This window comes from Mixophyes fleayi, chromosome 4 (assembly GCF_038048845.1).
Source record: "Mixophyes fleayi isolate aMixFle1 chromosome 4, aMixFle1.hap1, whole genome shotgun sequence".
Taxonomy (NCBI): Eukaryota; Metazoa; Chordata; class Amphibia; order Anura; family Limnodynastidae; genus Mixophyes; species Mixophyes fleayi.
This window is the reverse complement of record NC_134405.1, coordinates 330394542-330465296: the sequence shown is the minus strand read 5'-3', so window position 1 is coordinate 330465296 and position 70755 is coordinate 330394542. Positions and strand designations below refer to the sequence as shown.

Sequence of the window (70755 nt, the reverse complement as noted above, 5' to 3'; positions counted from 1 at the left end):
TGGCAACCTGTAGCCCTGAATACAGGATGGGCCTTACAGTGGGGGGGACACAGGGTTAGGACGGACGGACTTTAACTCTTGTTGTCTCAAATATAATGCAATCAAGGTCAACCTTGTAACTGGCAGCTACAACTCAGAAGATGCCTTCAGTCACAGACCAGGGTTGCACTAATTGCAATTAGCTGCCAGTTACAAGGTTGACCTTGATTGCATTGGGTTTTTTTGGACGCATGCAGTGGTATACCTCCCAATTGTCCTGATTTCAGTGGACAGTCCCAACTTTAGGGCTTTGGGTGGGAACGTTGGGGCAAGGGAGATATGTAGTGGGCAGGCTAGCACGGCAGCCCTCTGGGGGTGTGACCACGCCCCTGTCACGACATGACCAGACCCCCTGACCCGCTACCGGGGACAGACAAGTTGGGAGGTGTGCAGAAGTGGAAATGGGGGTGTATACGGTGGCTTCTCTTACTGCCTTCATTGTAAAACTATCACATTGCATTCACTTACATTCCCGTTACATTTTCCATACCACCGCTTCTAAATTTCCACTACGACCACTGTATGTAATATTTAGCTATTACAAATAAGGCAGTGTGGTGAGCTCGCCCCCTCATATGCAGGAAGACTTTGGCGGTTGGAGGAGAGTGTGGCGTGCGCACACAGCCTGGTAAATATTAACCTTATTATCAGGTGAGCTGTCTCTGCTCTAACTCCTCCTCCAGACACGCCCACAGCGGAGGACTGCGCAAAAGAGGCAGATATGGAGGACAGAGTGGAAATGTGCCGTTCTTCATGTCTGCCTTAGTACATAGACCCCTTAGTTGCCAAAATTTCAAAATAGCTTACAGACAGACTGCTGCTTAGCCAGTGAACTAAGCACGCTGCGTGCGTCTCACGGGACATTGTAGCACTACAATCCCCAGCATGTCTACTACATTTCATACCAGGCTCTTTTGCATTTTAAATACTTTTATTAAACAAATACTATAAAGCCTCAAGATTAGGAATGGATGGTAAGAATTGCATTCAACATGCAGAAACAGAGGAATTTCCATTTTCAAATCATTAACACCTGGGACTTTCCCTGGAAATTGGGGTCAGTTGACAACTATGCAATATGTTTAATAATCAGTGCACCACTTTTCCAAGGAAGGATTACCTCTCCCCCCTCCTGGCCTTAATGCTGCTTATAAGCTGATGTCTCTATTGTATAGTATTTTACCGGGAATCTTTGAAAGAAGCAGGGAATTTGGGTCTGAAGAGGGTGGCATGCAATTGGTTACTCATTGATGGTGTCCAGTAATATACTGCTCACTTCTGCCTGGAACGTTCAGCTGCTTTCAAGTTTCCCAGCTATTAGCTGTCAAATGCAATTCAATTCAATACTTAAAAGTGGCGATCAGGGCGGGCGCTTATCCAAACTATTTCATTTAAGTTTTTGGTGTAATTGTATAGAAAGGTTATTTAAAGTAATATAGAGATGGAAGCGCTGGTATAGTTGATGATATTTATTCAATTATTGAAAAAATATTTTAAACATATAAACACATATAATAAAAAATAAATAAATGCACAATACAATCCCCCCCCCCCCCAATAGCAGGACTGTGGGGGGTCTGACAATGCGAGAAGCCACAGATCCAAATGGAGCTTAGTTTCTAACACACATTAGCATTTAATGTATTGGGTACATGTTATGCAATCGGTGCACATACAGTTCAGATTTCCAGGTTAAAAGATGCGTGATATAACGGGGGCATGGCCTAGCGAGAAATGGGTATGGCATAGGTGGAATGGAATGTTATTTTGGGGAATAGGTTGTCATGATACTGGGGCACCCACAGGATATTTACCTGGGACAATCGGCAGAGACTCCTGCACCAAATCAACGCTTACCACTCGCTTCCAGTACCATAAACGTGGGAACACATTTTCACACCCAGTCAAATATCCAGCTAATAAATAGTTTATTAATACCAAATTCACCAATAGATATTCAGTAATTTTAAGTGAGGGAGTCGATTGCAACACAACTCTGATGATGATGTCAGTCTCCGGCATGAGTGAACCACTTGTGATTGGCTGTTTGCGATTGCTCCACTGACACTGATTGGTGCTTTCCTCATTCAGGCATGTATTATGATGTTGCGGGCATGTTTAAGCAAAACATTTTTTCCCCCATACACAAGGCAAGGAATTCTTTCCGCCGTTTTTTTGATTCCTAATATTACCTAAAAAGGAATGCTAAAGACATGGGCGCAAATGGACATAAGGGACTATAATGTGTGTTTGGAGTAAACCTAACGCATGTGCTATTGGTGCACAGTTGCATACGGGTCTGCTATATTTACGTGCAGCTTTTTTGAGTGTAAATTACGCCCAATTTGCAACCAACTCTGCATCAAGCCCACGATGCTCAGAAGAGTTCGCTCCAGTGCTCTTGGATTCCAACTCACTGTTAACTTGTGCTCAGCTGTAACTATCAGATGGGTAATCACTGTTCTAAGTCTCTCTGGTACTTGTGTTAATGTCCACAAACTCACCTCAGCTCAAAGTTCAAATTCTGTTATGGAGCTCGGAATATATCCCACTTGTTCCGCTCCCCGACAGGTCCATCTTTTCCATTGGGCATGATGGGCAGCTGCCCGGGGGCCCCACGGGCAAGGGGGCCCCATAGGCACGGCTCTTAATGAGAATAAATAATCCTGCAAAAGAAAAAATCCTGCAAAAAAAACCTTCAAGGGTCACTAAGCAAGTACATCTATCTATCTCTATCTCTATATATCTATATCTATATCTGTATCTGTATACATCTATATATCTATATCTATATCTATATCTAGGGGCCCCGGTGCACTGCTTTGCTCGGGGGCCCATAATGTTGTTAAGATGGCCCTGCTCCCCGAACCAGACTACGCTCAATACGCCATGCACTCTCATGCGGAACTGTCAGACTCCTCCCAAATGCAGCCTCACACCACTAAAAACACCCAGGAGGATCATTATGCTGTACTATACCACACACAGTTTGTAGGAACGCTGCAGTATGAACCTATCCATGTAGGTAAAAACGTTCTTGAAGTCTCCAACCCTGGCAAAAAAATAAGAACAGAAACATTTATCACATTGAACTTTCACAATGATCTCCTGCAAAGGTGAATCAGCAGAAATTATATATATTCAAACTGAAACTAATGTTCTCTAACAAATAAACTTTAACTAAAATTCATCTTTATAACTTGAACGGTTCACTGGCCAAAAATAACGTACATGTGGAGGAGATACAAAGCGACACATACACACTCACACAGAAGATCGCAGACAGTAGATCCTGCTGTGCAACAAGACTGGACAACTTACGGGGCACCAAATCGCGTCAAGTCTCCGCCCACTTCAGAAAAGTGAAGGGAGTCTCCCGGACATTCCGGAAGAGTAGACAAGTATGAGTTAGACCAGGGGTGTCCAACCTTTTAGCTTCCCTGGGCCACATTGGAAGATGACGAGTTGGTTTGGGCCGCACATAAGATACACTAACAATAACGATAGCTGATCATCCAAAAAACCATAGAAAACATAGTTAACATATATATGAGAAAAAAAGTGATATATATATATATATATATATATATATATATATATCACTTTTTTTTCAAATCCCCTATACTTACATTTCAATCGCCCTGTTCAAAAAATCCTCTCTAGTTATTATACTATTATCACTTTTTGTATTGTTTCGATGCAATATCAACAAAGTGCATTTAAGCCAGGCATTGTATATCAGGGTGCCCTGACCAGGCCTGCGGTACCTGACATATACATCACTGTGACCCCAAATTGTGACCTGTTTTGCTAATTACACCACTATGTTAGTTAAGGGATAACAACTTATAATGGGCCAAAGAGAATAATATATAATGCCCCATGAGTATTACAAGTAGAAGTATGTAGCAGGGAGATAAGGTCCATGATGCTCCAGGACCAGGTGACTTTTATTCACTGGTCAGCGTCCCTTGAAATAATAAAAGAAATCCCCCTTAACTTACCTTTTAATCGGCTTGTTCTCCTGTCCTCTTCTCTTCTTTTCTCCAATTCCGTGCTGCTGATTGTTCTTCTCGCGCGGGTGACTCCTCTGTGCTGCGCTCCGCAATGGATGTTGGGTGTGATGACATCACGCCCGACATTCACTGCGAGCACCGCACAGAGGAGGAGACGAGGGAGGGAGCCGGAGTACCAGCTGACGTGACCGCAAGGCAAGTATTTTCTTATCTTTTGCAGGATTTTTTAACAGCGCTGTCCCCTTGCCACAACCAAAACTCCTTCAGGGCCACATTTACAAGCGTGCTTGGACAACCCTGCGTTAGACCTTTAAAGAACTACTTCATAACACGTAACCTATGATACATATATTACCTATGTATTGTCATATTGTATGAAAATGTAATGTTGTACTACATTATATTATATGAAAATATAATATTATAACATATTATACATATTTCCTATATATTGAAGCGTTATATTATATTATAGGAAAATATAATACTATAAAATATTACACATATTACCTATGTATTTGAGTGAGATAAAAACTAACAATTTCTTTGTTTATTTGTAGCTTGTACAAACAGTATTATCTTCTCAGAATTGCATTTAGAAAAACCACAAAACCACAATGTAATAGTTGGCAAGCTGACAGGGATTGTGTCAGAAACATATAAATATGTGGGTGTACCTTGCTAAAGTCTGGTTGGCATGGGGTTTATTTAGAGGTGGGAGCAATCCAGCTACTGGGGGTAGAATTTGCACCAGGATAAACCCCACTACGTTGTGATGGGGCGCTGCATAGCCCAACTCTTAAAAACAGTGTAAGATTACAGCGGGCCAGTGATATGTGCGCAGCATGAGGACCAGTCCATGTCTACCCTGCATGCAAAAAATGTCCGTCTTTGCACCCCTTGTAGTGCAATCCGGGTTTGCTCGGCACCGGCGTGAAACTTGCATCTAACTCGAAATAAGCCAAAAAAACATTTTCGGGGAAGAATAGACTTGGCTTTTACAATGTATTTTTGAAGCTTTTTAAAGTCTATAGAGAAACTTTTTTTTTTATATGAGGCTAAGGGGTCTATTCAAGACCTATTGCAAATTTTACCCGTTAACTAACATCACCTCTAGTCGCAAAGAGCAATTTACCAATAAACTGAAGCCGGGACATCTGCTCCGGTAAGCCGGCACCCTTGCGAATGGTAAAAACGACGCTCTAGCAGCATGGTGGCTAAGTTGTTAGCACTTCTGCCTCACAGCCCTGGGGTCATGAGTTCAGTTCCCAGCCATGGCCTTATCTGTGTGGAGCTTGTATGTTCTCCCAGTGTTTGCGTGGGTTTCCTCCGGGTGCTCTGGTTTCCTCCCACACGCCAAAAATATACTGGTAGGTTAATTGGCTGCTATCAAATTGACCCTAGTCTCTCTCGGTCTGGTCTGGTCTGTGTGTGTGTATGTTAGGCTATTTAGATTGTAAGCTCCAATGGGGCAGGGAGTGATGTGAATGAGTTCTCTGTACAGCGCTGCGGAATTAGGATGTAAGCTCGTTTGAGCAGGGCACTTCTTCCCTCGTGTCTCCAGACCTGTTCTTCTGCTCCGTCCTTACTCCATTTGTCTGTCCCAGAGTTTCTGAAGCATTGGTACTTTGTGTTTACTGTTCTGTACTGTTTAACCCTGTATGGTTTACTGTTTGTACTATGTACGGCGCTGCGGACACCTTGTGGCGCCTAACAAATAAATGATAATAATAATAATAATTAGTGGCGCTATATAAATAAATGATGATGATGATTACCGGAATCTGTCCTGGTCTACTCTCAGATGGTGAATTGGGGGGAAGAGGGGAGGAGTGTCCAGCAGCCAGGGAGGGTTCAGGAGGTCCCTCTTTTCGGCTAAGCTTTTTCTATATGGGGAGAGCTGCTAAGCGTTTTGGAACTTGTTAAATTTGACAAGACGACAGTTCCCATAGATGATATGGGGTCTGTGATACTGAGAGATAATTTAGTGAACGCTGGAGATACTGTGATATCTCCAGTATTACACTGTTGTTAAATAGCCCCAGAGCCGTAGCTTAAAATTTTAGTGCCTGGGACGAAAAACAAAACTGCCGCCCCCCAAGCCCTCAATTTTAAACAAATGAACCTAAAATATTCAGAAACTGCGTCCCCCTTCAGCGTTGCGCCCTAAGCGGTCGCCCCTATCGCACAGCCCAAGTTACCGCCCTGATTAGGGCCCCAATAATAAAAATTGCCTTAATCTTAAAGCAAAATAATGTTTCATAAATAGGCCCCTATATTGCATAACTGCTATATTCTTACAATATTAAACGAACGGGTTGAACGAATAATTAGGGGAATTTAATATGGCTTTGAAAAAGTATAAATCCTATATCTGCTAACTGTGAAAATAGAGTTAAAATATTTTATAGTGTTAGAAATACACGGTGGCTCAGTGGTTAGCACTTCTGCCTCACAACACTGGGGTCATGAGTTCAATTCCCAAATATGGCCTTATCTGTGTGGAGTTTGTATGTTCTCCCCGTGTTTGCGTGGGTTTCCTCCGGGTGCTCCGGTTTCCTCCCAAACTCCAAACACATACTAGTAGGTTAATTGGCTGCTATCAAAATTGACCCTAGTCTCTCTCTCTGTGTCTGTGTTTGTGTTAGGGAATTTAGACTGTAAGCTTAAATAAGACAGGGACTGATGTAAGTGAGTTCTCTGTACAGCGCTGCGGAATGAGGGGCGCTATATAAATAAATGGTGATGATGATGATAAACAACATGATTTACAGGTCTCTGGAGGAGTCGAATACTGGGCTTCGACAGATCATTTCAGTGGTACTCTCTTTATGTGGGAAAAGACAGAATTCTAACAATGGAATAAATAACAACATATTAGATGTGACACATGAAATGAATACAGTCCCAATGCCGCCTTATTTGTATATTAGGACAAAAAATGGAAAAGTTCTCCAATCTGTCATCTCTTCATACTAGTGGTTCCCCTCTTAGCCCTCTGTCAATTTCCTTAATGATCCTCGGTAACTGTGACAAGACTGCATTTTGTGTCCTTATTTATTCAACTTATTTGCAGAAAATATATATATATATATATTGTGCAACATAATGTGTCAGAGGGAACAGAAAGTGAAATTACAAACTGCTGGATTTGAAGAAATAGAAACTGAAATGAAACATATGAACAGTGACAGCATCAGATCTTATAATAATAATAATAATAATAATAATAATAATAATAATAATAATAATAATAATATAAAAATGGTGGAAAGTGTAGATGACATAAAGTACAAGTCAGTATTTGACATTAATATATACTATGTATTATGTATTACTGAGCTGAATAGTATATATAAAATAACTGGAGTTTTTGTACGTAACTAAATATGTCCATCATGTCCTCTTTTATTCCTCTGCAGTGAGTTGTCCTGTTAGGGAGAAGGTGATTCTCTTACTGAGTAGGCAGAGTATGACTGAGAGGCTGAGAGTCTTGCTCTGCAGAATTGAACTGTGAGGATTGAGGGATTCATATACACAGGGGAGGGGCCAGTGATGTCACAGCAACTCAAACTCCTGCAGTCTCAGGTTCATATACACAGAGGAGGGGCCAGTGATGTCACAGCAACTCAAACTCCTGCAGTCTCGGGTTCATATACACAGAGGAGGGACCAGTGATGTCACAGCAACTCAAACTCCTGCAGTCTCAGGTTCATATGCACAGGGGAGGGGCCAGTGATGTCACAGCAACTCAAACTCCTGCAGTCTCGGGTTCATATACACAGAGGAGGGGCCAGTGATGTCACATCAACTCAAACTCCTGCAGTCTCAGGTTCATATACACAGGGGAGGGGCCAGTGATGTCACAGCAACTCAAACTCCTGCAGTCTCAGGTTCATATACACAGGGGAGGGGCCAGTGATTTCACAGCAACTCAAACTCCTGCAGTCTCAGGTTCATATACACAGGGGAGGGGTCAATGATGTCACATCAACTCAAACTCCTGCAGTCTCAGGTTCATATACATAGGGGAGGGGCCAGTGATGTCAGAGCAACTCAAACTCCTGAGGTCTCAGGTTCATATACACAGGGGAGGGGCCAGTGATGTCACAGCAACTCAAACTCCTGCAGTCTCAGGTTCATATACATAGGGGAGGGGCCAGTGATGTCACAGCAACTCAAACTCCTGAGGTCTCAGGTTCATATACATAGGGGAGGGGCCAGTGATGTCACAGCAACTCAAACTCCTGCAGTCTCAGGTTCATATACACAGGGGAGGGGCCAGTGATGTCACAGCAACTCAAACTCCTGCAGTCTCAGGTTCATATACACAGAGGAGGGGCCAGTGATGTCACAGCAACTCAAACTCCTGCAGTCTCAGGTTCATATACATAGGGGAGGGGCCAGTGATATCACAGCAACTCAAACTCCTGAGGTCTCAGGTTCATATACACAGGGGAGGGGCCAGTGATATCACAGCAACTCAAACTCCTGCAGTCTCTGGTTCATATACACAGGGGAGGGGCCAGTGATTTCACAGCAACTCAAACTCCTGCAGTCTCAGGTTCATATACACAGGGGAGGGGCCAGTGATGTCACAGCAACTCAAACTCCTGCAGTCTCAGGTTCATATATACAGGGGAGGGGCCAGTGATGTCACAGCAACTCAAACTCCTGCAGTCTCAGGTTCATATACATAGGGGAGGGGCCAGTGATATCACAGCAACTCAGACTCCTGCAGTCTCAGGTTTTTTTTCATCTTGTATCAGATCCGATCAGCACATTGTCCCAAAGATGTGGTTAAAGTGGGATTGCTGATCTGTAAAAAGAAATAACACCGACTAGTTACGCTACTAAAATGCTAAATAAACTGTGTCACAATCAGATAACCATTGAAAATACTTTTTAGTAACAGTTTTATTACATGTGACTGAAGTCACAGAATCATTAGTGTGACACTTCTGCCTGTATATTCATTGTGTCAGGAGTGGGACAATTTGCTGTTTGGTGGCTTCGGGGCACCTCCTGGTCTGATGTCTCTCAATTTAAAAACACACAAATATATGGAGCAACGTGGGGTCTGTAGTCAGGAACCATCCTATCAGTAGACGCGTCTCTCATATATTTGCAGATGTCAGAGAAGGATTAATACCCCATGGGGCTCTAGACAATATACTGAACATCATACTTACCTACAATTTATGCTTCCCCTCTGGGAGAGAGAGAGTGGACATATAAATAAGGCTGGGTACACACTTCGGGGTTTGCAGACGACTATCGGGCCAATGACACGTTCAGCCCGATATCACATTACTGTCTACGCTGCAGCAAAGCATCCAAAGCACATTGTATCGTTTCATTTGATTTTTAAACCGGACTAAAAATCTCTGTAAACGATGGAACGCTGTCGTTCCAGTCCTGCAGTGTGTAAGCACTCACGTCCGGCAGTGTCCATAGATCTCTATGCAGTGTGCAGAGTCACCATCTTTTCAGCCGATGGTTATGAGAGATGAAGAGCACAGATCTGACGGTAAATTGTGTAAAACGTGTATGGTGTGTACACAGGGATCGGCTGCTGATCGGGACTCTTTTTCTGTTTTAATCGTTGGTAAAATCGTTAAGGATATCACATTGGGAGAAATTTTGTTAGAGTGTACCCAGCCTTAGAGGTGGACACGACTTTATAACCTCATTCCTGTAGAAAGGGGCCAGGTGCATTGTAACGCTAGTTGCATTATCCCTCCCCCACCCATTCCCATTCGGTGTTCTCAGAGGTGGGCGTGGTTTGATGATTTGCGCCACCACTGCGCATTACCTTGCAGGCAGGTATGCTCTCTTCCGGGAGAAATATTGGTTTTCTCGGAAGTCTGGGCTAATTCGGGAGTTTCCTGGTTGACACCACATCAACAAAGTAATTATGGCTAACATAACCAGGATCTAGATTGCCTGTTTACAAGTTTATGTGACAAAATTTGACATTATAATAATAATAAAAAGACTGGCACAGCCCAGGTAAATATACAGGGTGTTTCTGTAAAATCTTATTATGAATTTGCAATAGTTATAAAAGCTTATTTATTAGACCCTGAGCAATTCCCAAGAAAACTATGCTGCAACTTGCAGTGCTCTGCTGGCACCTACTGGAAAAAGGGGGAATTGTCTGACCCGTTTGGCAACATAATGTGATATCTATCTATTGTCAAAAATAAGGATCTACTGATCTGAGGTGTTCAAATAAGCGCCTGCCACTAAAATGCATCGGACATGGACACTAAGTCCCATTGGCCGTATATCCTGAGCATCAGGAAGTAGTTTTCACATTATGAGTGTGGGAAGGGAACCGTGGAAACCATTGACTGAAACAATTTGAATTTAGGGCTTAAATATGATAATAAAGAGTAACATACTTTTCTTTCTTTCAAATATAATTGTCTCTTTTTATTGGGGGGAGGAGGTTGTCTTTTTTATACCAAAAGCCTGTTATTATTTTGACAGTGTCCAGGAATATGAGAAACGTTGAGGTCAAGTTAATGTTTTTCTATCTCTTACAGATTTAATTGATGTGAGCTGGAAGTCCTCTGTGTTTCTGCCAGAACACTGCGCAGCAGTCAAACCTTACTGGTTAATAACTCTTACTCTGTTCACACAGGTGGTGTGACATTGGCTCTGAGTTATTTAGAACATGACCAGCTATGTAGTGATAACACGGTCATTAAGGCTGTGGTAGAAAAGCTACAAGTATAATAACTGTAGAATAACCATTTAGTGGCATTTAATACAACAACAAAACGGTACAACTTTATAGTATTTGTGAAAAATGTTGTAAACAAAATAATGGTTACATATTATACACTTTTTTTTGTATTCTTTAATTAATTTGCATGACAAGATTACAAAACATATAAACAAACACAACAATCACAAAGAACAGGAACCAAAACAAAGAATGGGCTGCAAGCACATTCCCGTGTGCAGGTAAGGCAAGCATCAAAATTGTGTGTCTTGAATTTGAACTGTACCAGGTGTTCCAAACTGTGGTGGCATCACCAAGCCCCATAACAAATTTTGGGGGGAGGAACCGCCCACCAGTGTGGTAACTGGGGCTGTGCGATAGGGGCGACCACCCAGGGCTCAATGTTGAAGGGAGAGCAGTTTATCAACATTTTAGATTCATTTGGTTAAAATTAGGTGCTAGGGGGCGGTATTTTTGTTTTTCACCCCATGCACTAAAATTTGAATTTACTGCTCTGGGACCTTCTATGCCGGTCAACTCTCCTGAGGACCCGGTCAGCTCTTCTGAACACCCTTGAAAACACAACATGGAAAGAGACATTACTCGAAAAATTCTTAGCTAATATTAGGGTGCAGCCTGAGGACAGAGGCATCATAAATCAGATATAACTAAACAAATTCCACTGTCAGCAAATAATAATATATAAAACCTTTAATAACACTTCATAAGCCAAACCACATAATTTTATTGAAATCATATATAACACACATATAAACTCCTGTATAAAATAAACAAAAAATGAAAGCTCCAAAAATAGATATATAAAGGCCATTATATATGTCTACGTAGAAGTCTGATCAGGGACCAAAAGAAGGTTCCACTTTTCGTGATACTTCCTACTATTGGATATTGTGTTTTGATTTATTAAATAGGCTTCTCCATAGGGTAGCTTTCGCCAGAGGGACCCAGCTGTTGCCAGCGGTGACCCATTGATGGTTATGGTGAAGCGGGTGCTTTCTCCCGAGTTTGGACTTTTCACTCTTTAATAACATTTTCATAACAATGTGATAATAAATAAATAATAAAACATAATAATAACAAATATGTAAGTACAATAAGTAAATAAAAACATACATTAATGTTTTGAGAAAGAAGTAGCCTATTTAAGTAATATCATGGTCCAGTGGTCCCTGTGAATGGATATATAAAGATGTATTTCACATATATTTAGAGCCTTCTTGCCAGGAGCTTGTTGTTATACTTGTGAGATCTGCTACGTATCTCTGACTTACATGTCTTTTCCATCATTCTTTGCTGTTGCTTAGAAGGAATTTTGCTCCCAAATTTAAGATTTGCATCTTCCCCAAGCATGGAAAATTAGGCTGATCCCAATCATTATAAAAGTATGGTTGAAAAGTTCAGGTGAAAGAGTGAGGACAAGTCACATGGGATAGTGGTACCAAAATATTTTATTTGGGCATGTTGCCATTTGAAGGAAAACACTGATGAAAGGCTGACCACATCCTCCTGCTGTAGAGCGATATTCAACACCCCTGATGTACGCCAGTTCGTTTAAAAGAAAAATAGAGAGTTCGCTGAATGTTTTACATTCTTTGTGTAAGCAGGAGAGGGGTGGTATTTGGGAGTTTGGTATTAAAAACCTAATATCCCCTGTGTAGATAGCCATTATGTGTGTTTTTATTCCATGCCCTAATGTACGGGCTTCTCAATGATACATCTGACAAATGCCTCTAAGATCAGAAGAAAGACCAGGGGGTAAGTGGACAGTCCTGACGTGTGCCAACCCTTGTACCCATGGGTGCCGAGCCCTAACACAGGCTGATTGTCCACCTTAAAAAGCACAGATCCAGTGGAACATGATGTCCCAGCCCCAATTTTTGAAGTACCAGTCAGATCTTTTAAAAGCCTTCTTGGCGTCCATGGATGTAGAACATCATAGGCATGTCCTACTGACTTATAGATTATTATTATTGTTATTTATTTATATAGCGCCAACATATTCCGCAGCGATGTACAGAGCATATGGAGTCATTCAAATCAGTCCCTAAGCCATTGGAGTTTATAATTTAAATTCCCTGCCTCACACACTTACACACACTAGGGTCTATTTTTTGCCATAAGATAATTAACCTGCCAGTATGTTTTTGGAATGTAGAAGGAAACAAGAGCACCCGGAGGAAACCGGCACAAACACAGATATGGCCCTGGTCGGAATCAAACTTTTGACCCCAGCACTGTCAGGTAGCAATGCTAACCACTGTGCCACCATACTGCCAGGCTCTTATCCCGTTGTCCATAGCTTCACTCAAAGACACAAACTCCACCTGGGTGTAAATGTATCAAGCTGAGAGTTTTGAGTGAAAAGTGGAGATGTTGCCTATAGCAACCAATCAGATTCTAGCCATCATTTTGTAGAATGTACTATATAAATGATAGCTAGAATCTGATTGGTTCCCTTTGCAAGGCAGCGCCGCTTTAAATTTAAGCGCTGAAGATGCTGAACTCGCCGGAGTTGAAGAATCCGGAGGTTCATACATTTACCCCCTGGTCTCTTTTGATGCCGCAGGGAAGCTTCTCAGCCTATGGTGCACAATTTTAAATATACATTTAGTATTCAGATATTTGCCGCTTTTGGATTTAACACTAAATCTGCCATTAGGGAGGGTAAGTTTCTGTCGCCAACACATTACAAACGCCAAGAGATCAGGGGATCAGAGTGTTCTCAAAGTTCTATAATTTTATACTGTGAATCTGTCATGTCGCAGACTCTTAACTCCCTTAGGGGTTAAGTTATATAATGAAGTGTGATACTGACAAAAAACAATTAGAAATCAATTTCAGCTTTTATCCCAGTAAAATAATTTAAGACGAGCTCTGGCCAAAAGTGTTTCACTTTTATTACCAAATTCATAGAACTTACGTCTATTCAGAGTAAATAACCTTATAACCATATAACTAGCTACTAACCTAACAACGTTCTTTAAATGAGGAGCAAAGAACCAAATTGATGATGCAGATGATGACCGGAACAGCTGCTAAGGTGAGATTGCATAGTGAGGGGGCAGAAGTACAACTGATTATCTGACTGTCTTGTTTTAGAGATTAGTGAAAAATGAAGCAAAATATTCCCATTGTCCTACATTTGGGCAGAGTATTTCACAAGCTTCTCCAGCGGAGAGTCCAAGCAGAATTTCCCTTATTATACTTGTTCCACATAAGGTTCTCCCTTATCATATCCTAGCCATGTCCAACACAGCAGAATGAAGTCACAATGTTGTTGCCCCAACTTTAATCATAGCTGGAATGCAGAATTTACTAATACAGTGTGGAATCGTGAAGATAACATGGTTGGAATGTCATGGTGCAAACTTACTCCTTTTATTTTCTTTGCTCCTGGCTCAAAATCAGGCCTCATCTTACACTTATGACTTCTTAGGAGAGGTGGGCCAGGGGATGAGAGGGGTCTGCAAGCCTAGGGCAAGAACAGTAAGGGCGGGACATATTCTCGCGTGTCTCTTGCTAGGACTCGACCCCTGGTGCAAAATATGATGACGATGACGATCAACAGCATTAGCTAGATGCTTCTTAATAGCTGCCTTCTGATTGGCTGATTGCAGATTTCCTTCGCCAGCTGATTGTGCTTAATTCATTTGCTTTGTGGCTATATGATATGTGTCTACTCACATTTCTTTATTTTAAGTCATACAGACATTGTGCCAAGTAAGCTGAACATTCCCATTGCACTCAGACGTGGTAAGGCGACAGCTGTTGTAGTGTTTCTAATTAATCACTATTGTCTAAATTCCAATCGGTGCAAGCACACACAAGAAAAATACAATTTCTTAAAGCTATACTTCAGAAATAGCCACAAGGGGAAGACAATTTAGTTTTTTTGGGGGGACTGCAATAGCCGCATTTTATTACTAACACTGCAAGCACACGCTATGAGAAATATTTATTGATTGAGAAATACGGCCCATGCTCTGCGGCATACGCCCTGCTCTTTACACGGCTTAATCTTGGCCTCATATGTACCAGATGCCGGTATGTTTAATACATGACTGAGGTCATCCTGGCGTATATGCGACAGCTACAGACCTGGATGCATCTTGAGATCCGTCCAACACAGCAATCACATGGAACTGTGACACATTTCCCGGTCATCACAAATCAACCCAATGCTGTTTCTCAAGGTGAGCAATATGTAAGTGCCCACTAGTGATAGTGAAAACATCGCTGCTAATAGTGCAAACCAGCCCCAGGCTGATCAGTGCATGGCTAATGTCTCTATGGATCCCTCTCGGCAGCCCTTGTGCTCTCCCCTGCAACGATTAACGGAACTGGCAACTGCACATGAGCGACCCTAAGTAGTGCATGTGCAGTGAAGACTCCGGGTCAGAACCCAGATTTGTAAGGGTAAATTGCTCTTTTAAGCTGTCATCTCTGTGATGACAGTTTATACTTAATGGGGCAAAAATGAAATCCACGTTACATAGGCCCCATAGTATGGTGTGCCTATCATAGGTAAACGGAGAGGGGTTTCCTAGTGCCTGGAAACCCTCCTCACAGTCTGGGGCACTGTTAGCTTGAGGCGGCTGGACCCCGCCCCCGGGACCAGCCACTTTGCAAATTGCGGGCAGATTGTTTCTATCTGCACTGTTCACAGCCATCACTCCCCCGCTGTTTGACTCTGACCCTTTCTAGCCCCTGCTGTGTTCCCACCCCTTTCTCTCCCACTGCCTGCATGTCTCATGTGTGCTGCAGGAAGACATAATACACAGCACTAGATGAAGAGGGTAAGTGTGTGAGTGTAAGAATGTGAGTGTGAATGTGGGGGGTTCGCATGTGCTTTTAATGTAAGTGGGGGGATTTAAAGTATGAGTACAATAGTTCCTTTGTAAACATAGGCTTGGAGGGACTTAATATATACGTGTGGGGGAGGGAGGAAAAGGGATTTTAATGTAAGTGTAGGGGGGTATTTTATGTAATATGGATGGGGTGTGAAATATTAATTTTAATAGTAGGTTGAGAGTGGGGTGAAGGTTTGGGATATTTAAATTTTATAGTGGGATTATGGTGGACCTATTAAGGGTGGGGTGATGGGACTATTCATTTAATGCTGGGGTGGTTTGGGTGCTATTAATTGATTGTGTGGCTGAGTTTGGAGAGAAGAGCTATTTCTTAAAAGTGAATGCTAATTATTTAAGGTTTGGGAGGCAATAGGTTTATTTATTAAATGTAAATACTATTAATTTAATGTTGGGGTTGTTTGGGGAGAAATGGATCTTTCTATTAAAGGTGAATGATATTAATTTAATGTCCGGGTTGGTTGCTGGAAGGTCTAATTATTAAACGTGGATGCTTTGGATTTAATATCTGGCTGCTTTGGGGGAGGGAGGCCTACTGTGCTCACTCATTGCTGGGACTTCTATATCATGTACCTGTCCTTTTTCAAAACAGTCACCCAACATTCCAGGATCCAGACAAGCAGCAACAGTCTGCCAACTGTTCTGACACACTCAGTCAGGACATTGTCCTGACTGTAGGGAGGTATGTCCCGATTCACACGGCTTTGCATGAAAAGGAAAAGCTGCATGCACCTAACAGTAGCGCACACAGCATTGCCTGTGTATTTGATGAGGATAAGAAGACTTGGAGAACAGCTAAGTACTGTCTAAAATTATAACCACTCCCACTACCGGTGTGGCATGGAAACCCCTCTGTGCAAATCCTGCGTTTGTCCCTGCCAATTTCAGGCATCTATATAAAAGTTATTGACATAAATCTGCCATTCTGTCTCGTATACATACAATGTCATGTATACAGTTCATGAATATATATATATATATATATATATATATATATATATATATATATATATATACATACTTGCTTCCTATCTCTGGGATCCATAATCTAACAAGTGGGTGTTAGTCACTAATTATTTAGATACTGGCAAACAGCACATTATCAAGTGAAGCTGGTAACACATTTGTGCTGTACTTGAAGTTGGGATGGCTATTTAAATCTGGCTCCAATGCTCCAGGTCAACGCTCCCTCCCTGACTCCCCAGAGAGAAGTAGAAGGCGCTTCACCTCGGTTTAACCATCGCGCTTTGGGCCACGTGACTGCGCCCGGGTTAATAACTGCGGTGACGTCACAGAGAGGCGTGGCCGTCCTGTCATTCAGTTACATTGTAACAACATTTAGAACGTTGCTGCTCTCACGATTCCAGGCTTGGAACGTTCCGTGTCTGTCCGATCACAGGTTACACGGGACCTCACAACTCGTCTCTTTGCCGGAGATCCAGTTTTGTACCCAACCATTCTTTGAGGGATTTCAGATTGACAGTGACACTGCCTAGCCAGGAAGCACGACTGCCATTACTATGAATGTGTAACCTGACTCCTGTACTACAATGCTGTGGACTCTGCAACTACGATGTGGATTCTTATTTTGCCATAGGATCTGCCTCCATAAGAGCTCCAGGGATCTGTGTAGATGGAGCTGGCGGAACGTTGCAGCACAGCATCAGAAATACACAGTCGGGTATAGCAACTTGAAATCCCTGTCAAAGATCACATTGATGTTCTGCGGCATTAAATATGTGACAACCACAACACAGTGTGAGAGACTGTACCAAAGGGAGGAGCCACCTAAGATGATGCTGAACTCTGGCCTTTCATTGGGTCAAAAGAATTCTCAAGACACACTACTGAAGAAGATCAGCTTCATTATCAACTTGGGTGTGCGCTCTTGCATTCTCTTCTTGAAATTTGGACCACTATTATTGGCCTATCCATTCACATTTCTTTCAGCTAGCATGAATTCTCTTTGGCTTAATCTCTTGTTGAAGGCCACCGAGTCCTCAGGACCGGTCTGCATTAAACTTGGTCAATGGGCTAGCACTCGACAAGACCTTTTCTCCAAAGAGTTCTGTGTTAAGTTTTCCAAACTTCATGTTAAGGTGACCCCACATCCCTGGGGGTACACCGAGCTCTGCTTGAAGAGAGCCTTTGGGGATGACTATGGACATGTACTGAAATTTTATAGCATGGAGCCTATAGGTTCTGGTTGTGTCGCTCAGGTATACAAGGCCTACACTGACCTATCCATTATTCAGGATATGGAATCTCAGACTCTGGTAGAGAACACAGAGCACGACTCTGCATTTGAGGCATGGGAGGTTCAAGGGCTAACTGGAATTTTTGGATATTTCAGGCAGAGAAAAAAACCTGATAATGTTTCTCTAAAAGGTCAATATAATATTGGTATCCAACAAGAAGTCCTTCAGTCTCTTTCCCTCCCAAAAGCATCAGAGGAAGATTTACCTCACTTAATCCCCGTGGCTGTAAAAGTAAGGGCTTATACAAAATCACCAAAAATACGTTGTTCCATATAGAAGTTTATGGTTATTGTGATCATTTTATTTATCTTGACAGCAATATTCAGTCTACAGTATTTCCAATCCAATGTGGCCAATAAGGATATACATTTGGGTAGCATCTACAAACTACCCTGGTCCATTTACCTTTGGAAATCAAGTGATGTCAATTCTGCAAATTAGTTCCTATGTACAAGGTTATCATCACTGGTGATTTGAATACGTGTGTACCCATCACCTACATGGGGCACAAATTTACCTGCTACACATGCAATGTAGGTGGTAACCACTAGGAACAAATGAGTTCACTGAGGAACAAGGCACCAAATGCTTGAAACCTCAGCAATGTTCACTTGTTCTTAGTGAATTGATAGACTGCATAGTGAATATTACCCCCCAAAATTGTCTGCCTGCATGTGTAGAGTTTAAACAGCTGATATGCCACTGGCAAAGACACAAGTGAAAACAGAATGTGTAAATAACTACGGGCAAAATGAGTAATTAACCAAATTATTTATATTTAGAGTTCATTAAAAGGGAACTCTGCTGTAATAAAAAAATGTAAAAATTGTATATTTCACAACTGATAAAAAAAATAATACTGCTGTTGTCTGGTTGTGAGGGCATATACACTTCCACATTTGCCCGAAATCATTGCATCATTGATCGTGATTTTTTAGGAAGTTTATAAAACCAAATTAACAGATGCAATGTGCTTTGTTACGATAAAACATGATCGAGGGGGGCGTACACACTCTTGTAATATCTGACCAAACGGTCGTGAATCGTGTGATCTGCAAATAATTGTATCACTGTGTACCTAGCTTAAAAATGGGGTTTGACTCCCTCTAGAGACCAGACTCAGTGGCGCATGCAGGGGGGGTTTCTGGTTCTCCAGAAACCCCTCCCCTCCGCGAATGAACGGGCACTAAACATTGCCCCTACACAGCAGCACTGTGCTGTACATCAGCCGCGACGCTGTCACAGAAGCGTCCGCGGTGGTGCTGTATTGTTCTAGCACTGCTGCGGGCGCTTCTTTGACAGCGCCGCGACTGCTGTACAGTACAGCATCGCCAAAATGGAGCTGCTCTCTCTCTCTATATATATTTTTTTGGGGGTGGGGGAGAAAACCCCCCTTAAAAATCCTGCGTTTGCCCCTGCGACTCACAGTAGTAAACACTGAATGGCCCGTAGATGCAGCATTCATGGTTTTCTTGTGTCCATTTAGTGTCCAGACTTCACTATGTATATTTTTGTGCTGCCCATAGGGATCAGTAATCCCTATCTTTAGTAGCATGCACGCTTTGCTTACCATGTTTTTGAAGATACCTCAGCACAGAAAACCATACAAGAAAACCTGTATATGAGCCCATAGCCTTCCATCCTGATGGGGGGTAACTTACAGGGTAGGCTGTTTAGTCCAACACTGACAAAACAGATTTTCCCTTAAAGGTCCAATTTTAACTCTTCAATTTCCAGATTACAAAAGCTTATAGGAAACACTTTTGGGAACTGTTCCTATGAGTTGATTCTTGAAAATACCTCTTCTTGTCTTACCACCAGGTCCTCCACCCAGGTCTTAGTCAACAAGTTAAGATGGACCTTCTCCTTATAAAGACCTGGAGCCGGATCCTTGGCCTGATCCCTGGATTCAGGTGGTTGAGTCTGACAGAAATCGTGGAGGAGTTTGAAAAACTGATGACCCGGCAGGTGAGTTGATTCCACAAATACAAGGTTTTTAGATTTGCGCTGTGATCTATGTATCCAGTTGATCTTGTTAGTCATTGAAACCAGTGGAACAGCCATTTACGTACGACCTGTCTACACTGCAGTACGTTCCGTCTATATTGCTGTGGTTATATTCTGTCTTTTAATAGATCGATCTGCGCTTTGAAGCCAGAAATCTAGAGCGGTTTCAACAAAAATTTCAGAAAATGGAATTTATAAAGTTTCCCACACCCTTACGACCCTTTGTCACGAAGAACATCCTGGTAGAGACCTTTGAGGTAGGTGCTTGATACAAAGAGCTGGCGTATCATTGAGTATGTGATTTTCTTATAGCTCCTTCCATAACCTAGTGCTGTAATTTAGAACAGCCAATCAAACATTTGCTGTCTAAGTCTTACATCTGATTGGCTGGCATGAATTGCAGAGTAGAGGAAGCACGAGTGACCGGTGAGTCGCCAGACACTGTGGCATTACATGACGATATCCTTTCTTTGCTACAGGACGGTGAACCTTTGTCCATGTACCTGCAAGAGTCCGTCTCTTCTCAAATCAAGCAGAGGATCGCAGCAATGGGAGTAAATATGTTGATGAAGATGGTGGGTAATTCTTAGAAATGCAGACAAATATTTATTTTCAAGAGGGTATTACGTATTAACAATTATTTATATAGTGCCTACATGTTACGCAGCTGTATACAGAGAATATTTAATCAGCCCCTTCCCTGAGGAGCTTACAGTCTAGATCCCCTACCACACAGTCACACACAGAGAGTTCATTTTATTAGAAGCCAGTCTACTTAACAGTATGTCTTTCGAAGTGTGGACGGAAACTGAAGCACACGGAGGAAACCCACACAGATAGACCCTGGGGGGAAATGTATCAAGCTGAGAGTTTTTCGGCGGGTTTGAAAAACCAATCAGATTCTAGCTATCATTTATTTAGTACATGCTACAAAATGATATCTAGAATCTTATTGGTTGCTATAGGCAACATCTCCACTTTTCAAACCTACCGGAAAACTCTCAGCTTGATACATTTACCCCCTGGTCGGAATCGAACACCTGACCCCAGCTCTGGGAGACAGCAATGCTAACCATCGTGCCACTGTAGTACTTAGCTTCAGACATTTACAAACAGGTTCTGTAGGCATTACATTGTCAAGGACAGCCATCCAATTGGACATCAGAACCATAAATGCTTATTACCCTAATGAGAGTAATAGGAGTTTATTGATACATCCAAAATGAGGAAGGTGGAGGAAAGAGGCATTTGGATAAGAGCGATCCCTCCAGGAGAAAGGAAGACAGAGATTGTTACTTATTTTAACCTGTTTGTAAAATGTCTTATGTTAGATTTAATTAACCTTATTTATCAGCGTATTTTTTTACGTGAGTATGAGCCATACTGATTGCCAGGCAAAGGTGAAATGAAATATTCATAGATTCCAACATTCCGTGTTTGCAAAGATTTTGAATCTCTGGGTGCTCTGGTTTCCTCCCACAGTCCAAAATCTGGTAGGTTTATTGACTGTTGAGAAAATTAACGTGTGTGTGTGTGTGTCCATAAGCTCCAGTGGGGCAGGGACTGATATGAATGACAAATTGCGCTCTGGACAGCACTGCGTAGTTGGTAGCGCTAATTTAGACTGTAAGCTCCAATGGTGCAGGGACTGATGTGAGTTCTCTGTACAGCGCTGCAGTATTAGTGGTGCTATGTACATAGCTGATGATGATGATAATAAAGGGGAATATTTCCATTACCCTTAGCAGATCGCCACCCATCGTCTCTTACTTTTGCAGGTGTTCGTGGATAATTTTGTCCATGCGGATCTGCACCCCGGTAACATCTTAGTGCAAGGGGCTCAGCAGTTCACTTCTAAACAGATGGATCAGACCACTTTAGTGGACATGTGCGACACTCTTATCGTAAACGTTGGCCCCAGTCGCTGTCCTCTCCGGCTGGTCCTGCTGGACACCGGCATTGTGGCTGAACTGCAGGAGAAAGATCTGGAGAACTTCCGGTCCGTCTTTACCGCAGTATTACTAGGACAGGTAAGTGGACGACTGTAAAAAGCTATAATTTTGGGACTGGTTGAAATTAAGGTGAGAGATTATTTTCTGCCAATCGGACGTAAAACAAACCTTTTGAGGCACTGTGACCTCAGAAATCTGTCATGGATCTGTAGGATATGATTATACCAAGGGATCCCTTTGCCTGCCCTGGCACTTATTATTGGTCCTCTGGACCCTCGACTTGCCTACAAAGACATCATACCCCAATAATACCCTTATTCCAATAAGCAATTCATTTAAGCTACTACAATGTGAGAGTATAAACACACATGCATAAGACTGATGGGAGGGCTGGGCTAAAAGCTAAAAGGATTATGAGTCAGAGAAAACAAATGTCAGTCTATCGAATGCAGACTAACAGGACTATTGGAGATTGTTGCTATGTAATATAATCCTCACATATATATCATTATTATGAGGATCAATTGAATTATCCACAATTGTTGGTTAATATTTTGATGTACTGACACTAGTTTAATCATATGCATGCCTGTTTATATTCAATCCGGATTGACTAAGTTCTGGGACATACCGGTATAAATATATTTACTATATGTTTTTTATCTTTGTAACAGTATCCATTTCAAATAGGTTTTAAATGTATTTGAATAAATAATGTGTTAATTTTATCAGCACTTCCCCATTATTTTTACTTTTGATTTTTTTGTTTTGTATGCGGCAATTTCAGCAGATCGCCGGGAGGGAGCTGCAGATAAAAAGTTGTTTAATTTCAGAGATAGATAGTCTTTTAGCTCCTGTGACTTGTGTTTTTGTATGTCGAATGGAGAGCCTTACAACCAGATTTAGTAAAACATTCAAAGAAAATCTGTAAAATCCTGTAATCATCATTATTTATTTATATAGCGCCACTAATTCCACAGCGCTGTACAGAGAACTCATTCAGCATCAGTCACACAGAACAATGAAAACAGACAAGTTTTTATACGTGATGCTCCTCCCACAGCCCTAGCTTGATGGGCAGATGACACTCCCACCTTCCCTTAAATAAGGAGTTCTCGTCAGCTGCTCTACTTGATTGCTCTCACTGCAGACACACTCTGTCAGCCTGCTGTATCTGTGAAAAAAGACACTTTCAGAGAATGTTAGTTAAATCAGACTTCATACTATTATTTTGTCACACATATGACTTCTACCTGTTTTTCTTTAAGCTAGGTGCACTGCTGCACAAATGTGTAACTCTGTAGATTTCCAGCTAAATACCTATTTATTCTTTTAGAAGCCTGTGGCAAACGCCTCCCTTTGTCACAATATGAGCAGGCATTTTAAACAAGTTAAAAAAAATAGGAAACGCAGACTCTAATGGCATTTCTGGGACTACAATATATCAACATGCATCAATATTACACAATATAGTTGAAAACACAATGTCAATTAAAATAAGTATCACTGAGAAAGCATATTCTTTCTATAAAATAAATTTCATTAATAGCAATAAAAAGATAAAATAAAATATAAGCCATGACCATAAGATACCGCTCAAATTAGTATCATAAAAAGATATATCAAATGTTCCCACAATTGATGGTGTTAATAGAAAACATCTCTTAGAGTTACCCCAGAGCTCAAACATTTGTAAAGAACATTGATATTCATATAACAATACAGAGAACCACTTAGAAATAAATAAACTTATAACTGGAACATCAATTTATAAACATTGATATCTCAAGATGTGTACAAGAGAATAATAATTCCTTGATTAATTGCATTTGCAGATAAAGGAATGTCAGTTTATCCAATAGGAGATCACACTTGTAATAGTTAATTTAGGTTGTCTATTCCCAGATGGATTAAATGAAAAAAATCATCTTAATGATATATAATTCCCCTGTGTTTCTGTTGTCCATTGTGTATTATTGTTGATATATTGTAGTCCCAGAAATGCCATTAGAATCTGCGAATTGTTTTCCATACCTTGAAGTTCTTGCCATACTATGTGGCCATGGTGTGTTCTGATTGGTTGCTGTAGGGAGAGACAGTGGCCGAGTTGATTCTCCACCATGCCAGAGCCAACCAGTGTACGGATGTGGAAAGCTTCAAGTCTCGGATGGCGGAGCTGGTGAAGGAGGCCAGAGAGAACACCGTATCTCTGGGGAAGGTGAGTCACACCGCCAGGTTTTATACTGATACACCGTGCTACAATCCCTTCTCCTGCCGCGACGTGCTGGCTTTGCCTTCTTCACCAGCATGTCCTGTCTGGTTTATAAGATGAGATTGGATCTGTTGTTTTGTGTTTCCCTTTAGCTCCAGATTGCGGTGCTGCTGTCTCGGGTCTTCGGGCTTCTGATGAAACATAAGGTATAATTCATGTATCCAACTCACCTTCTATTTCCTGCTCATTACCACTCTAGAGAGAGGTACCTCTCATTACCACTCTAGAGAGAGCTACCTCTCATTACCACTCTAGAGAGAGCTACCTCTCATTACCACTCTAGAGAGAGGTACCTCTCATTACCACTCTAGAGAGAGGTACCTCTCATTACCACTCTAGAGAGAGCTACCTCTCATTACCACTCTAGAGAGAGGTACCTCTCATTACCACTCTAGAGAGAGGTACCTCTCATTACCACTCTAGAGAGAGGTACCTCTCATTACCACTCTAGAGAGAGGTACCTCTCATTACCACTCTAGAGAGAGGTACCTCTCATTACCACTATAGAGAAAGGTGGTACCTCTCATTACCACTCTAGAGAGAGGTACCTCTCATTACTACTCTAGAGAGAGGTACCTCTCATTAACACTCTAGAGAGAGGTACCTCTCATTAACACTCTAGAGAGAGGTACCTCTCATTGCCACTTTAGAGAGAGGTACCTCTCATTACCACTCTATGTACAGAGAGGTACCTCTCATTACCACTCTATGTACAGAGAGGTACATCTCATTACCACTCTAGAGAGAGAGATAACTTTCATTGCCACTCTAGAGAGAGATAACTCTCATTACCACTCTAGAGAGAGGTACCTCTCATTACCACTCTAGAGAGAGGTACCTCTCATTACCACTCTAGAGAGAGGTACCTCTCATTACCACTCTATGAACAGAGAGGAACATGCTTTCTTCTATATATGTTTTCTGTTTTTCCCACTGTGGGAGCCTTACAAATCAGCAACTATATATATATATAGTGGATGAAGTTTAATAGTTTTACAATGAAGGCAGTAGGAGAAGTGGCGGTCTGGCATACCACTGTATACACCCCACTTCCACCACTGGCATATAATAGTATTAATAAGGTGAAATATTGAAAACAATATAACAATGACAGGCTATCTCCCCATGTAAAGATAAATAAGGTCTTTATTCCAATGTTTCAGTCCCAGTAAGAGCCTTTATCGAGGGCATACTACTCTGAGAGCAAAACGCTCAAAATGTTGGCGTAAAGACTTTTTTTTATCTTTTAATGGAGAAAGCCTGTGGCTGTTATGTTGTCTCCAGTACTTCTCTCCCTGGGAATTACACCTGATGTTGATGTGAGCTACAGTCTTCTCTCTTGTATCATGAATTATGCTGAAAGGAATCACTTTATGACCATAAAAAGTCATATTGTCATATTGAATAATAGATTGTAAATAAGGTTAATGTTGTGTGAGGCGCATCTATATCCATAACTGTCACATTTTAGAATTTGGAGTCTTCAACAGTAATAATATATAGGTCAATGTGTTCTTGATCGTGTAGTCCTAGAATCAGAATCTGTATTCCTCAATTCACATAAATGGACATGGGTGAATTAAGAAGCTGTTTTATATATTTGCGTATAAAAAGTACAAGTAAAGTGCTTTGTCTAATAGCTGCAGGAATTGTCACAGATATAATAATTCACACTGCAGCAAGTTAGTGAATTATATGGGGTAAGGGAGTGATGAGATGCTGGTTTCTAATTAATAAGAATCTATAGCATAGTTGAAACAGTTTTCTGACTTTCTTCATTATCAGGTAAAACTGGAGAGTAACTTTGCATCCATCGTTTTCGCTATTTTGGTCTTGGAAGGACTTGGACGATCTCTGGACCCTGAGATTGACATTCTGGAGGCAGCCAGACCCCTCCTTTTACAGAATGCCTCTTCTCTGGTATAGACAAGAAACAGACATGATGTACAGTTGATGTATGAGATCTGGATCAAACTCCTGTGATCGGTGCGTTTCCAAACCTCAAATGGGATCTCGGAATATCACTTATTTTATAATAAAATATCACTCAGAAATGTTTACATTTTATGCCACAATGGACCCCTTTATTCCTACATTACGACAGGAAGGTGACCACATAAAATCATTTAATCACAGTTGGGAAAGAAACGTGAAAAGTTAAAAACAGAATTGCACAATGAGCCCTGTATTCTCAGTATGGACAGAAGGGGGGAAATTAATTTCCCTGTGCTGTGCCGTGGAGCACCTCTGGAACAGACATGAAGGCACTCCGTGGCGATGTAACATCACAGTTTTTTGCCTTAAGCCCCAAGGAGGTGTGCAGAAAAATCTGTAAAGTACGGGTACCGTAGTACCTGGAAATGAGCTGTGATGTCCAGGCGGCTCAGGGGGGGAAATGAATCCCCCCCACGTGTTTTATCCCATCCTCTGTGAACAAATGTTTGAATGAGACACTATTTTTATATTATTTTTATATAGTTTGCTATTTTACCAGTGTAATATACTACAGCAGCTGCTACTGCATAAATATTTGTCAAAGGATGGAAAAGCAGGGACAAAAAGACAAAAGTTTGTTGTTGTTTATTTTTGGAATATCTGTTTCTGTGCACTGAATAAGGGAATAGTGTAAAGCAAAGAATTCTGGGAATACTTAAAAATGGACTCTGTGTATTTTAACAGTATTTTAGTATTTTGTCATGTTGTTGTGATTGCTGTTATTCCTAATAGAACACATTTAAAGAGACATATTTTATGGATGGCTGCAAGTTAATAACTATTTTTAATTTTAAGTGGAAGAGCGGCCCATAGCAACCAATCAGATTCTAGCTGTCATTTTCCGGTACATTCTGAAAATAATACATATAATCTGATTGGTTGCTATGGGCAACACCTCCACATCTCCTTTTTAGAGATTTTAGTAAATAGACCCATTAGTCTTGAGTTGACATTCTCCTGACTTTTAAAAATACTGCAGTGTTGCCAGCCACTGGTATATATTTTTTTGATCATTAAAATACATAAAACTAAACTAATACCAATAGAAGTGATTTACCCCAGTGATTTATTAGTTGGGAGATTGGGGGCAGGATCGGGAAACATGTTTTATGAAACCATTGTAACATTGAGGCAGCTTAGCTTTAATTGTATATTGAATATTTTACACAGCACAACGGACTCCATTCTGAACTGTGAGCTACTGTATCGGACGGGCATTTAATATATATTTTATAAGATGTTTTTGTATTTGCACTCAATGTGAGATATAAATTAAAGCATTTTTTCAATTAAAATTATTGGTGTTTATGTCCGTTTTTGAACTTTCTCTCACCGTAAGAATTTCCTGGATTATTCCATGTATAAAAGGCAATTATTTAACATTTATATAGTGTCCGGTTTTTATTACACTACTTAATCCAACAGTTAACACATCTGTTGGATTAGAGTTTTCATCTGTTGTTGTTTCAAACACTTTGCTTGTCCTATAATATAGTCTAAAATACATTTCCTCACCTTGAACATAGATTTGTGCCTCAGGCCATAGATGAAGACACAGAAGGTCTCTAAAATCTAATGTATTCTCTGTTACTTAAAAAAGAAGTGACTGCGGTTCGCGAGGCTCAGTGTGAAGTTTTTTGAGTTATTTTAGGGTTACGCTGATGGTCTGACACTTGTGAATTAATCCATACTTGCCAACTTTTTGTAGTTGGTGTTCGGGAGCCTCCCGGGGCATAGGCAAACCGAGGGGGGGGGGGGTTCCTAGTGCCTGGAAACCCCCCTCCAAGCCTGGGGCACTGTATAATTGAGGTGGCTGGACCTTGCCCCCGCTTCACACAGGCTCTGCTTGAAAAGGGAGAGCTGCGTGCACCTAACAGTAATCCATGCAGCATTGCCCATGTATATTATGGGGATGGGAAAAGTTGGAGAGCAGCCAAGCACTGTCTAAAATTCTAACCACGCCCCCATGCATGCTGGTCACGCCCACTGGCAGTGTGGTGTGGAAACCCCTCTCTACTAATCCTGCGTTTGCCCCTGCGGGGGGAGGTGGGCGTGTAATGTTTGTCCCTGTGCGGCACTACGGACATCTTGTGGCGTCCTATAAATAAAAATTAATAATAATAAAAATAATAGTGTCAATTCTTAAAGCAAAGGTTTCTTGATAGAGGTTAACAAAAAGGATTTATTGGAAACTGCCATTACGAGAGCCCCTCAGGTAATAATAATTTTGATGTACCAAAAAAAAGGTGACAAGTATTAATTATAAGCATAATTCTTTCATTACTAGATATAATAATGATCACAGAAAGATTGAACGGGTGCTCAAGAGACAGTGAAGTTTGCTAGGGGACCCTGTTCTTGGTCAACATTTACCATTTAGGCCCCAGGTAATTTACAGGAGAGAGATTTTAAAATCCATTTTAGTCCCCAGCCTTGTGCGAAGTGAAAAAAATATTTCTGTTCCCACAATTAATATAATTAATCATCCTTTATAGGATGTTAAAAATTGATTGACCTCCCTGTCAGCGATGTAATGCATGTACACAAAGGGACAATACGACTGATTCTTTTACAAATATGATGGTCAGGATTATAAAATAAAGAGTGGCATTACATGTAGTTCCACATTCGTCATTTACGTAATTAAATGTTGCAATCTTATATATTTTGGGAAGACTAAAAGAATGTTAAAAATTAGGATACAGGACCATTTATGTAACATTAAAAATAATATCTTCCTAGACATTTTAATGTGGTCCATAATAAAAACCGGAAACGTTTTAAAGGTATTGAACATGTACCTACTAATTATAGAGGATGTAATAGAGAGTTAAGACCATCCAGGAGGGAGACCTTCTGGATACATGAATTAGACTCCCTAACTCCTAATAGTGTAAACGAGGGTATTGACATTGTGTAATTCTAGGGTGTTAGTGATTTTAAACTTTATAAGGTTCAGCTCAATAATTTATTTGTATATTTTTATGTGATTTAAACATATATATATATATATATATATATATATACACATTTTGCCTGCAAAGGTGCCAAATATCGTTGATTTGCAGAAATTGGACCTAAATACATTTACCCCTGTGAGTCAGATGTATAGTAATCAATTAGACTGTGTGGGGCGTTTCTACATCTCATGATTGGAACCGTGCTCAAACCTCTACACAGTGAGGTATTAGCAAATTGACACGTCTATTTAAGTCTCATCTGTATGGGAGACGAAACGCGTAGGGGAGCCTCCCATACGTCATTTCTTTCTGGTACTTAACTGGACTGTCTGGGCGGATAAACCCTAGGATTATGATGTCAAGAAGTTGTCCCGCTACTACCATATATTTTATTTATCCAGGAATTGGTGCAAGTTGCCATATTGTAATAATTTTACCATAGACCAGTGTTTCCCAAATCCAGTCCTCAGAAGGCCTAACAGTGCATGCTTTCCATATCTCCTTGTTGGAGCACAGGTGTATTCATTACTGACTGACACATTGTAACAGATCCACAGATGTATAATTACTATTACTTGTCACTTAGAAAGCCTGCACTGTTAGGGCTCCCTCAGGACTGAATGTGGGAAACAGACATAGACCATAATAATGTTACCATGTAAAATGCCCAGCAAAACAATGCAAGAGATTTTGAACCTTTGTTTTACCTACAGCTGGATGTAGCAATTTCATGCACTCTTGTCCATTACGCACAGATTTATTTACACATCTATAGGCTAAATAGTGTTTATTTATAATCTTTGGCATTCTTAAAAAAAACAATTTCTGAAGATACAATTGTCATTTATGCAACTTAAAGGGATATTCAACTCGATATATGAACTTTCCTAAAACCCCCTCCCTTCCCAGTGATAGCACTTTGGTCGGGATTCCTCCCCAACGTTTGCCGTTTCTGGTAGTGTCCAGGCGTTGGACCGATCACCTTTACAAAGGGATTAACTAAAATTAAAGTTAATATTCAAAGCGGAAACCCCCTTTTAAAGCTAATTAACACCTTTTTTTTTAGAGTCAGGGGGATCTGAGATATTTAAATGATAATGACTACACAATTGAAAGTAGACTAAAATATTAATTACACAGTTTGAAGTATTTTCAGAGGTGGTCCCAATGACCGAGTCTGACAATGGTTCTGCTTTGTGGAACATTCATCAGCTGTACTGTACCAATTCTCTTGTTCTTTATCATCATCATCACCATCTATTTATATAGCGCCACTAATTCCACAGCGCTGTACAGAGAACTCACTCACATCAGTCCCTGCCACATTGGAGCTTAGTCTAAATTCCCTAATATACACACACACAGACACACAGACACACAGACAGAGAGAAACTAAGGTCAATTTATACTGAATACATTTTTTAGTATTTGTTCCTATTCTGTTTGTTATATAAGAAGAGTGGCTCCTTACATGAGGTAAGGCAAGAACCTTGTCTCAAGTGCGCCCATTCTCGGGGAGACGGAGACAAGGTTTCCCTTCACCTCCAGATGAGTAAACGCCCATAAAAATAAAATAAGGTCAAGTTCAGTGATTAGTGACCTATTGCATCCGCACACTGCATCAGGCTCCTGTACACACCAGACTATACATCTAATACCTGCACACTCCCATGTGTCCCCCTCCATACACACACAGCCCCGCACACGGTAGAGTTGTTACAGCACCAATCCTGAGCGCACAGCCTGCAGATTGTGGTCCTTCAGGTATTGCTGCAGGTCTGTGTCATTGCGAGACTCCTGCTCCGCCTGGTGGTAGAATCGCTCCAGTCTCTTGGAAACTCTGCGCGTGGCCCCTGCCTGCAGCCGCTGGTGTCTGCGCCAGTCCTGGAGATCCGCTTCCTGCCGCCTCTGCCGTGTCATCATCCTGCTCTGCACTAGGTCCTGGGACACAAAACTGTCCTTGTAAACATGTCTATAAATCAACAGCTTCCTCTTACAGTCTAGATTGATAACACTTAAAACACAGATTGTATCATTATAAACTTACATTGTGCTCGTCATTCTGCTCAGGACGTTTCTGGCTCTTCCCCAAATCCAGATTCTCTCTGGGCTGTTGGAGGTCGCTCCAGAACGTGACTCTTTGCTCCTCTTTTCTGTACTCTCTCCCGAGATCTTGTTCTTTCTTACGGCTTCTGCGGGATTCTACCTGCGGAGCTTCTAAGCCCTCGTTGTCCTGTCTTCTCTCCAGGTCAAGCAGGATTCTTTGCTCAGAGCACAGCCTAGAACGGTACAGTAATAATAAAATATTCCATTAATAATGGCCATTAGGACCTGACATTTATATGTAAAAGTATTAAGGTGAAAATTAATATTCTGCAAGTCAGTTATTCAATGATCTTAATTGAGGTACAGAAGGCTGACTCCAGTCCAGATGAATAGCTACAGTCTAAGGCTGGGTACACAATACAGAATTTTCCGACCAATGTCTTATCTACAATGATTGTACCTATGACCTAAGGTACAATCAGTCTGCCAATATATGTTTACACACTATACACCTTTTACCTTCAGATCTGTGCTGATCATCTAGTTCAAAAGCAGTGTATTTGTTTAGTGAATGATAGCACAATATTTGAATGAAATAAACTTTTACTTTTCCACAATGTAATTATAACTTTCGTTAGCTTCTGTGACTCTGAAACAAAATATTCAGTTTCAGAACGAACAATTTAATTATTACACCTACAGCACTCTCTACACTCGCTGTTTGAGGAACTATCGGCACTTTCATACACACTGCAGGATCGGAAGTTGGTTGCAACGAGATTATTAAGTTTACCGACCAACCAAACGAACCGACGATCGGTGCTTTGGAACGACTATCGGGCATCGTGTAAGTGTACACACTACCGTGATATCTGGCCGAGCGGTCGGTTTTCTGGTGTTTGGTCCAATAACGAACAACCTGTAGTGTGTACCCTGCCTAACAAAAGAAGAGCTGTATCTAATAAACTAATCTAATTAACACATAGGTATACAATTTGGCTATTGGGCACAGCCTGAGAAATCAAATTGACGTAACTTATATTATAATCGAATGTACTGTAAGTCAGTTTAAGAGGCCCCTTATGAATAATTCCTTAGGGTCCCCATATATGGGCCGTGACTAATAAAACCACATAATCCTACATCCACAGTCAGTCTGGGGACATCTCCTCTCCCTCCTCTTTTACCCACTATATGGTTGGGTTTGGTTGGATTCTCAGCCAACACCTTCTATACCTGTTATCTTTAAGCATCACATCATTCTGTTCAATCTCCCAGTTCTTCTCCTCTCTCCTCCTCCTTCTCTCCTCCTCCTGAATCCTTCGCAGTTCTGCTTGTTCCCCTTCCTTCCGCTCTCTCGGCTCCTGAAATCTGGGCACTTTAGCTTCATAATTCTGGAAAGATCAAAGCCAACCAATGCATGCTGCAGATTAACTCAAGCCTGCATACCTCAACAACCTAGATTACGTGTAGAAGAGGGCTTTACAGGGGGAACTATTTTACAATTAGCTCTCAGGAGCAGGGCCCTCTTTCCTTGTGTGCTCCTTCTACTATTCCATCACCCTCTGTACCTCTTGGCCTGCTTCCCTAGCCCTGTTTTCCCTGTTTTCTAAAGCTTCGGCCTACTTCTCGCTGATTTCTACCATCCCTTTCAATATCTGTCCCAGAAATAATCTGATTTGCTTTACCCTGTTACCTGTGTTTGTATATATTTTTGTTCTTTCTGTATCATGTTGTGTCTTGGTTCTCTGTTTTCTGTATATGTCATGTACGGCGCTGCGGACCCTTTGTGGCGCCTTATAAGTTAAAGATAATAATAATAATAATAATAATAATATTTATTATCGTTTGCTCAAAATGACTATGTTCATATGACATCATACCTATTGCCTAATACACATCATAAAGATTATAAAAAGCCATCATTTACCTAATGACTGCATTTACTTAGCCTGAATAATTTATTTTTGATACTTCAGTTAGATTGCTTAGTTACTAACAATAAAAACATTGTGAAATTACTGGTTACGGAACATATAGGTGTGCCCACGCTAAATTCAGAATTCTCAGCTGAAGCTTCTCTTCCGCAGAACATAACTAGAGTAGAAACTGATTTCTCCATAGAAAAAAAAAGCAAATTTAAAAGATAAATGCTTCATTGTCCACAATATTATGGAACAGGGGCCTGATTCATTAAGGATCTTAACTTGAGAAACTTCTTATTTCAGTCTCCTGGACAAAACCATGTTACAATGCAAGGGGTGCAAATTAGTATTCTGTTTTGCACATAAGTTAAATACTGACTGTTTTTTCATGTAGCACACAAATATCAACTGTAAATTTCAGTGTACAAATAAGCTATCAAGTATTTGTGTGTTACATGAAATAACAGTCAGTAATTAACTTATGTGCAAAACAGAATGCTAATTTGCACCCCTTGCATTGTAACATGCTTTTGTCCAGGAGACTGAAATAAGAAGTTTCTCAAGTTAAGATCCTTAATGAATCAGGCCCCACGTTATTAAAATAACTAGTTAGTTCTACTTTTGATGCCCACTGGATATCTCTGAGAAATTCCATTCCCATTCATATCAGGGATTTTGGTGCATACACTCCAAAGCACCAAGTAGCAGCATCAGTGTATGCTTCCACAAACTTTACTGTAACTTTTCTTTGACTTGGAGTTCATCAGTGCATCAAGTTCAAGGAGGGCGTTGGCTTTAAGGCCTAAATATAGCTCTGAAGACAGAAGGATGCACTCTCGTCTCTGGGGAGTAACCCAAAAATAAACCATTGCTTGTAACGGTTTGTATAAACGTAAAAAAGTAGAATGTCCGTCTTTTATTGTACAGCCTACAGTTTATTAAGTATCTCAACTGAGGCCGTCCGTTATACACAGTGGTCGCACCAAGCAGCTTTCATTTGCTATTTTGATGTTTGTTGGTTTTAGATAAATATCAGGAAATTGGAGACACAGACATACAAACAGACACACACTCTACCACAGCACCCGCTATTCAATGAGAATTTAGCCTAACAGCTCCCACGTAACCTACTCGTTTTAGAGGAGTGGATCGCGGTCTGCGCTCAAGTATGGCAGACTCCATGGCTAAGCGGTCTTCTTTCATGGCCTGATCAATACGTTGCAGAGTTGCCTGGAGATGGGTCATGTTGTCCAGGCTTGACGTTGAGCTTTTGTACGAGGACTTCATTGTGTCACCTTACCAAAAAAAGGCACAGAACACAACATGTCTAATATATAATTGCATTAAACGCATGCGTCCATTCTGCTTACACTGACACATTAGGAGACCACCAAATTCTAAAAGATAAGTTACATTGCATAAATAAGTTAAAAAGAACATTTGCAGATATATATGTAAAAGTTTCCATACCTTGACAGACTTTGAGATATTTTACATTGTTTAATATTTATAATGCAGCTAAGCTGTTGCTCTCTGTTGTCAAGTACATAGGGCGGAGGAGAGACTGGCTACAGTGTCCTTCAATGGGATTATTGTCAGGAAGTCTGCTGTGAGTTGGACAATTGTTACCCCATGATCACAACTTTATGAATAATATCAGTAGCCCCTTTATATAAAACACAACTTTTTAGTGACTCTATAGAGTTAAATCTTATCCATAAACTTCTGTGCAACTTTGTCCTTAGCAGATAATAGATCATATATTCCCAAAGAGAAACAAATGCCATGACAGAAGCTTAATCTGGCACCTATAAATTAGCAATAAATACATTTAATGACTGCAGGGCCTTTACCCTTCCTACTAACTCAGGGAATTATTTCACAGTTGCACACTGGAAGCTGCCATATATATACACATCCCAGGTCACTTAGTAAACACTCTGCAATTACTGTAATTATCTGTCTGATTACTGAGATTGCAGAACCACTTTAAGAAGAGGTCATTAACTGTTGCAGATTTATGACACATCTACACATTTTACTGATGATAGGATGATTTGCAATTTATGGTTATTAAAGTTTTTGCTGCCTTCTAGTGAAAAAGAAAAAAGCACATTTACAATAGTTTCTAACCTATCTACTTCTGAGCTGGAGATTTGATCTAGCAAATAGTAACTCAGTTGTAAACTTTGAATTCTCTCATCCGTTTACTCTCCGTATTCACTACAGTACAATTTGGCAGGCACCCATGGCTATTTTTAGTATTTTTTTTATTGCTGCAACTCTCTGCAAAATGGAAGAAGCTGACAAGACTAAGTGTGGCCTCCCACAAGTGCTTTTTATTCCACATATTGTAGGGGTATAATGAAGAGGATGTCACATGAGCCCTTTAATTGCTTGAATGGTTTCCAAACGGCTAACAGCTGCGTCTAGGACACATTTCCAAACCGCTCAGTGCTGCGCCTCTCCGATTCCAATGCATTACGTCTGAGAAGACCCTGCATGCAGCGCTCATTATGGATTCTAAGGGGCACATTTAACAAATAGTGATGGTGCACTATCGTGCACTTACCGTAAAATCCACGGCCCTCTGTGTGTCCCGCATATTTAAGAAAGGTGCATCGCAGCAGATATCGTGGATATCTGCTGCTTTGCATTCTGCTTCGTTTTTGGAAGCAGTCACCATTCATTAGTATGGTGACTGCTCCCAACCGCAAAAATAGTTTTTGTCAGTAACTTGTCATGATAATGTACGCCAGCTGAAAAATTTCAGTGCTGTCAGCTCTGCTCCGAAGAGCAGAGCTGGACAGCGCATGTGTGGAGGGATCACATGATCCCTCCCTGTCACTCACCGCTCTGTCTCTGCAACTATATTTGCAGAGATAGAGCCAGATGTTTGTGCGCATGTGCAGTAAGAAGAGAGGTGAAGAGGACGAGGAGGAGATCTGGAGACAGCGCGTTCCGAAGATGGGGGTAAGTATGATTTTTTTTTTATCACAGAAACAGCAGTTTATCAGAACTGCTGTTTCTGTGCAGGGTTGTACATAAATTTGAGAAATAGTTCAATCCTTATCATTGTGATAAGGATTGAAAACAATTTTTCACTTTATGTGAACATTGATAAATGTGCCCCTAAATGCGCTGCTTTCTTCCGGCTGCGCTAAAAACGCTATAATAATTAGCACGAGCACTTCTAAACTGGAAAAGCACTAACGATCAGGGGTGTTCAAGGCTCCTTGTAGCAGAACAGACAGATTTAAGAGAAAGCCATAGAACAGCTGTCTTTGATGATATTATTATCAGTTGCCCCAACCCCCCCCCAAGCTAAGAATTATAAGATATAAAGAGTAAGCACATGTTATTACCTTCTGTTCTTTTAACATTAGATTCGATTGGGGTGTACGGGTCGATGTTTTTCTCGGTCTGAGTATCTCGGCTACAAACGAGGCGTTCCTTCTGAAACAAAGTCCAATATGCACATTTTGTTACATTCAAAAACTTGTCTGTAAATGAAGGTACATAAAGCAAATTCATAGAATAGGTTCAACCAGAGGTAGATACATCATCATCACCATTTATTTAAATAGCGCCTCTGATTCCGCAGCGCTGTACAGAGAACTCATTCACATCAGTCCCTGCCCCATTGGAGCTTACAGTCTAAATTCCCTAACATACACACACAGACAGACAGAGAGAGAGAGAGAGTAGGGTCAATTTTGATAGCAGCCAATTAATCTACCAGTATCTTTTTGGAGCGTGGGAAGAAACCGGAGAACCCGAAGGAAACCCACGCAAACACGGGGAGAACATACAAACTCCTCACAGATAAGGCCATGGTCGGGAATTGAACTCATGACACCAGTGCTGTAAGGCATAAGTGCTAACCACTGAGCCACCGTGCTGCCCCAGATGATCTGATGAGATGAAGACAGTTTCTTCAGCACCAGGTGGTCCATATATAATACAGTCAATATATTCACAACTACACCGTTGTTCAAAGGCCATGCATGCTGCATATTTGCAGCGTGCAGGTAAAATACACAGTTCGGTGTTACCCTTATGCAGCTCTGTTACTTAGCCGACCTATGTGGAAGAATAACTATATACAACTACAAAGTTGCGCCACTTGTTTTTGGCACAACTTCAATTCAGCAAAGCACAGAAACATACATGTCTACTTATCTGCTCCGCTTTCTGGTGGTCTCTCTGGTCTATTACACTCGTCTTTGGACGTCTATTCTTCTCCTTGCCGTAGACAGGCTTTGGTGAGATGTTTTGTTTTGGGGCCTTCTCTTTGTCCACCTTCTTCGAAGGTTTCCCTTTAGACGAGGTCATTTGACTGATGTGACTTAGTGAAGTCCTCAGAGCTGCCCATAGTTCCTCTGGCACCTGGCATTTCCGGCAGACGCCAGCACTGTGCCGGCAGTATAGACAGGTATGAGAGCCAGGGCCTCCCACTTTGTCTTCCGTCTGACTCGCTGGATGGTGTTTATCGGCAGAGCCTATGAAGGGGAAACCGGGGCAGGATTCCATAAGCTTCTTCCGGGCTTCCAGAGGAATATGCAGCTCCAGGGTGATGCGGTCACTTAATGTCTGGGGGATCCAGACGGCCAGGCCGGGGGCGATTTTCTTGGTCTTCCCGTTCCAGAAAGTTACTAGAATCCCACCGCTGTCAGAAGCTACAGAGTGTTAGAGATGTTACGGTATTTCAAACAGTTACTTCGCCAGAATAACATTCTGCAGGCAATCTGATACCTGAGGTCCCATCACCATTGTCTTTCAATCATAGGTGCAGTAATCAACTAATAAAAACCTTATTTATATATAATAATGGAGGACAATATTATACCATACAACTTTATTACGAAACACAGTGGAGCCAGGCAAGCCCTTGTCTGCAGAAGCCTGGAACACTAATACATTGAAATCTCGGCCTTGACTTGAACCCACACCTACCAAGCAATGCAATTAATATCTGTAAAGTAGCAAGAAAGTGGGTGGGGCTGACAACTAGACAATGAAAATGGTTGTCAAGGGACAAGTTAACTAAAGATAGTGAAATCTGCCATGTGGGTGGAAATCCCGTTTAATGTACCTTGAAGGATGCAGTCACTTATTTATATTGAATATGAATGTAAGATGATGTCATAATACCTAAGCCACAGACTCGGCTTTCTGTTCCTTGCAGGACAGTCCCAGGTCCGTACTTCTCCAAGCTCCCATCTACTGGTGCCAGCACATGGTCTCCTGGATCTAGAGGTCTCCACCTTGCATCTTCGTAGTGGATGATGTCACACACAGATGTTTCCTGCATACGGAACTGACCTTTGCCTTTCAAAGAGAGACATTTCTCAAACTCCACAAGGAAACGATCACAGGAGCCCTGAAGGAAAGGAGGAAGCAAGACAGAGGGACAATCGCTAGCTCTGCAACCTACTATAACACAAGGGGTTCTCAAACCATGTTAGTAGGATTTAGCCAAACAATGTCACACACAGCCACTCACCTCCACCTCCCGAGCAATGTGCCCCAGGTAGTAAAGACTGTCAGTGTCTCTGCGAGCCAACACCCTTGCTCCCCTCAACAAACTCAAAGCTTCTGGTGTGATGATCGCAGGTCCCCCATTCATTGCACAAGATACTGGAGGTTCTCTGGAGGTCAAAATACAGCTGAATGGTGGCATCCTATGGAATATAAGCATTAGATCATAGGAGAAGTAATATGGTGGCACAGTGGGCTGTATTTGGGAAAGGACAACAAAAGTCGACAGTGCAAAAAGTTTAAAATCACATCAAAGGCTAGTCGCTAAGCCCTCCCAATGCTGGTTTAGCCTAATTGATGGCTTTAATCAGGGTAGTAAGTGGATACCAGACCTGTCTTTATTACATGTGATACTTCTGTGTGGTTTTTTTTAACATTTGCAAAGTGAGTCTAGGAATGTGCTTCTCCAAATGGAATTTATACCATTAAAAATATCGAACAAAACCCGATATCTTCCCGCTTTGTACTGGTGCAAAATAAAAGTGTCTTTGCTGAGAGAAAACGGCTGTGTGCCCTTTTGCAACACAATAAATGTCCCTAAAAATGCCCCCTCTATACTCCTTAATTTCATTAACCTCATTGTCCAAAATAAAATCTTGTGTTTGGCATGATTCACCAAACTAGACAAACTAGTGCACCTCTTTCATACTAAGCCCTTTCACTCTCTGCTTAATCTACAATTTCCTAAGCTTTTAAGGGCTCATCCCAATGACTGGAATCTCTTGTTGCACTCCAATTGGACTGGCACATGTGAAATCTGCTTAAATATGTGACCAAAATGCTCAGCCGAGAAGATAATGCAATATCTGAATGCGGACAATCCCTATAATGGGGAAGGATAAATGATGAGATGTAGATGTGGGGACTGGACAGAAACCCGGTGTCCCTGGCCCAGGTGGTCGTCCCAGGAATGGACGTGATCACCTACATCCAATCCTGGAACCTCCCTTTCGGCAAGCGCGGCCCTGCTGCTGTCCAGTCCCCACATAAAAATCGCAATCTGGCCGCAGGTTTCCACCCCTATAATGACATATTTACTGTACATATATCCAGAATGTCATGTAGATTTCCGCATTGTATTCTTAGCTCTTGGTACATACTGATGTTCGGAGGACTGTATCGTAGAGGATGTGCAGGACGATGAAGACGAGCAGCAGGGACTGTATCTCTGATTACCGTTAATTCTGATCTAGAACCAGATGAACATGATTACTTATTGATTTACGCTATATTTCATTATACATATGTATAAAATCATAAATTGGCAGCTCTCTTAAAGAAGATGTCCAACAATTACCTAAGCATTTATCACCACAGCCAAAACAACATTCGGTTATAAAAAGCTAAATCCTGCTGAACATCCAGCTGACAACATTATTATTATTATTATTATTATTTACTTATATGGCACCAGAAGGTGTCCGCAGCGCCGTACAAAATACAAAAACACAGTACAGACAGTATACAAGGGTACGACAGAACAGAGTAGAACAAGTATAGCCAAGACTTCAATATCTCCAAGCATAGCAAGTAGAGTGGTGTAGGAGTAGGAGAAATGGTATTGAGAGAGAAGGGAAGAGGGCTCTGCTCATAAGAGCTTACATACTAAGGGGGGGAGGGGAGATGGACAGCAGGCACAGGGGGAGTCAGTGGAGGGGTCCAAGTACAAGATGGGACAGGAAAGTGGGAGGTGATGAGAACAATAAGGTTACGTGGATGGTTGGTAGGCCTTAAGGAACAGATGGGTTTTGAGAGCCCATTTGAAGGATTAGGGGACAGGCGGATGGAGGGAGGGAGGTTGTTCCAGTGAAGGGGGGCAGCACGGGAGAAGTCTTGAATTCTGGCATGGGATGAGGTGATCAGGGCAGAGGAAAGACGACGATCATTGGCCGAACGCAGGGAACGGGCGGGAGTGTGGATGGAGAGGAGGTTAGAGATATAAGGGGCAGTGGAAAGGGAGAGGGCCTTGTAGGTGACAGTGAGGAGTTTAAAGAGGATTCTGAAGGGGAAAGGGAGCCAGTGAAGGGCAAGGCAGAGAGGGGAGGCAGAGGAAGAGCGGCGTGAGAGAAAGATAAGTGATTAGTGATTATCTGTCTTCCAGATGAGCTATCCCGCAGCTTCTTTTCTGTATTATTGTAACTAGTTGTCCCACATGAGACCATAATACCCTATTTATTCATAGAAACACTTAATAATAATCTCAACCTTGCCTAACGACCTTTATATAAGGTCAAATCTTCCTGGATAAAAGTTCCCATACTTGCCTTATTTAAAGATCCGAGGGGCTTTAGATTAATCATGCGGAAAGACCCCTCTGCCAGGCTATCACATGGCTTCTCCAGAAGGTACACCACATTCACCGAGCAGGCGCTGTCATCTCTGGAGAGAAAGCCGTAGATCTCCTGCAGCAAGCTGGGTGGCAGAGCATCTATTACCAAGTACACAGCCTGGCATGATGGGTCCTCAAATGCCGCAGACAGGGCATTGGTAGGGCTGGCTCCAGAACCACAAACAAGGCTCCGGATCCATGAAAGAGCCTGAGAGGCCGTGTCGGGGCTCCATGTCACAGCGCGGTCACAGAACTTGCTAATCTAATGGTTAGAAGGGAAGCAGGTGAATCATATGTTGTCACTGTATCTATTCTACATTCCATGGAACACTCTCAAGTGATCTCACACTACTGGTTGGTGCCTCCTCTTACAGGAGACAGATGGATCGGACAAGTGCATTAGATACACAAACCCACATCTGCGTCCTGCACTATCTACTACTAGGCTCCATACAGTATTATTATCTGTTATAAACAGTTTTTATGTGACTTTCTGTTTCCAGGTAATCAACAAAAAGTATAAATATATATATATATATATATATATATATATATATATAGCAAAAGAAAGAAAATATGCTGCATTAGTAATAATATTGTATATTAGTTTTACAAACAAGTACAAAAGAAAATATAAATAAATGTACAACAGTAAAAACAACAATAACAGGAACTATATTCAAAAATTAATAAGGTTCAGAAAATGGAACATGAGCCACAATGATGTGTTGCTCAGTTCCACAGAGCGCTCCAAAGTAAAGTGGAACCAAATCCGAAAAAGAAAAATATTGATATGTTTGATGCTCTGCAAGGTCTGATTAGTCATAACAGCCGTATTGGTCTATATTACAAAACTTACCCGGAAAGACTAAAAGATCTTAATATGTATAGTTTGGAGCAGAGAAGGGAAAGGGGGGATGTGATAGAAACTTTCAAATATATCAGGGGTTCAAAGGAAGAGAAGTATTAGAACACGAGGACATGCACTGACACTGGGGGGAAGTAGGTTCACAGAAAGGGTAGTGGATAAGTGGAATAGACTCCCATCAGAGGTGGTAGAGGTTAATATAGTAGAGCAATTTAAACATGTTTGAGATAGATCAAATAGAGTTGGAGGTTACCATAGGTTAATAAAACAATAGGCAGACTAGATGGGCCAAGTGATCCTTATCTGCCATCAAATTCTATGTTCTTATGTTTAGTTTAAGAGAGATCATCATTCATTCTCAGTTACTAAAAGACACATTTATATCATCATCAGTTATTTATATAGCGCCACTAATTCCGCAGCGCTGTACAGAGAACACACTCACCTCAGTCCCTGCCCCATTGGGGCTTACAGTCTACATTCCATAACATACACACAGACAGAGAGAGAGAGAGAGAGACTAGGGTCAATTTAATAGCAGCCAATTAACCTACTAGTATGTTTTTGGAGTATGGGAGGAAACCCACGCAAACACGGGGAGAACATATAAACTCCACACAGATAAGACGATGGTCGGGAATTGAACTCATGACCCCAGTGCTGTGAGACAGAAGTGCTAACCACTGAGCCACCGTGCTTAGCAGATGCATGAGCTCAAATATACACAGCTTTTCTTTTTTGGGTTAAGTTCCACTTCAACAACTACATCTCAATCAGCGATCTTGGCCACTAACATAAAAGGAGAAAGGGGCACTTACCTTATGTGAGCAGTGGATAATATTAAATGATGGTACTCTCAAGCTGCTACCCAGGTTGTAGAGGGCATGGGAGACATGGTCCTTCAGAAGACTTAAATTCACAGGGTCTCCATCCAGAGTGCCCACGATGAAGGTCACTGCCCCAGTGTAGTAGTCAGGAGGGCAGCTGGTGTGATAGAGACTGCACATGTCTCCGGTGTCTAATGAAAACAGTCCTGCAAACAATGTCTCACACTCAGCACTTGTTTCTATGAGGACAAGGTAACAGTAACACAGAGCAAAATACACAACCAGCAACAATCCTCTCTCCTTTCTATAGCCCCTTCTTTAGTAAACACTGTTAAATATGATACAATGTAGCAATATAATGTATGGCTATCAGAATTTCCATTATTTGAATACAGTTTCCAGAGACACTTTGCTACAAACAAGGGACATTTATGGCGCCCTCCCTAACTTAGCATGACCGAATTACTGGTCAAGAGCATAAAAAGCCCTATGGAATTTTAGAACACATTAAATTTTTATTAACATACAGAACATACAGAATTACACACAGAAGTCGTTTTGCGGTTAGTTCATGTAAGTAAAGTATTCACGGACAGACAATACAATTCCTGGTATTTCAGGACACTTGGGTGCTCTATAAATGCTATACGACAATACAGCACAGTGGCTCAGTGGTTAGCACTTCTGCCTCACAGCACTGGGGTCATGAGTTCGATTCCCGACCATGGCCTTATCTGTGTGGAGTTTGTATGTTCTCCCTGTGCTTGCGTGGGTTTCCTCCGGGTGCTCCGGTTTCCTCCCACACTCCAAAAACATACAGGTAGGTTAATTGGCTGCTATCAAAATTGACACTAGTCTGTCCCTCTCTGTCTTTCTGTCTGTGTGTGTGTCTATATTAGGGAATTTAGACTGTAAGCTCCAGTGGGGCAGAGACTGATGTTAGTGGGTACAGCGCTTCAGAATTAGTGGCGCTATATAAATAAATGATGATGATGCACGAATAAATTACTATGCAAGGCAGTTCTCATTTCTAGCTGTGTATCTCAAATGATAAATAGAATGGAGATTAACAAAGTTATTTTCAATATTTCTCTTAATAAAACCAAAGAAATATTCTTTTTAATCATTTGTTGGGATTGGGGTTAATAATTTCAGAATTAAAGTTCACGGAGCTATTATTGAAGTAAAATACATGTTTCTGCCAGCAGGGGGAAGCAGAACATTATTAGTATGAGAATGTGACCAAACAGCAACCAATTCCAAAATGCTTATAAGGGGCCTATTTAAGAAGCTCCTAATCCCCCGAAAAGGACAATATTAAGGATCCCAGCTATTTATACCTAAAGGATCCCGGCTATTTCTCAGATATCTGTGCAGTCCCACTGATATTGTATGCAAAAGCATTTCCAAGTTTATCTATCCTTCTAAATGCTATGAATATATTATTTTTAATTTATTTGACCAATGCAATATATTTTGGGCCTGATTACTATTCGGACATATGCTGGTTTGTGTAGCATATCCTGCGTGATATATTTCTGTGCATGCTCAGAAACTCTCCTCTACAACAGATGAAATTATTTGTTCCATGTTTATTTCCATTTAAACTTTAAAATGAGCTACAACTGTAAGGCCCCGTACTCACTGGAACACAAAACTCCCACAGTTTGGCAGCTGTTTGGCGCTGGTAACATTTAAAATGATCATTGCATTTGATTGAGCCGCACTGCCGTCCATTCAAACATCTACCAACTTGTATGCCTGGGGGAGCAAACATTTCTAGCAAAAGCAGGGGGTTGAAATGCAGCCAAACTTTGGGAAACCCATGCATCAGACCCCTGCTGTTCTTGTAGCTGAGGGGTGAGGGAGTTTACTGATAAAAAAAATGTTTAATTTGTTTGACGTTTTATTTATACTTGTGGGTTGGGACCCAGAATGTTGGTCATCTGACCATTTTGGATAGATCACCATCAGTACCATTGTTAAATTCTTATTGAATTTCCTGTGATGTGTCGCAGCGTGCTTCAGAAACGTACTCTGCAGCGATGTAACCTCACAGATTTTACCTTCCACCCCATAGAAGTGCGCAGGAAAATCTGTGATATTCGGGCATCGTAGTACCTAGAAATGAGAGCAGCCGGACAGAACGGTGATGTCTGGTGGCTCATAGAACATAGGCAAACCGAGGAGGGGGGAGTTCTCTAGTGCCTGGAAACCCCCCTCCAAGCCTGGGGCACTGTATAATTGAGGTGACTGGACCCTGCTCCGGCTTCACACAGCTATGCTTGAAAAGGGAGAGGTGTGTGCACCTAACAATAGTCCACGCAGCATTGCCCATGTATATTATGAGGATAGGAAGAAATGGAGAGCAGCCAAGCACTGTCTAAAATTATAGCCACGCCCCCATGCATGCTGGTCAATAATATTAGACAACAATAAATGAATTAAATGAAAATTGGGAATGTAAAAATGCAAAGTTGAGTCACAGACTTAAATATGGGACCCATCAGGGAAACATTAACAATCCCTGATGTGTGAATTTTGGGATGAATTTTATATATATATATATATATATATATATATATATATATATATATATATATATATATAATGTAACCAGTTAGGAATCTTGTACAATTGGATATGCTCCTGCATTGCACACATTAAAGAGTACAGCAGACCCAGATTCCTCTACTCCTTAGAAATGAAACATAGCATAAAGCTGTATATACACCAGCTGGCGTTTGCACAAGAAGGATGCATCAGTACATTAGTAATAATTATCTTTATGTCTCTGTTTTCCAAAAACTCTAGAGCAGGCTGGCAACCTGTGGATCCCAGGCTCAGATGCACCAACTCAGCAGTAAAGAGTCACTGGAACTTTGGTAAATCATTTAATTTAAAGATTGGCAACTATGTAACTAAGTTGATGATGAGTCTGCTGTCACATAGAGTAAATATATATTACTACATATATAGCTGTGTAAAGATAACACTTGTTTCTACTCTACAACGTGGCCAGTGAACGTTTATCGATAGTGTACACAGAAATAAAAATAAAAAACACAATATAACTCAGCTCATATACTAACCTGCTCATAGAGTATGCAGCGGGGCGCTAGGACCCTGCAGATGTGCAGTGTGTACTGAGCAGTGTGTACGGGAAACCATGGTAACCGACACTACCACTCAATGCAGAGGGGTGAGCTGTATTGACAAGTAACACCTCCTGGTTAGTATTTCTGGTTACATTAATTTGTAATTAATTATTAATAATTAAGCTATAAATTCGCTTCTAATAATTAGAACAGAGCTATTCAGTCACTGCGTTATATTTATTGTTCCTGAAGCTTTGTCAATTTTTGTAATATAATAACAAAAACAATCAGTTCGAAGTTTAGTTCAGAGAATGTTATGTTGTTACCAGATGAGGTAGACGTAAATTTATTGTATTTATAGGACAATTATTCTGTGGTGGGAATGTTATAATACACCCCCACGTGTCAGTGGGCTCTCCCTGCACCTCGGAAGTCTCGCGATGACTGGTCGGTGCCGGAGGTGACATTGATCCGGTGTCATGGCGGCGCTGGTACGGATCGGAGGGGCCCTGAGGGCTGGAAGCCGTCTTATTGGGGGAGTAGTACGGAGAAAACCTGGGGTCCGCAAGTAAGAGAAGCGGGAGGATGGTGATACAGGGTCTCTGTATAATAGGGGCAAGGGGGTGTCTGTGGGTGCTTGTCAGTGGGGGATAGGGGGTTGTCTGTGGGTGCTTGTCAGTGGGGGTGTGTCTGTGGGTGCTTGTCAGTGGGGGATAGGGGGTTGTCTGTGGGTGCTTGTCAGTGGGGGGTAGGGGATAGGGGGTTGTCAGTGGGGGGTAGAAGATGGGGGGTTGTCTGTGGGGGCTTGTCAGTAGGGGATAGGGGGTTGTCTGTGGGGGCTTGTCAGTGGGGGGTAGGGGATAGGGGGTTGTCTGTGGGTGCTTGTCAGTGGGGGGTAGAAGATGGGGGGTTGTCTGTGGGTGCTTGTCAGTGGGGGGTAGGGGATAGGGGGTTGTCTGTGGGTGCTTGTCAGTGGGGGATAGGTGGTTGTCTGTGGGTGCTTGTCAGTGGGGGATAGGGGGTTGTCTGTGGGTGCTTGTCAGTGGGGGGGAGGGGATAGAGGGTTGTCTGTGGGGGATAGGGGGTTGTCTGTGGGTGCTTGTCAGTGGGGGGTAGGTGATAGGTGGTTGTCTGTGGGGGGTAGGTGCTAGGGGGGTGTCTAGGTGCTTGTCAGTAGGGGGTTGTCTGTGAGTGCTTGCCAGTGGGGGGTACGGGGGTGTCTGTGGGTGCTTGCCAATGAGGCAACTGGGGTTGTGTGTGTGTGTGGGCTCCTCTCAGTGGGTGCTGTTTGTGGAGCAAAATAAATAAACAAAACGTGCTCATTCTTTGTTATTTAATTGCTCCATTGCCAAAACTTTGTTGTGCACACGTGTGCCCTGGACATTGCTGATTTTCCTCCCTTATGTAATGCATCGCTTCTCGAACTAACGTAAATACTAGATGAAGTCGTTTGGATACAATATACTATCCTTCATATAGACCTGTTATATACATAGGAAATACTTTTTTAAGACCATTAAATGGAGTTTTTCATGACTATTATTTTTACACACGACTCCAAATGAGAAATACCCTATACTTTCAATTTTGGGGGGCCAGCCCCCCTCCAGTTGTAGACTTTGTATTCCTGTGATACTGCAGTAGTTTAGCACCATGGGGTTGATCTATGATCACTTTACATGAAGGGTTGTTACAGTCACACAGAACTATAGAATATCCTGTGAGGGAGATATAGGTTTGTTACTTGATGAAGAATGGTCATAGATACTGGAGGTGTTTGAGCTACCATTGCCTTATTACTAGTGAATAGCCCATTGACACATGCTTTATAGGACATCATTCTGCCAAAACATTTAGCACTTCCCAGTGTCCTATTCCAGTCCTTGGAAACAGGACTTGAAAAATAGTATATAACATGGAAGTAACTGTACACTTGGACCCCAATAGATATATTTTAGGCATCCTATTTATGTTCATAGGCTGTGCCTGGACAAATTAACCCAGTTGCAGGAAATATAAATAACCTTCTATAAGATGAGATAGGAAAGGTTTCTAAATATCTTGGATCTGGAACTGTGCACTCTTTGGTTGGAGACGGAACCTTGAACCTAACGGTATCTGACTTGATCACCCAGCACACAGCATAGGTGGAAGCTATCCACAAGAATGCTCATGCAGCACAGAAGTGACAGCCTTCTCCAGAACCAGACGATGAAGTAGGTTCAGATAACATGAAGGACAGACATATTTGCCAGCAGCTGTTAAGATTTCTACTGGACTATATTATTGTTCATGTCTCCACCTTCCACTGTGTCCCCTCATTCCAACCATTACACACCTCCGATAGCTACACAAAAATGTCCGTCCCCGATGACTGCGTTACTATTGGTGGCTGATAATGCTGCAGCCTTACAGTAGCTAGACACACTCCCCCCACCAAAATCTACATTTCTTATTCTGCTACCTGATGTAGCAATTGTTCCCCATACTTCTTGGATTATAATCTTTACATTTGGTTACATATCATTGTATACATGTATAGCACTGTGTAATATGGCAGCTATTTATAAGTAAAGGATGATAATATAAACATTGTCCATTATACATTATCGATGCTTATGTTAAATGACATCATTGGTTATTTCCACTTTGTAACTGTATTCTATACAGATTTTGTGTTATACTATTGCTACAAAGCTATAACTTATAATAGTGGTGAGTTTACGTGTGATCTTGTGTTTCTTGTACCCTAGTGCTGGGACTGAAGTTCACATCGTACCTCGTTACAGACAGATGACGCAACTGACAAAGTCTCAGTGCTTTCAGGCCGAGCTCGTCACCGGCTTCATGTGGTTCTGGATTCTGTGGCATTTATGGCATGATCCGGATGCAGTCTTGGTGAGAACTTTTTCCGGTGTCTTGCTTTCTCTTCACAAGTGCAGCTGAAGGATCACTGCAGCGCCCATGATGACTGGTCACAAGTTCACTAATTTTGAAGGCGCTATAATACCGTTTTAATTTTCCCTGTGTAATTGTCTAATGTTAATAGTAATACATGAAATAATAATAATTTCTTTTTTACATAATGTTTTTTTTAGCATCAAAGTGCCACATACCCCCTGGCATTTGAAATGTGCCTTTCGACATTAGCCAAAAATGCATATCAAATGCCATTTTTTGTAGGGTGTTGGGGATTATTGTCTAGTTGGAGCACTTAATGGTTCAAGAAACCTTTTGGAAAAACACTAGATCAGAGCAATTAATAATGCAACTTGTTTGAGGCTCTCTTACACTCATATTACTGTCACAACCATTTTCTAGCATATTAAAATTGCAGTGGGTACGTGGTAAGACTGGTCAGTATGGCAATTTCTACATATGAATAGATTATTTATATAATTAATTTTCAGGTGCATTTGAATAGACCCAGAGCAACTTTTTTTTTAGTTGCGGTGTTTGTCTGCGGGGATAGAACAACCTGTACCCATTTAAATGATCAGATTGCTTACACCAGAACAAGGCCTAGATTTACTAAACTGCGGGTTTGAAAAAGTAGAGATGTTGCCTATAGCAACCAGACAGATTCTAGCTGTCATTTTGTAGAATGTACTAAATAAAAGATAACTAGAATCTGATTGGTTGCTATAGGCAACATCTCCACCTTTTTCAAACCCGCAGTTTAGTAAATATACCCCCTAATCTTTCAGGAGATGAGTGACCTGATCTTCTGGGAGTCAGTGGCTTGTGTCCACTCATGATTATGTTACTGAGGACAGGGGAAGATAAATGAGGAGTGGATTGGATGTAAGGAAGCCACGCACAGTGTTCGTGAAAGTTTGTGGTGTCTGAAGCACCTCCATATAAAATAAACACATTGAGATTGTTGCGATTTGTATTCTATTTCTTTTTTTTTATATTCTCCATTGTATTTTAGTAGAGTCTTCTTATGTGGAGGTCTAATCTTGTCAGCTGACACACAAGCACACAGTCAGATGGCCCCAACAGAGAGCTGCCTACTATTTACATACAGGGTTTGGCAAACTGTTTTTTTTTTTAAGTTAGAATTTTTAATTTCACTTAAATACAATATTAAAAAAAATGGATTATATCAGTGATTTAATTGCCATAATACATCTTTGTAGGATAACAAATGCTGGATAGTGTTTACAATTATTTTTTTTGTAGGGTCATTTTCCTTATCCTGACCCAGCACAGTGGACTGATGAGGAGCTGGGAATTCTCCCAGAAGATGAAGAGTGAACCTCTTCTCATTTATAGTAAGTGTGGGCCGTGCCCTGTGTATTGGGACAACTGTTTATTACATTACATAATAACCAACTATCCTGCCGTTTCTGCTGATAATACAGATACAGATATAAGTCACTTGTGTGCATTACAGATGTCTTTACTCTCTTGTGTGATGCTTAAGAACATGTGGAAGTACAATGTACTCTACAGATTTACATGAACAGAGAGAAATAATGAAATAACATATATAGTTTATTTAAAAGGCCCTTTTCCCCATGCTGTGTCTCATCGTAACGTTAGAGCCCCTTGTTCATCATTTATTTTCCTTTTTAATCTTGAGCCGCTTCATGCGAAAGGATATTGCACCTTTACGCCAATCCGATCATTTTATCAGATCATTTTAGATGTAATTGGTCATCAATCCGAGTCTAAACACTAATAGACTGCAGATCCTGATCTAAATCTGATTGAGAGATGAGATACCGAACTGATTGGATGGTAGATGCTGTTAGACAGTGATTCGGTATGTGAAAATCCTCTGACTGTGCTAATGTTTGGCTGATGACTGAGATCTGGATACAAGGCCGGTTGTGTAGAGCAGCCAGATTTACCAATGTGTTCATCAAGGTCCCCTTACGACGACAAGAATTTAAAGGGTATTCAGTTTGACAAGCTGATGGTTCCCCTGCCATCCCTGTTCACTACAATAGATTTTGGCAAAAGCTCTTCAATTAAATGTTTGTTGAAATTGAAAGTGGGGGGAAAAAAGCCTGTAGATGAGGGAGACGTAGATGAGGGAGACGTAGATGAGGGAGACGGCCGTTCGCATCCATTTTAAGTTGTATACTTTATTTTCTGCCTGTAAATGTTCCACTTTCATTTCAATCTCTGATGTTTGTTTGTTCCTCCTCTTAGGTGTAGAGCTGCCTCTTGGTGATACATCGCCCTGGATACTTATTGTAAATAAATATATGAAGACTACACCTGTCTCTGCTTTGTTTCTTTTTTTGTTTTATTGGGTCTGAAATGATTGAGCTGCTTATAACACATTCTTCAGTTTCTGAGTAATTATGTATTGCTGGGGAATTTCTACGTTTAATATAATTTCTAGAACCATCTCGCGTGATAAGACAAACAGTGAGCAATAAGAAGGATATATCTGTTATTTTATCGTACTCGTCATCTACATACAAGACGCACTAAGCGCTAGAGCTGCATGATTGTATATGTCGCCTCTTCCATCTACTGGGCAGTAATGAGTGTGACTGGCAGGAGCATGCTCGGTGTGCTCCTGAGAAGCTTCCTGTGACATCACACTCTAGGAAGTCTGCCAGCTTCCATCATGTTGTAGCAGAAAAAACTGCACAAAAAAAAAAAAAAAAAAGGGACAGATTTATAACTCATTTAAAAAAAGAAAGCAAAAAAAACCACAATTGAGCTCCTTTCTCCACATCTACTGGGGATGCTCCAAATTACCAGATTTTTGGAAGACCATCAGAACTTTGATCTTAAATGTTCTGTTGGATGTTCTAATGTCCAAGTTCTTCCTTATCGATCTCTATTACGTTTGCCTCCTCCCAAAACAAACTGATCAGACACATAATAGCAGCACCCACCTGCTGACTGGGACCCCCCCCCACCCCTATCACAACAAGCAGTATTAAATAGACTATGGCATACTTATCGCATGGAGTACGTGACTTGCTGTATCAAAAACTCCACCAAATTGTCCTGCAAAGTGTTGGTGTCTAACAACAACCTGAGACTTCCATTTTCCCTATAATCCTCAAACTAGACATGCAATATACTTTACTTTAGAAGGTGTGGCCTCTCCCGGCCCGCCCCCTCTCCCTGCACCCCTCCCCCATTTTTTTTGTTAAAACCCAATTCATTCTGGTAACCAGCATAAAATAATAGACTGTATTCTAGTAACTGCCATACAATTAAGAGTGCATCCTAGTGACCTATATTCAATAGAGAGGATGGTACCGGCCTTTGTTAGACATTGGGCCTTCCCAACCTGTCCTTTGCAACACACACTACCATATGATAGCGACCCCCCAATATTAAGCCTATCCCATATTATGGCCTCCATATTGATTTACCTAATATATTGTATTTATCCTCCACAAATCATGTCACAACTTGCATATTGACTTTCCCCCATATTGTGCCCCCCCAAATTGATGATCCTCCATATCACGCCCCCCTCTATTGATGCTTCCATATATGACTCCTGTATTGAATCTCCCAATATATTGCCACCATGTATTGATCCTCCCTGTATTGTACATGCAGCCCCCCCCCCCCCCCCTCAAAAAGAAAAGATCTCTCCCTTGTACCTGTGCACGTTCTCAGACTGTCAGATCGGAGGTCTGACCTCTTTTGTAGTCTCGCCAGAAGAGCATTTCTATTAAGCCAAGGTGACTCTGAATGATCAGGCAGTCCAGTCCCTGGGATAAAATTAAATTAGCCATAAAAAAAACCATTGAGGAATTAATATATGGATGAAAAAAGCCTCAGATGGCCCCGTGACATAATGGAGACAATTTTGACAATTAGTAAAATACCTTTAGACAGATGTAAACGGTGGTTTTGGTTCTCCTAAAACTTCCCTGAAAGAATAACAATCCAAGAACAGCCATATTCTCAGCTGCTCGTTATACAGTTGTACATTTTATACTCACCAGCCAGGGGTGTAGGAACCAAGGGGGCAGTTTCCCCGCCATGATTTCTGTTGGGTTGTCAGACATAACGTGGCTGCTCTCGATCAACCGAGCAGTTTGGGGTCTCCAAATCCGCAGCTGTCTGCACCCGGAGCTCCGTGCATGGGTGATACGGCCGTCCGGAGCCACAATTCTAAGCTTTAGGAACCGGATGGGGCTTGACAGTCACGGGTTACCCACTGCTGCTCTAGTCTGTAATAACAGATACTTATAGCTTAGCATGGGCCTTAACCTCCTGTCACATTTTGCACTAGGGTCCACGGGCCCCCTAGCTACACCACTGGTTATGGTCACGTGATACTTAATCCTTAGTTTAGGCTTCAAGCAGAAGAACATGTGGGCTGTTGGTTTACACAGATAAATATATGTAAGCTGAGATACGGGAACGTTCTCCTTAGTCAACTGCTGTCTGTAATTTCCAAAGAAGTTTTAACAATTTGTCCCTGAAAATAATCTTATTTTTTATAGTCAACAACTGCTCAGTCAAATGTCTTCTTTCTCTCTATATAACAAATGCAATTCTATAGGCTTTATAATGTTTCTTGAAGAAGAATGTTTCATATACAATATATTTACATGATAACCTCGGCCAATGAATGTAACGTGACCTCTGACCATTGAAGAAAGGGGGAAAGCTGAGATTATTTATAAAAATGAGGTCACGGACACATCAGTGTCTTGGAAATAAATATCATAATAACAGTGTAGTGCTGCTGTCATGGAGGTACCAATGACAGCGGGGATTCACGGGCAGGCAGCTATAGGGATCATGCTACGCTCTTCTGTGATTGGCTGCTGGGAAGTAATATCTCCCATCAGTCCTAGGCACACAGAAGGGGATATGTACCTCTGCTGAGCCTCCATGTCTAGCGGGAGAGGAGGGAGCAGAGTGAGCACTCGGCTGCGCACAGTGTGACAGGCGTGATCTGAGAGGGAGACGTTGGATATTGGTGAATGTAGTGTGAGCAGAGAACACTACAATTAATGGGACAACATGATCACACTTTCCAACATTTAGAATCACGAAAGTGGGACATAATAAGCTCCTCCCTATCATGCCCAAACCCTGCCCACAAATGGTCAATTTAAGGAAAAACCCCACCCACATTTAATTAAACTCTGCCTCTCTTGCGGCCTGTGAGTCAGGATATCCCACCAAAATCGGGAAAGGTGGGAGGTATACGAGAGGTCCAAAGGCCTCTGACGTTCCTCTACTAAGCAAGAGGTTTGAGTATTGAGGACCCTCAACTTGACTGTCATATCGAGAACAACACTAAGTGTATCAGGTACACTCTAGAGACTGCGACAAGATTCTAGAGGAGGTTTCCAAATACTTGGTTTAGGAAAAAAGCCTAAAAAGACAAAGCAAAAAAACTATTTGTGGTAATAATAATGATAAAAGAACAATGTGTATAAATGTAATAATGTATGATATATAAATAATATAGGATAAAGAACGAGGCAGAAATTAAGTTGTACATTAAAAAAACAGTTATGTTAACCTCTTACCAAATGAATATATTGTAATACCTCGTACAGTAATAGAATATTAATCTCCCCCTCACATTCAGTTTAATGAAAATAAATGACAATTAGTGCTACAGTTACTCACCCAGTGCTTCATATCACTCTTAGCAGCCAAGAAATGGTACAATATCACAATAAACTTATTTTTACTACATTCACAGAAACACCAGAGCCAAAACACATGTAAGAGCAATATACTTGAGCCAAAAGTAAAAACAATCATGGCAGACATTTTGTTAAAGCCAAAGTTCGTTAAAACTATAGCAGATTGCCACAAAAAATGGGTCTTGAACTGCAGACCGTGTTTTAGTTTGTTGAGGCAGGTGCCTAGATGCTGTTTCCTCTTTATAAACCAGAGATTTAGGGGGGTTTCCGGACAACTGTAATCTCCCCCTAATGGCACCACTGGGCAGGCTGCCTGGTCACACTATAACAGGGAATCTTTCAGCGATGGGTCCCCCTGTTATAGTGAGACACAATGAGTTCCCATGTGGAGGCTAGCTGCAACTAACTAATCAGAGCGACTGTTTTCACACTCTGACCAATCAGAATGGCTGTTCTCACACTCTGGCCAAGCAGAATGACTGTTCTCACACTCTGACCAATCAGAATGACTGTTCTCACACTCTGACCAATCAGAACGGCTTTTCTTACACTCTGACCAATCAAAACGGCTGTTCTCACACTCTAGCCAATTAGAGTGAAGCTGCTCTGCATTGATTAGTCGCTGATAGTCCCCCTGGCAAGTCAATTGTGGTGGGTCCACAAGGAGCAGGGCTGCGGGGCACATATGGATATTTTTCTAATCCCTGTGGATTAAACGCAGGAAGAAAGAAGAGAATCCCTTTGTAATTAGTACTCACTCACAAGATAGGAGGAGTTGAGCCTGGGAGGAGAGGTAATGGCAAATACAGGAAGATCATCATCATCATCATCATCATTTATTTATATAGCGCCAACATATTCCGTAGCGCTTTACAATTGGGGACAAACGTAATAAACTAATAAACAAACTGGGTAAAAGATACAACTGAGGTGAGAAGTTTTATATAGCGAGGTAACTGTGACCAAGAGCCCAAATACAAAATAGCTACTATTATTATTCATGTAATATCTGGTCACCTTCAATATATATTTCATAATCAGAATAACCTCACTGGAGAACTAAATTGCAGAATCTTCTGAATTCCATTTCTATATTTCCTGCAAAGAACGTGAAATAAGATAGTTCTATAATGAGACACAGAGCTATACAGTTATAATAGGTCACACAGTTTTACAACAATACTCCTGAGGGTAAATGTATCAAGCTGCGAGTTTCCAGTGGGTTTGAAAGTAGAGATGTTGCCTATAGCAACCAATCAGATTCTAGCTGTCATTTTGTAGAATGTACTAAATAAATGATAGCTAGAATCTGATTGTTCCACTTAAAATACTTATTTTTTAAATATTCCTATCCCTATTATGCTTAGAATAACATAATTAGTTGCCATTTTCGGACTGGCCATCTGGCCCTCCTTGCCAGAAGGGCCAATGGCTGTGTGGGCCGGTCCAGCTCCCAGCATTGCTCATACAGAAACAGGAGGGGTAGCAATGTTCTTGTCACTTTAAACAATTGACTGGAATTGATTGGAAATAAATGTTATTGAGGTTAATAATAATGTAGGGATAAAAAAAGAGCCAAATTAAGTGATTTTAGCAAAAATAAATAAAATTAGGGATTTTATAAAAAAATTGGGATCCAAAATCAAAACACGTGAGGGCGCTTTTGTCAAAACCAAAACAAAAAGTTAATCCAGATCCAAAACCAAATCCAAAACCAAAACACGAATTTAATCCAGATCCAAAACCAAGACACGAAGTTAATCCAGATCCAAAACCAAAACACAGAGGTCAGTGAACATCTCTACTTAAGAGGAAGACCCAATATATATTCTTCTTAAATAATATATATTAACAATCTGTACATATACGCTTCCATTGAGTAATAATGGGAGAATTGAAGGTTTTCAGTAAGTTTTATAACTATCATGATAACTGTTATGTGGGAGGTAGGACACAGAGCTGATCTACAGTGCAGCCATCTCTAACTGCCGTCTGCATGCACCAGTACAATACATAGCAGGTCAAAGCGGATCCTGTTCAGCCCCACTCACAGAATCATTTAATGTAGCTCCCATATGTTCATGGCCTGTCCTTTATGACATCATAAAAAGACACAGCTGGTATCTATGTCATAGATCTCTCCACTGGCCCAGGTTCAGCCATCTCCATCTGGTGTCAGTGCAGGAGCAGAGTCAAGAGTAAAAGACAAAACCACAGGAGCAGGTGACTGAGGACAGGTAATTAATCTGATTATTAATTACTGATAACTAGTAGGGTAGATCAGGGGTGTAACTAGACATTTTCAGACCCTATTACAGGATTCTTGTAAGGGATTCCATGCAGCACCCAAGGGTGAAAAAGACACATATAAGAGCCTTTGGTATGGAACCGCTTCTAGAAATCCTGCATTTGCCCCTGATAAGCGTGGTAATATCTTTATGACGTATGTGGAGATTGGCATAGCTACGGCCTGATTTAGAGGTTGACCGTACGTATAAAAATTTGGTTGCAAAAGTGCGGCCTTGTATATGTATTTTAAGACCTATCTATCTCAAGGTACATCCAAAACAGTAATACAAATGTGTAAACTTACGCTCAACTATAGCGTGGACATGCGGCTTAACTGATTGGTACTAAATAAGAAAGTTCCATTACTCTATTCATACACAATATAATGTAATGAAGTGTCATACACACAAAAGAGAATAATCTTTTAACAGTGCTATTGATCTATGCGAAAGTTGCATTTTCCATACAAAATGTAATTATGTTATATGGAAGACATTGTTCTGTCTATATTGTAGTGCTTTGGCTACATTGCTATTGTTTTTATTTGCCTTTAGTGTTTTGTCCTGTTTTTCTTTTTTTGTAATCGCTTATTGTATATCTCTGTATGGTGATGCGGACCCCTTGTGGTGCTTTACAAATAAAAGGTAATAATAATAATTATAATAATTATAATTAAATGCAAACCCCCCCCCCCCCCCCCCATCTGTCGTTTACTGCTTTATAAATCTAATGGAATTCATCTTTCCTGCAATAGTCCAAATAGAAATGACAAATAAGAAATCCAAATAGATAGACGCAATTTAACATAATATAGCTACAACACTAATTAATGTCATACTTGCCAACTCTCCCTGAATGTCAGGGAGTCTCCCTGAAATAGGGGTGATCTCCCTCACTCCCTGAAGAGTCTGGCATTCTCCCTGATGCTGAGCCGGTACAAGACGTGGTTGGCTTCGCCATCTGTGGCATGATAACACAGTTCAGAAATTGTGTCCTATGTCCATGTACTGATGCCTATGGAGGTGGCCATTTGCATGGAGACCAAGATTTAATAAAAGACTGACAGGTAAGACAACATGACTTCAGTGATGGAGACAGAAATGTAAAAGACACTTCAGTCTCTAGAGATTAATTAGCTGCTTTTTCTTTAACACATAGTTGCCTACTCTCCGAGAGACTCCTGCATTTCTCGGAGGCCTACCGGGCTCCCTGGAGAGCAGGGCAACCTCCCGGTTCTCACCCCCGCTATAGACAAGTGGTGGTGGGGGCTTAATGACGCAAATATTGCGTCATCTTAGCCCTACCCCCTGCTGTAATTGGCCAAAATAGTGACAATTATTTAGGGAATGGGGCCTAAATGATGCAATTCGTCAAGCTCCGCCCTCACATGCCCACCTCCCAGGGATCTCCCTGAAGCCAACGAGGAAAAGTTGGCAAGTATGATTAATGTAGTCCTATCAATACACAAATAGTCAATCAGAAGCAAATAGATTGTGTTGTTGGTGTCACCGTTGTCATCCTAACCTCAGGTACCCAAAAAATATATACCTGCACTCACCCTTCCCTACCACAAATTCTGGGGGAACTCTTTCAGGCTACTATCAGGAGACAGGCTCACCAAACATGAGCTGTTTCAGGAGCAGCACATGGACCACATGAGCAGATGACCCTTGGACAGGTGAATAATATATATTAATATAAATATGAATTACTGGTTACTGTCAGGCTGGACTCTCAGGGCCTGATACATTAAGGAGCATAAATGCTGGTTTGGGCTGTATTTTCAGTAAAATAACACTGCACATACCCGGAAACTAAGTATACAGCAAAGAACGCAGCAATGTCCAATTCATCTTCAAGCGCAAAGGACCCTTACTACAGCCAGCAATGTCAGTTGCGGAACGGTGAGGGGACTGGGTGTATGTACGTAGTCAATGTACAGTAAGTGTGTGTCAAGCTCGAGCGCACGCAGCAAGGTCCAATTCAAGCTTTGGGGATCTTAAAGGTACGTCTGGTGTAAATGAGGATTACTAGTGATGACGTCCGCGTGTGCAGCCAGAACATGTGTATGCATTCAGGAGCAACTGTAATAATGTATTTTATGTACAGTAGACATATATATATATATAACATGATCATACATGTATATTAAAGAAAATAAAATGTAAAAAAACTAACTTTCACTTTTAAATGTTATGTTATTAATGGCTAGATTATTAACTGGTGATATTAATTGAATGTTTTTTTTTTCCTGTGGGATCCTTTTGTGACTTTATATTCCACATATGTATCGGACGTATCCTGCAGTGTCTTGTCTGTTAGAACAGAGCGGACCTAGACCTGTATTCATCAACTGAAGTGTCTTCAGATACGCTCGTGTTGAATACGGATGTGAATATGCCCAGTATATGTGCATTTTAAAAAAAAGCGCACAATATGTTCGTTTTGCATTCTTTAACGAATCAGGCACTCAATGTTCTCTATATACATCTATAGCATCTATCAGGAACCTATTATCACACCTCTGTCTTTTTCCAGATAATACATCCTCATGAAACAAAACGTGACATCAACAGTGAACTAAAATACATCTCTGAACTATTGTGAGGTTATCTTTACTACAAATGTCAACTCAAGACAACTGTGAGGTCATCTGTACTATAATATATATACTCAAGAGAGAGTAAGATCACCTGCAATGCAATCTCCACCCACAGACACATGTGACCTGGATCCCATGTCATAGGTATTTCCATGGTAGAAGTTCGGTCATCTGCCTCTGACAGCAGGAGAGGAGCGAAGCTTGGAGCAGATGATCAACCACAGGAGCAGGTAATTAATATGAATATTAATTACTGGTAACTTTCAGGCTAGACTCTGTTTCTAGACCTGCAGAGGTGTGGTAATAGCTTCCAGGTATACTGTATATGGATGTATATATATATATATATATACTCAATATTTATATTTACTATGGCAGGATATCAGGAAAGATAGAAGGGGGAGCAGGAATAAGAATAAACAAAAAGGGTCAAGTAAATCAGGATAGACAGATGAAGTTCCAGGCATCTGGAAAGACAGTAGGGGAAGCAGGAATCGAGAATGACAGTAGGGGAAGCAGGAACCGAGAAAAAGTAGGAAGAGAATTCAGGAATTGGGAAGAACAGAAGGGGACACAGGAATCAGGAAAGACTGAAGGGCCATGCAGGATTCTGGAAGGACCGAAAGGGTTGCAGGAATCAGGAAAGACACAAGGAGACACAGAAATCGGAAAAGACAAAAGGGAAAAATAAATCATGAAAGACAGAAAGGCAATGCAGGACTCAGGAAAGGCAGAAGGTAAGGCAGGAATTGGGAAAGAAAGAAAGGGAAGCATAAAAAAGAAAACAAAAAGGGGTCAAATAAATCAGAAAAGACAGATGAAGTTCCAGGTATCTGGAAAGACAGTAGGGAAGCAGGAATTGAGAATGACAGTAGGGGAAGCAGGAACCGGGAAAAAGTAGGAAGAGACTTCATGAATCTGGAAGAACAGAAGGGGGCACAGGAATCAAGAAAGACTGAAGGGCCATGCAGGAATCTGGAAGGACAGAAAGAGACACAGAAATCAGAACAGAATAAAGGGGATAATTAAACTAGGAATGACAGAAGACAATGCGAGAATCGGTAAAGACAGAATGGGAAGCAGGGATCGGGAAAGAAAGGAAAGAATGCAGGAACCAGGAAGGACAGAATGGGATGCACAAATTGAGCACAACAGAAAGGGATGCAGACTTTGGAAAAGATAGAAGAGGAAGCAGGCATCTAAAAAGACATAAGAGGACATAGAAATCAGGAAAGACATAAGAGGACACAGGGGTTGGGAAAGAGACTGAAGGACACAGTTAATTTGAAAGACAGAAAGGGACACCGAATTCAGGAAAGACAGAAGACAATCCAGGAATCAGGAAAGACAGAAAAGGAAGCAGGACTCGGGAAAGACTTAAGGAGACACAGAAATTAGGTAAGACAGGATAGGACACAGAAATCAGAATACACTAAAGGGGGCAAATACATTAGAAAAGACTGAAGACAATGTAAAAAATGTGAAAAACAGAAGGCTACACAGAAATTGGGAAATACATCAGGTGACGTGGAAATCAGGAAAAATGGAATGGAAAAAAGGAATTTGGAAAGACAGAAGAAAATGCAGGAATTGGGAATGACAGAAAGTGAAGCAGGAATCCAAAGGGATGCAGACATTGAGAAAGACAGAAGGGTAAGCAGGAATCTGAAAAGACATAAGAGAACATAGAAAACAGGAAAGACATAAGGGGACACATGAATCAGGAAAGAGATAAAAGGACAGGAAATGTAAAAGAAAGAAAGTGACGCAGTACCTAATAGATTAACATCATGCTTTACTCATACATACTCATTTATTGTTATATGTTAATTGGCATTCATCATAAGTATCCAATCAGCTCACCATGTAGGAGTATATTTGTGATTTTTGTGTGAAACTTTTATCACGTCAATTATGCCCATTTTGCGTTCATCCCTATGTCAGGCCCAAAGTACTATATATACATCTATATCATATATCAGGAACCTATTATCACACCTCTGTCTTTTTCCAGGTGGGACATCCTCATGAAGCAAAAAACGAGATCAACAGCCAACTAAACTACATCTCTGAACTATAGTGAGGTTACCTTCACCCTGAATGTCAACTCAGGACAACTGTGAGGTCATCTGTACCATAACACATACACTCATAAGAGAGTGAGATCACCTGCACCGCAATCTCCACCCGCAGGGACTCCTGTGAACTGGATCCCATGTCATAGATATTTCCATGGTACAAGTTCTGTCATCTGCCTCTGACAGCAGGAGAGGAGCGAAGCTTGGAGCAGATGATCAACCACAGGAGCAGGTAATTAATATGAATATTAAATACTGGTAACTCTCAGGCTAGACTCTGTATCTAGACCTGCAGAGGTGAGGTAATAGCCGAATGATCGTCTGTCTCTGTTATATAAACTCTATTTTATCGGTATCACTCCATCAGTAGATGCTACTTTTGGCTGCCAGGTCCTTCAGTCTGATTTCTCTGTAAGCATTACTTCTCACCCTTTCGGATATTTTACTTATCTATAAGTAAAATAAGATATATTTTACTTAGTGTTAGATATAGCAAAATTGTCATAAAGTGTATGAATACTGTATGAAGGTAATGGTAAAATTGCTTAGAAGTTGATGAAAAGAGAATTAATTCAGATTTACACTGAAAAATTTGTTTGTATAGGAAAATAATATTAGGACAAAAGCCAAAATTAAACTTTCAATGCAATAAATTGGTAATAAAATGGTTTCAGAGTAATAAAGAGAAAATTAATCGCTGCTTGGTCAAGTGGTTTAGTTATTGATCTGTAACTTATGCAGTGATACTAATGACTCGGTGAAGTATTGTTAGACACGAGGGGGTAAATTTATCAAGCTGCGGGTTTTAAAAAATGGAGATGTTGCCTATAGCAACCAATCAGATTCTAGCTGTCATTTTGTAGAATGTACTAAATAAATGATAAATAGAATCTGATTGGTTGCTACAGGCAACATCTACACTTTTTCAAACCCGCAGCTCGATAAATTTACCCCGAGATCCTGACTCTCATACTGGATTCCCCGCTCTCTGTCTGACATGTGCTTGGAAAATGTGATGATTCTGATGAAACCCGTGGCGGGCGAGAGTATCCTCACTTATGCTATATCATCATCACCATTTATTTAGATATCGCCACTGATACCGCAGCGCTGTACAGAGAACTCATTCACATCAGTCCCTGTCCCATTGGAGTTTACAGTCTAAATTTCCTAGCACACAGACAGACTAAGGTCAATTTGATAGCAGCCAATTAACCTACCAGTATGTTTTTGGAGCATGTGTTGTAGCATGAGGTTTTCCTACAAATATATGAAGTAAAGTTTGCAGAAGGTACAGTACAAACCAATACAGTTTAGTTATTAGGAGACGGAAAAATCCTTTAAACCCTTCAAAAGTCTTATTAATACAGATCCACAAGTGTGATTATAGCAAAATTTATTGGTGCTTCTACAGAGGGGCAAACCATGGTTTCAGCAGCCACATATATATATATATATATATATATATATATATATATATATATATATATATATATATATATATATAAACACACAAACATGAAGTCTAGTACTACATATACTGTATTGTCATGGTAAAAGAGAGTCACTTATCATGTTGAATGATCAGAGAGTACTTTATTTTAACTTCAAACACAAATTAATTTGTCATGAAACAATCTGCCACGCAGATTAGATGGCTTCAGCCGGAGATACAATACTACACTTTGATTATAATTATCTTAGAGACATTTTCTCATATAGACAGAGAAATCGCTTTGGTTAATTCCACCATCAAAATCAATTTAACCCTTTTAATTAATTATCCCTTACGTTATTAAGCACATGCTATATTAAATTGACCTTGGTGACTCTGAGCTATAGTAGCACCAGTTACCAATATATATTTCATCATATTATATGGTATTATGTTTGATAATAGAAAAAACAATATGTTATTCTCTGAATTGCCTTACAAGAAGAACGTTATATTCCGCCATCTAGAGGCCAGATACAATGTTACACCTATGGGTTAAACTTGAAATTTTGTAAAGGATTTTGATTCTGGGTTAGAATTTCTTGTGCGTTTGTTCTTCATACATGACTGGTATCTCCACCGCCTGTCCCTAGAACACAAGACATAGTTTAAGAGTGTTAAACAATAAAACAGGCTGAGATTAAACAGCTTTCCATATTAAAATAGGTATTTCAAATGCACACACAACATATAGTGAGATGTGAAACAAGATTAAGGGGTAAATTTATCAAGCTGCGGGTTTGAAAAATGTGGAAATGTCGCCTATAGCAACCAATCAGATTTTAGCTGTCATTTTGTAGACTGTAGTAAATAAGCAACATCTAGAACATACTTACCAACTTGACAAAGTTGGTTTCCGGGAGAGGTGGACATGATGGGGGCGGGCCCCCAAAATTGGTGTCATTTTGGCCCCGCCCCCTGACGTAATGACGCAAACGCGTCGTTTGACACCGGGGGAGCAGGGCCAAACGCCGCGATTCACCGGGAATCGCGGCGTTTGGTAGCTAATTCTGCCCACTTCACTAGGAAGTGGGCACTTCCTAGTGAAGTGGGCAGATCCGGGATATTGCCACACTCGCTCGGGAGTCCGTGAGACTCTCGCAAAATGCGGGAGTCTCCCGGACATTACAGGAGAGTTGGCAAGTATGATCTAGAATCTGTTTAGTTGCTATAAGCAATATCTCCACTTTTTCAAACCCGCAGCTTGATAAATTTACCCCTAAGTCTATTAATTAAGAGCCAATATGCCCCCTCTATGGGTACAGCAGCATTAGTCAATTCATTAAGCTCATCTCAGGAGATTGTTGCATGTACTTTACAAAGGGATCCGACTGAATCTGGCTCAATGTTGGGCTGTCGGTGAATAAGATAAAGGCTTGGTGGAGGAAGTTTTTTTTCGGTGTGGCTCCGATAGCAGCCCCAGCCTGGTAAATTTCAGCGATATTTCATGTGTTGCTGAGACGGGAAGCCCACCCCTTTCTTACAGTAAAAGGTGCTGGGACCAGTAGAAGGGTGGAGGGGAGGGCCGGGGGTATGGGGTGGATAGTCCGTTCTTATGGAGTGGGGAGGGGAGTCGGGCAGCATTCCGGTTAGGATTTCCCAAACCCTTAAGAGTTTTTGTGCATATGTAGATCAATTATAAAAAAGAAAAAAAGAGGAAATGTGTTTGTTTACATGAACGGCACTGGTCCTATTGTATTTCACATAGATTGTGTTTTCCTGGATTTTCCACGCTTTATGTTCTTTCTGTCATATTTTGGTTTGTCACAGACAGCGAGTGGGAAAGCAAGGCATAGCAATTAGGGGGATCCGGTAAGCGGCGTGCAGAATCACTGTGACGGGATGACCTCACACCTGGGCCACCACAAGCGACGTGCCCGGTGCAAGTGACAGGTTGTATATGCCAAGAGGATGGGCCCTGGGGAAGGAGGAGTGTTGTGGTGCCTCCATGATAGGCAGAACACGCCCAGTGATCGGTTTTGGTAAATTTAAATAGGTGTTGCACACTGCTTTCTTTCCTGCCGCTGTTTAATTGGTAAATGTCCTATACCTGTCTTTAAGTCATTTCTTAAGTTAGCGTTTGGCTATGGGGTGCCAGCTGGTTTATGTCACAAAGCTGGGACGTGACTGAGTAGTGAAGAGTGAGACCTTGGTATTGGTTTAAGTATTGAATCCAGGAACAAGTGGAGGAGTTTCATACAGATTCAATCTTAGCTTATTGCCTTTATTAGCGGAGAATTCCACAGCTAAAATCTACAATGCTTGGACCATTAAGGGGCATCACAGGACCTGCTAGATTGTAGGATTGGTGGAAAACAGGTGATATTTTCGTATTTACATATCTAACCAAAGTTTTGGACGGATTTATCCTTCAATTGATCTTAATTGCAGTGTATAAATAAGGTGGGCGAGTATTTGTGGGCAGCAAGATGGCTCAGTGGTTGCACTGGAGTCATGAGTTTGATTTCCAACCATGGCCTTATACTCCGGTACTCCGGTTTTCTCCCACGTGTGTGTGTGTGTGTGTATGTCTGTGTGTGTATGTGAGGGAATTTAGACTGTAAGCTCTAATGGGGCAGGGACTGATGTGAATGAGTACTCTGTACAGCGCTGTTGAATTAGTGACGCTATATAGTTGATGATGATGATTCCTGTGCTACATGCAAAGGCAGCCAGTGTTTTCTCTGCATGCAAATAGATAAATGAATTTGCACCCCTCACATCACAATATGGCTTGTCCAGGAGCAAATTTTCTATTTTTTGCTTTGCTCTAAATGAGACTCTAGGGGCTAGATTTACGAAGCTGCGGGTTTGAAAAAGTGGGGTTGTTGCCTATAGCAACCAATTAGATTCTAGCTTTCATTTATTTAGTACCTTCTACAAAATGACAGCTAGAATCTGATTGGTTGCTATAGGCAACATCCCCACTTTTTCAAACCCGCAGCTTAGTAAATCTAGCCCTAGGTATCAAAATAAATGTGAAAATTCTGGGAACACATTTGGGATATATTGATGTGGTGCCACTAATTGTTATGATACCAAAGGAAAACCCAAATACAAAAATATAACATTTACTAGGAAAAAAAAAGTTATTGTTATTTAAGTAGCTCATAACAAAAAATATTAAAATGTGTGTGTCACAAAACTGCAAAATACTTAAAAGATTAGGACAAATAGAAAAATAAAAATAGTTGTTATGTTTAATATTACAGACCATCTGTTATTTGAAGGGTTTCATTCATAAATGAGAAAAAGTAAGCATTATAATGTTAAAATGGGCAGCACGGTGGCGTAGTGGTTAGCAATTCTGCCTTACAGCACTAGGCCTTATCTGTCCGGAGTTTGTATGTTCTCCCCGTGTTTGCGTGGGTTTCCTCCGGGTGCTCCAGTTTCCTCCCACACTCTAAAAACATACTAGTAGGTTAATTGGCTGCTAACAAATTGACCCTAGTCTGTGTGTGTCGGTTTCTGTCTGTCTGTGTGTGTTAGGGAATTTAGACTGTAAGCCCCAATAGGGCAGGCACTGATGTGAGTGAGTTCTCTGTGCAGAGCTGCGGAATTAGTGGCGCTATATAAATAGATGATGATGATGATAAAAAAATTAGTCTAAATCTCACAGGTGTCTGCCAAGGTGTAGAATTTGGTTCTGCATTGCCTCCTGCTGGTGATTAGTGATACTGCAGCACCTGTAGTTTTGTATAACAGCAACTATGTGCCACAATATTAAATCATTCCTTAGGAAGAAATAACAGCACAGCCAACACTGGTCTCAAGGCAATAACCCCTATGCAGGTTCTAATGTAAGGAAATATTCACATCAAAATGCTCTCTCTATGGTAGAAACTCCCACCATTAACCTGCTGTAGAATACATACTCTTTTTTGTTGTCATGGTAACTCTGAGCCCCAGTCAGGTAATAATTAGCAGATGCGTCCCATCTCAGGTACTGATCAAAGTCATTGACGTAGTCGCTCCACGTGCAGTATTGTGCAACCTCCATCTCTCCTTTACAGCAATAAAACTTCCACCTAGAAAATAGCATATTGGGAATTCATGTTTTAAAATAGCACTAGCCACTGATTGTTTTAATTCATCTTAGTGGTTTGTTCATTATCTCTAAATTAGCCTTATTTACAGGTATGGTCTGCAGTGCCTAGTTAATTCCAGCAGGTGGCACTGTTTCTTTAGTGGTATATGAAGAGACTTGGTTGATATCTTATAGTTCGCTATAGATATCAGTAGCAAATACCTGCAGTCTGTAACTATCTCAGCTATGGGAGGTGATTTTTTTATTTAAATGGTCATTTTGCCTTTAAATAGACCCCCAAAAAGGTATTTTGTATGAGCTTCTGTGAGTTTTCTGGCTTTCTATGTTTTCAAAATGTGGTAATTACGGCAGAAAACTTCATCTACCGTCATGCATTGCATACATTACAGTAATGTAACCAATATCTTTGCATACACTGTGACATCACCATGCTACTGTTACGAGCCGCAGTGGTGCTCAGCTGCATCCCGGCCGTCTCCATGACGACCAGGACATCACTTCTGGTATTCTCCCTGGCCGTTGCTAAGGCAACGGTCGGGACGCTATCCTTTCTAGCGCCAACTCCTGGCATCGGGTGCAGCCGGGCGGGTGCGCATCTGTCTAAATTTATCATTATTCACTTGGGGGCATATTACCTCCTCCTGGGCTCCCCTGCTCCCATTGACCAACCTGTGTATAACCGGCAGGAAGGGCTTAGCCTCCTTGCCGGTTATAGCGCTCAGTTACCTGTCTGCTTGCCAGCTCCTGTTGCTTGTGAAACCTTTGGATTGATTACAGTGTATGACCTTTTGCCTGGAACCTGGACCTTGATTATTTGCTTATTGCCCTGACTTTTGCCTTGTTACCCGGACCTCCATTGATTGCTGCCAGCCCTGACCGTTTGCCCGTACCTGACCACTTTTCCTGCTTAAGACCCTAAGATCTTTGGCTTGCCCCTTACTCCGCTTGTACCGCTATCTAGGGCGGCAGTATGTTCATAAGCTTGTACTACATTGAGTTTAAGTCCTGGGGGCATCTGAGTACCTGTGAGCATATTCAGCTCTACGGGAAAGGCGGTTGCTATAGGTGAAGACCTCTACAACTGGTTCTACAAGCTCATGATAATACTGTCAGCCGTAACAGCTACCTCAATGGTTATTGTTTAATTCCTGTACAGGACAGTTGCAGAAAAGGGTACAGAATAGGGTTTAAAATAGGAAGTAGAAGGACGGTCAATTTGTGGCTTAAAAGCAGTATCGGTTATTCAGGGCAGCTAAACGAAGTAATATTATTCCACATGTGGTCAGTTAGTGCTGGATCTTCCACACTAAAGCTCAGTAATACCACGTTGTGTTGACAAATATGTATGTTTGGGATTTACAGATTTAATGGAAGCGACTTGTCTAAAAACAGACATGTCATTTAATTGTTTAAAGCTTATTGTTGTTCATTAGCTTTATGAATGTATTGTTACTTTACTGATTTACCTCCTGTCCTCTTTCTTATTGTCATGGTAGCTCTCCATGCCGCTCAGAACAGCTCCAAATGGACAGACAAAGGTAAACTCTTGGTCTAAGTCATTGACGTAGCCTGTCCAGGTACAAGACATTGGATTGTTATAGGTGTTCTGGCAGCCAAAGTCCCAGATGCGATCCTCACGTTTATTGTCATGGATGCTGGAGAATGGTAAAGAATGAGATCAGTACATGCTTAGGGATACCTGTCTTGCTTTGGCCGTACATCAATAAATAATTAAAATGGCTGGCAAAGTTTTGGCTGTCAAGGGACAGGGCTAATCGCAGAGTGTTGACAGGTAACATCAAATTTGTAAAATATTTCTTTCCAGCCAGTCTTTCAATTGCTGTAAGTAGACAGAACTAACCGTCAGCCAATTGCTTTCTATACATAGCAATTGGACATCTGAGGGTTCAAATGAGGTTCTACGTTACAAACAAAATCAAACAGTCACAAGACAATAAATATAATCAAGATCTAAGACAGCAGTATGTTTATAACATGTAGATATAGTTGAATATGCAGAATTACAGAAAGGTTAGATCTGCAATTTAGTCTGAAAAGGCTGCACTCTGCAAAATATGAATCATTAGGTTGTGATGAGATGGGGGTATCAGGACATTGAAACCATTTAATGTGTACCCGCCATCTGCCCACAGTTGAGGCAGCCATATTGCAGGCTGAACCAATCACTTTGTTTCATACCTTAGTGATGTCACTAGTTCTTAGTGCAGTGATTGGCTGCATTCTGACAGATATTGGTTCACCCCATAGAATGGCTGCCTCCATTGGCTGTAGATGAGGATACAGTTTAATATCTGGAATATATTATTTATTACCTCGTAATTGAGCTAATGCTCTGGTGGTTTTGGCATGTGTATGTGAAAGGTTGATCATAATCATTGACCCATCTTTCTAAAGGAAAGAAAATATAAATATATATTATAAACATGATGTGACACAGAATACACACAAGCCTCTATGTTTTGATAAGTAAAGGGTACTACAGAAATCTGGAAGATAGTAGTGAAAGTCATACAGTAATATAAATTCTTACTGATATGTGAGTGACCGAGAGAGAAATGATCAGAGCTCAGGGTGAGAAGTTGTGTAGTAGAACAATGCTGGAAGGTGCAGTACAGAAGTGTGGACTATAGGATTATCCATGTGGATGGCGTCTACTATGAGTTATAGCAGCCAGGAATTGAGTTCACAGATGGAAAGGAAAGAGAAGAAGCTGCCTCCAAATTAGAGATGATCACTGACCCCCGTGTTTTAGTTTTGTATTCGGTTTTGGATATGGATTACCTTCGTGTTTTGGTTTTGGTTTTGTTTGGTTTTGTTTTGCTATTTTTGGAAAAAATACAATTTTTTTGGTCTAAAATAACCTAATTTGGTGCTCCACCAGTTTCTTGGATAAGTAAGGTAATTCTAAAGCTAATAAATTATGAAAAAACAGTTTAATCCCTGATATGCCGTCCTTAATGCGAACACTTGCCTGCAAATTATACAGTCAAACCTGGTTGTCTTCCTCTCCATCTTTGATTATTGGCAATGTAGCCACCGTCTTTGGGTGTATATTACACCCTACACTTGTAGTTGAATATTAAAGAGGCAGCCTGCACAGACTGTGGAGCTAGAAAGTAAAATTAAATGGACCACAGTACTTTGGTGGCTATCTATGCCCCCCCCCCCCGCCCTCCACTTGTAGTTGAATATAAAAAAAGCAGCCTGCACAGACTGTGGAGCTAGAAAGTAAAATTAAATGGACCCCAGTACTTTGGTGGCTATCTAAGCCCCCCCCCGCCCTCCACTTGTAGTTGAATATAAAAAAAGCAGCCTGCACAGACTGTGGAGCTAGAAAGTAAAATTAAATGGACCATGGTACTTTGGTGGCTATCTAAGCCCCCCCCCCGCCCTCCACTTGTAGTTGAATATAAAAAAAGCAGCCTGCATAGACTGTAGAACTAGAAATTTGAATATACAAAGAAATGGACAAAGGCAGTTTGGTATCTGTCTGCATCAGACCCCTCCCCCTATCCATGTGTAGTAAAATAGGAAAAAAAGCAGCCTGCATAGACTGTAAAACTAGAAATTTGAATATACAAAGAAATGGACAAAGGCAGTTTGGTATCTGTCTGCATCAAACCCCCCCCCCTTCCCCACGATGTGTAGTAAAATAGGAAAAAAAGCAGCCTGCATAGACTGTAGAACTAGAAATTTGAATATACAAAGAAATAGACAAAGGCAGTTTGGTATCTGTCTGCATCAAACCCCCCCTTCCCCACCATGTGTAGTAAAATAGAAAAAAAAGCAGCCTGCATAGACTGTAGAACTAAAAATTTGAATATACAAAGAAATGGACAAAGGCAGTTTGGTATCTGTCTG

At 41.1% G+C, this 70755-nt stretch overlaps 4 protein-coding genes across 4 annotated transcripts in view; 2 read left to right on the top strand and 2 right to left on the bottom strand.

The window, feature by feature from the left end:
- Positions 1-16999: 16999 nt before the first annotated feature.
- Positions 17000-26828, top strand: ADCK2 (aarF domain containing kinase 2). Its single transcript, XM_075210374.1, has 8 exons — positions 17000-18166; positions 19757-19903; positions 20071-20199; positions 20422-20517; positions 21721-21972; positions 23984-24112; positions 24259-24312; positions 25952-26828. The coding sequence occupies exons 1-8, from the start codon at positions 17228-17230 to the stop codon at positions 26090-26092; spliced, it is 1887 nt and encodes a 628-aa protein (XP_075066475.1). The 5' UTR covers positions 17000-17227; the 3' UTR covers positions 26093-26828.
- A 4009-nt stretch (positions 26829-30837) lies between these two features.
- LOC142149603 (uncharacterized) lies at positions 30838-43598 on the bottom strand. Its single transcript, XM_075204926.1, has 11 exons — positions 42649-43598; positions 40898-41224; positions 39734-39822; positions 38599-38776; positions 38247-38475; positions 37263-37771; positions 36458-36548; positions 34224-34387; positions 32404-32561; positions 31169-31400; positions 30838-31062 (listed from the first exon to the last, which is right to left on the bottom strand). The coding sequence occupies exons 1-11, from the start codon at positions 42835-42837 to the stop codon at positions 30838-30840; spliced, it is 2391 nt and encodes a 796-aa protein (XP_075061027.1). The 5' UTR covers positions 42838-43598.
- Positions 43599-46187: 2589 nt separating this feature from the next.
- Positions 46188-50984, top strand: NDUFB2 (NADH:ubiquinone oxidoreductase subunit B2). Its single transcript, XM_075210373.1, has 4 exons — positions 46188-46323; positions 48509-48653; positions 49941-50032; positions 50919-50984. Exons 1-3 carry the CDS (start codon positions 46235-46237, stop codon positions 50013-50015), a joined length of 309 nt encoding a protein of 102 aa, XP_075066474.1. The 5' UTR covers positions 46188-46234; the 3' UTR covers positions 50016-50032; positions 50919-50984.
- An 11903-nt stretch (positions 50985-62887) lies between these two features.
- Positions 62888-70755, bottom strand: part of LOC142150219 (hemagglutinin/amebocyte aggregation factor-like) — a 10635-nt gene continuing 2767 nt past the window's right edge. Inside the window, exons 2-5 of the mRNA XM_075205424.1 lie at positions 69207-69282; positions 68340-68528; positions 66701-66853; positions 62888-63414 (exon numbers count right to left, since the gene is read on the bottom strand). Coding sequence (XP_075061525.1) covers positions 63321-63414; positions 66701-66853; positions 68340-68528; positions 69207-69282 — 512 coding nt within the window. The 3' untranslated portion in view covers positions 62888-63320. The remainder of the gene's footprint in view (positions 63415-66700; positions 66854-68339; positions 68529-69206; positions 69283-70755) is intronic.

Excerpts from the sequence above, each read along its gene's own strand:
- ADCK2 (XM_075210374.1), top strand. The coding sequence starts at position 17,228 with ATGCTGTGGACTCTGCAACTACGATGTGGATTCTTATTTTGCCATAGG. Across the intron at positions 18,167-19,756 it reads TAATCCCCGTGGCTGTAAAA|GTCCTCCACCCAGGTCTTAG; the intron begins GTAAGGGCTTAT and ends TCTTACCACCAG. Across the intron at positions 24,313-25,951 it reads GGCTTCTGATGAAACATAAG|GTAAAACTGGAGAGTAACTT; the intron begins GTATAATTCATG and ends CTTCATTATCAG.
- LOC142149603 (XM_075204926.1), bottom strand. The coding sequence starts at position 42,837 with ATGTGCAGTCTCTATCACACCAGCTGCCCTCCTGACTACTACACTGGG. Across the intron at positions 32,562-34,223 it reads GATCCACTCCTCTAAAACGA|AATTATGAAGCTAAAGTGCC; the intron begins GTAGGTTACGTG and ends TGATCTTTCCAG. Across the intron at positions 31,401-32,403 it reads GTGATGCTTAAAGATAACAG|GCTGTGCTCTGAGCAAAGAA; the intron begins GTATAGAAGGTG and ends GTACCGTTCTAG.
- NDUFB2 (XM_075210373.1), top strand. The coding sequence starts at position 46,235 with ATGGCGGCGCTGGTACGGATCGGAGGGGCCCTGAGGGCTGGAAGCCGT. Across the intron at positions 46,324-48,508 it reads AGAAAACCTGGGGTCCGCAA|TGCTGGGACTGAAGTTCACA; the intron begins GTAAGAGAAGCG and ends CTTGTACCCTAG. Across the intron at positions 48,654-49,940 it reads ATGATCCGGATGCAGTCTTG|GGTCATTTTCCTTATCCTGA; the intron begins GTGAGAACTTTT and ends TTTTTTTTGTAG.